Genomic DNA, 60,948 nt, shown 5'->3' with positions numbered 1-60,948 from the left:
CTGCTTAATGAACACTAAGATTGTGTGTGGGATCACCTGACAAAAGTGCTCTGGAGACGTTCAAATCAGCAAATGCTTTGAAGGCTATTTCGGTAGGTGATAAGATCCTCAGCACAAAATAGGAACAAGGTATTCTGTTTAGATTCATCCTTGTAGCAAGAGCCCAGGCAAAACGTAGTATGAAGGAATGAGCTGGGAAGTATAAATTTGGCAGTGTTTCTCCATCTATATTTTCATCAGATTAATTGTTCTTGCTACCATATGGCAAACTGAAGTGTTCCGCATGTTGGAACATGGGTGCTTCCTGCTAGAGTGTTCCTAGCAATACCAAATAATTGGTCTTTAGCTGTAAGGTAAAAGCAGAATTGGCACTGGCAGTCCCCGCTGCAAGGGGTTTAGCACTTCAGGGTGTGCACAGCTTCCTAAGTTTTGCATCCACACAGGACATAGCCCAGTAGGCTCTACCTTCTTCCAAGCCCTCAAGATTTCCAGAAATTTTGAAGCAGGGACTTCTCACCACCATTTGAGCACTGATGTGTGCACTTACCAGTTCTGAGTGCATGCTCCATTAAAGGAAAATAAGGCACATTATTCCACCATAGGTCAATTCACACCACTAAGCAGCCCCAACCTCCTCCCCTTTCTTTTTCTTTACAAAAAATCATAATATTGTGCTCTTCAGGAGGAAATGGCTCTGCGACTGGAAATGCAGACAGGTGACAGGTGGAAGAAAGGGCACCTATAGCATGCTGTCCACCTTCAGCTCCTCCAATTCCAATTTTACATCCACGCCTGCAGAGAAATTATGCTTCTAAATCCACGCTTCCCCCCAAAGTCCAAAACTGCAAAAGTGCAAGGCATCTGCATCACGCAAGTCAGTGGAACACGAGGCTTCTGCATTGTTGTCTTGAGCTCCTTTGGGAGGAGAGGCAGGATAGATGTGTAAAGATGATGTCAGGAAATGGTTGGATGCTGAGGAATGGTAAGAGGTACCAGCTAAGGAACCACCAAGGGAAGAAGGCTCAGAGGCTAGGGAATGGTGGTGGGATGAGGATGCGTGGTCAGAGAGAGAAGACTGGGAGAAGGAGGTGTCGGAAGCTGGAGAGGCAACAGGGCTTAGTGAGCTGGGAGAGTCTGTGGCAGAGAGAAGTCTAGAATCGGAGGCAGAAGCTGAAGCAGGAGAGGAGAGAGGTCAAGAGGCAGATGTTAGAGGTATAAGTTGGTTGCTCTAGAGCAAGCAGGCAATATGCTTCAATAGTCTGTTTTAAAGCTTTCTTATCGGTGATAAAAACCTTTGGAATGCAGAGCGCCTCTATTCCGTGTCTTGCTCATTCACTGGCAGAATCTGAGAGTGGGTGGTCCTTAAACCTTCCCCAGCAGAGTAGTTTCTTGACGCCCAGTCTGTGCCTCCCCTCTCTGCGCGGAAGCCTATTGCGCAAGGAAGGCGTGGGTAAAGGGGGACCTCTCTCCTCCCCGCTTTGCTCAGGCAAGGTGTCCTGGCACCGCCTCGCCTCCTCCGAGCCCTGCATCTCCTCTCCACTAGAGGCGTGGCTACCTTCCTCCGCTGATGAAGTGCTGCTTCCCAAGATCTTTGGGGGCTCTCTGTAATCCATCCGGCTTTCCCCCTCTCCCCCCTGAGCCGATGGCAGTTCCCTGACACCCGAGATGAGTCAGGCTGGCAGAGATTCATAGGTGTCTCCCCCTCCAGTGGCAACAAGCTCTCCTCCCCTCTTGTCCCAGAACCAGAAGAGGCATGAAAACAATGGAGGAGAGGTTGGCTACACGAAGGCACAGCCTCTGATTCCTTGGAAAAAAACCATGGAGAGGAGGGGACTTATAGACGGCTGTGGGGACTTCCAGTCTCAGCAACTGATTTTCATGGAGTGGGACCACCGGGAATGAGCTGCTGTGCTCATTCGGCCTGACACTCAACCAAGTTTGTGGAGATCATGTTTTTGCTAATAAAGAGTTAAGACCAACTTTGAAGAGTGTGATTTACTGCTGGCTCGCTCTTTGGCAGATGCTGATGAATATATTTTGTGGGCCTCGCCCTCTGTGGAACATGAGTTAACAGAGCATACTGATTGTATAATAAACACTTCCTCTGGAAGCACGCATCTCATGCCATAAATTTAGCTATGAGGGTGATAACAATGTGGATTTGTGCTCTGTTTCCGCAAGTGCATAAGCCAACAGCAATAAACCAACGGGTCAACTGGTCTTTATTGTTGGCGTCCCCCTTGTGCCCACCCTATTAAAAACAACCAACTTGTTCAGCTGGAATAACTTTGCATTTGTCCAAAGATTCATTCAAACGGCAAAATGTTATGATGAAGCTAGGCTGGTGTTCGATCGGTGCATTGAACATTTTATTAAGGAAAAGATTTGAATTAAATGAACTGGAGGGAAAGGAACCCTCCACAGCATTTCACAAAAACAATTATTCATGCATCAAATTCCCTTGAAATTGTTTTCTCATGTTAACAAAACAGAACTGACTGCATGGATAATTATTTTGAAATTGCTGATACGCATACACACAAACATGTTAACTTGTTGTTTGTTTCAATCTGTATTTTTAAATTTATATTTTTATATTTTTTGTAACTTTGTAAACTGCTTAGAGGTCTTCTGTTGAGTAAGTGGTATATACATTTTATAAGTCATTGAATAAGTCATTGCGAGATGTTTGGTCGGGTAATGACCTGGAGGCCATGGCGACAGCAGCCACAGCCATGAAAAGGCACACTCTTGTTCCATGTTGTGCGTCATGAAGAGACCAACACTTCTCTTTAGTTTGCGGAAGCACAATCAGTATGGATGCTGATGCTGTCATTCAGTCTCCAAATGGAGATGTACCAGTTGTGGATGATCTGACTATATCCAACCATTACTTTGAAGCATTTAATTGTTAACAAGAGAAAGAACAAGCAAGTGAGGAATACATTTCCCAGTATGGGAAGCAAAAGCACGTGAAGGATATATACTTGCTAGGCATGCCTTGACTGGAAGAAACATTGTGGGAAGATTTGTAGGGATGATGGTATTTAAGTAATAATAATAATAATAATAATAATAATAATAATAATAATAATAATAATTTTTATTTATACCCCGCCCTCCCCAACCAAGGCCGTGCTCAGGGCGGCTAACAAGCAATAATAAAAACAAGTTGAATGAATACAACTTAAAAGCAAGATTAAAATACAATTAAAATACTGAAACATTAAAATATTAAAATGCAGCCTCATCACAAGAGGAGAAAGGAAAAAGGAAAACGAAAGAGGGGGAGGGAATCAAATTGGCTCCAAGCCAAAGGTCAGGTGGAACAATTCTGTCTTACAGGCCCTGCGGAAAGAAATCAGATCCTGCAGGGCCCTGGTCTCATGAGGCAGAGCGTTCCACCAGGCTGGAGCCAGTGTTGAAAAGGCCCTGGATCTGGTTGAAGCTAATCTAACTTCCTTAGGGCCCGGGACCACTAGGCTGTTGCTATTTATGGACCTTGAGGCTCTCCGTGGGGCAGACCGGGAGAGGCGGTCCCGTAGGTACGAGGGTCCTAGGCTGTGAAGGGCTTTAAAGGTCAAAACCAGCCCCTTAAATATGACCCTGTACTCCACCGGGAGCCAGTGCAGCTGGAAAAGCACTGGGTGAATATGCTCCCATGGCAGAGACCCTGTGAGGAGCTTTGCTGCAGCATTCTGCACCCGCTGGAGTTTCTGGGACAGCTTCAAGGGCAGCCCCGCGTAGAGCAAATTACAGTAGTCAAGCCTGGAGGTGACCGTCGCATGGATCACTGTGGCCAGATCAGGGCGGGAAAGGTAAGGAACCAACTGCTTGATGCGGCGAAGGTGGAAAAATGTCGCCTTGGCTGTTGCTGTAACTTGTGCCTCCATGGAAAGGGAGGCATCAAGGATTGCACCCAAACTCTTAACGGAAGGCAATGGCACTAATTGGGCCCCTGCAAGAGAAGGGAGTTGGTCCCTCATTTTGTAGAGCGCACTGGCAAAATTGCAGAAGCGCTCTCTCTCTCTCTCTCTCTCTCTCTCTCTCTCTCTCTCTCTGTGTGTGTGTGTGTGCGTGCGCATGTTTGCAGAAGGTGTGTGCATGCGTGCTTTTAACTGGAAATATTTGTACGCTTGATATACAAATCGAAGACCCACTCATCTGTACAGGAGGTGCGCTCCCTTCCGTATGCAAATCCACAGGCTCAAGCCAAACCAGCTTCCTCCCACAGTGGTTTGCTATCTCCCAGTATTTAAAAAGCACAGTGTGTCGCAGGAGTGCTAATTCAGTCTACCCACAGCTTCCTTTGTGTCTGCTTGATGTGATGGCTAGTCTGTTGGATCTAATTGGATACTTGTCCTGGTAATGCACGTCAACCCATCTGGACCTGAAGTCATCCATCAAGCGCAACCGCAGGAAAGGCTACGGAACTGGAATTGGCAGGTGCTTACAAGGCCGCCATACTGAACTGAACCACACTGTGCTGTGTGCGCATTCACATTCTGAGCGGAGCAACACGCCAAAAGAGATCAATGGTGACATTGATCAGTTAATCAGTTCATAATATTTTTCAACAACATCCCAAGAAATGTCGTCAAACAAAACCGATCTATATTCTGTACTGTGTTTTTCATGCAAGGTTCTTTCATTTGCTGTGTTTTAGCTATTTGTAAAGGATCGCAGCCAACAAAGACATGTGCAGAGGAGGCCCATTGAACCCAATGGACTTCACCAACTAAAGTGCACTTATTTCAATAGGTTTACTCTGAGTATGACTTAGTTGGCTATGGGAAAGGGGGTTACTGTTTTGCTGTTTCGTTTCAGTTATTTACTGGTTTTTACCCTGTATTTTATTCTGTGAACTGCCCTCAGATCTTATGATGAAGGACAGTATTGAAATCGAATAATAATAGTAATAACCCAAGGTTTCTTTCAGCATGAAGCCAACAGCCTGCTTCATGCAGTAAACATATTCCACAATGGCAGTGTTACATAATGGAGGTTACTGATATCAGGGGAGATGGGGAGGAATTTAACATAGCACTATAGAGATTGTTAAAGGTAAAGGTAAAGATACCCCTGCCCGTACGGGCCAGTCGTATCCGACTCTAGGGTTGTGCGCCCATCTCACTTAAGAGGCCGAGGGCCAGCGCTGTCCAGAGACACTTTCGGGTCACGTGGCCAGCGTGACGAAGCTGCTCTGGCGAGCCGGCACCAGCGCAGCGCACGGAAACGCCGTTTACCTTCCCGCTAGTAAGCGGTACCTATTTATCTACTTGCACTTAGGGGTGCTTTCGAACTGCTAGGTGGGCAGGAGCTGGGACCGAAAGACGGGAGCTCACCCCGCCGCGGGGATTCGAACCGCCTACCATGCGATCGGCAAGCCCTAGGCACTGAGGTTTTACCCACAGCGCCACCCGCGTCCAATAGAGATTGTTAGGTCAGTGCAAACTTTTCAGCTTGCCAGAGCAAAAAAATCGCCCATCTCCTTGCCCCTGCACTGTTCTGGGAGTTCCCCTGACACCCACCAAGTGCCAGTGTGTGTGTGTGTGTGTGTGTGTGTGTGTGTCAAGGACACACAAGGAAAGGAGAGGGAGCAAAAAGCCCTGTTGGACTAGTGGAAGACCATGCACTTCCACTTCTGCTAGCTGAATGGCCCATGCATTTTGAGGTGCAATGTACAATTTTGCTGCTTTCATTCTACATCTGGTCTAAGAACTTTTGTGGACACCATGTGGGATTTTGAACCTGGACCAAACTGCAAAAAGAAATAAAATAAAATAAAATAAAAAATTTTTAAATACAATTTTAAAAAGTGGCAAGTTGTTTTAAAAAGAACAACAGCTTCATACAGTTTACCAGTTTGAAGAAGTACTTCTTCAACTTTAACAAACAACCCAAGAAGAATCCCAGCCTTCGCCATGGAACGTGTGGACAGGGAAAGATGTGACTTCAGGCCACAAACTGCATAGGGCTCAGGTCGCATTAGAAACATAGAATTCTAGAGTTGGAAGGGACCCTGAGGATCATCTAGTCCAGCCCTCTGCCATACAGGAATATGCAGCTGTTCCATACAGGGACCAAACCTGCAACCTTGGCATTATCAACACCACACTCTAACCAACTGAGCTATCCAGGCATCAGCATGCTATTAGCCCAGAACCACATACCAGAGACAATATTTCTGGCTCCAGGAATCTCTCTGGATTTTCATGGAGTGGGTGAGACCAGGGAGAAAGGGACTTGTCCATCATCAGTTTCCTGTCTCAGGGATGGAGTGAGCCAGAGCTGCCGCTTGGATTAATTGGCATTCCCTATAGGCACCTAATATGGGACGCAGGTGGCGCTGTGGGTTAAACCACAGAGCCTAGGACTTGCCGAACAGAAGGTTGGCGGTTCGAATCCCCATGATGGGGTGAGCTCCCGTTGCTCGGTCCCAGCTCCTGCCAACCTAGCAGTTCGAAAGCACGTCAAAGTGCAAGTAGATAAATAGGTACCGCTCCGGTGGGAAGGTAAACGGCGTTTCCGTGCGCTGCTCTGGTTTGCCAGAAGCGGCTTAGTCATGCTGGCCACATGATCCGGAAGCTGTATGCCGGCTCCCTCAGCCAATAAAGCGAGATGAGCGCCGCAACCCCAGAGTCGGTCACGACTGGACCTAATGGTCAGGGATCCCTTTACCTTTACCTTTATAGTCACCTAATAGGGGACCACCACTACTTTAGCAAAGGTCCAGAGAAGCTTGGAGGTTTATATCCCTTCAGGGACCTCTGCCTCCTTTCTGGCCATCTGCTGGGTGTCAATGCACACCTGGTTCCTGGCTGGCTTCTCCCTCCTCTCAAGGAGACCCCAGGTAATGAAGTCATCTGGCTGCTAGCTCTCCTCCACCAGCTCTGAGCATCTTGCCAGGTCTTCTATTCCCTCTGTTCCTGGGTGGATGGGAGCTGAGGGGAGATCCAGGTGTGGTGCATGGGCATCTAGGCAAAGTGTCCTTGGGACTGGGTCACTTGGTGTCAAAGAGTGAGCCAGCAGTAAATCACACTGTTCCCATTTGGAGTTAACTCTTTATTAGCAAAAACACGATCTGCACAGACTTGATGGTGTGTCAGGCCTGGCGAGCACAGCAGCTCATCCCTGGTAGGTCTCGCCCCATGAATCAGTTGCTGAAAGTCCCCACCTCCCAACAACTGTCTCAAGTCCTCTCCTGTCCAAGGCTTTTTCCAAGCAACTGAGAGACGATGTCTGTGTGCAGCCTTGGAGGACTCTGCAAAGCTCCACTCCTCTTTCTTGAATGAGATGTCCTCCACTCCATACCCCCCCCCCCCCGAGCCATGGCTGGGATGGACTGTGTGACAGAAGCATTGCCAAAGGGAAGGAACGGGAGCAAGTATATGGGGGAGCATTTTAGGCCAGAACACCATGTTAAGGTTTTGCACCAAGGTTAGAAAACAGGTTAGGGATCATAGAATCATAGAGTTGGAATAGACCACAAGGGCCATCGAGTCCAACCCCCTGCCAAGCAGGAAACATCATCAGAGCACTCCTGACATATGGTTGTCAAGCCTCTGCTTAAAGACCTCCAAAGAAGGAGACTCCACCACACTCCTTGGCAGCAAATCCCACTGTGAGGTGAGGAGGAGGAGGCTAAGCAAAAGACTTCATAGATATAATTAGCCACCTCGCCTTCTTAAAAGTGTTTTAAAAGGTGGAGGATGACGAAGTGCTAAAAACTTATTTTAAAATAGTGCTGAGCAGGCAAACATGTGAGGTGCTTGGAAAAAACCAAATTGGACTCTGTGTGTGTGTGTGTGTGTGTGTGTGTGTGCGTGCCTGTGCGCGCATGTGTGTGTTTGCAAATAGGCAACTGGGATTCTGTCCAGAAAAACTGAGAGGAAGCATGCTCACTCTGAAGCAGAAAAAGCCACCCCCACAACTATTTTCAAGTACATCTATACATGTGGGTTTTTTAGAGATCAGCACCCTCACTCACAATTGGGCGAAGGTGGGTTTTTTAGATATCAGCACCCTCACTCACAATTGGCCCAGGCTGAGTTGTGGCAATAGCTGTAAATTCAGTGAGTACCTTTTCGCTTTATGATCGAGTTCTTAAGAAATAAACATGGAGGGGGGGAGGAGGCGCTATTATGACACCTAGCCACCCACTCCCAGCTGCCACACAGCAGTCCCATATTTATTGTGGGAACAACGACACAAGTTTAGTCAGATTCCCCCGAGTGTGGTGTTCTGCCTGTGTCTGAAAATAACTTTTAAATGTAGGGCCATCCTCTGTGTCCGGAGCTGGGGTAGCCTCAATTCTGAAACCCCTTGAGGACTCTGAAGTTTCCTGTACACCTACTTAGACAGAGGTCTTCATCTCAGCCAACATGGGTTTATTAATCCAACTCCCAGCCCACCCTCTCGGTCTAATCCTCTGGAGAGCCAAGGGCTAAAGTGTGGCACTGAAATGCTTTGTTCTGGTGCCAAAATCCTTTCTCCATCATTGATTGCCAGGGCTGATGAAGTGCGGGGGCGGGGAGGGGATTTTAAGCAGATGATGGGCGGGGGACGGGGGGACAGGCTGCAGAACAACCCTGGAAACCTGGGACGTTGGCAGCAGCCTAGACAGAAGAGAAGGCTGGAGAAGAGCCTTAAATAGAAAGCGTGGAGGCAGCCATGGGGAGTGGAGCGAGCGAGAGAGCAAGCGTTCCGCTCCCTGCCTTGCTTTTCCTTCTCTTCCAGTTATTTCTGTCCTCCCTCCTCCCTCCCTCCTGCAGCCTGAAATTAAAATGTTACAAAAATCCAAGATTTCGAGATGGGAAATTGTATGTTGCGAGCAAAAGCAGCAATTACAGAACTGAGCACGGGAATTCTGAGGCAGACCTAACCGTGGAAGAAGGACGAGGCAGCCCCTCCGGGTGTCAGGTTTTGTTATGTTATCATTAAAGGTGTCACGAGTGGGAGACAGCCAGATCCGACTTGGAGATCGCAACCCACCAGAAAGTTCTCCTGTGAAGCTCAAGCATGAGGACTTCCCAGTGGGTTGTGTCTCCCCCGCTACACTTACACACACTGTTAACTGGCAAGAAGGGAGATGCATTTAGATTTCCCACTCAGGTACCAAAATATCTTGAGCGAGCCCCGTGGAAATAAGAGTCTCTGCTAGGAGGGTATCCCCACTACCGCCATGTGGGCTGGAGGAGAGAAACGAGGACCAGGAGCAACCAGCGACCAGAATGGAGTTGATCTTCTTTTTGCACAGAATCAACATGTTAAGCAATGCCTTACATTTCCCAAGCCAACTCCCTGGACAGATTTCTCCCCGTAATGAGCTGTTATGTGCACTCCAATTCCCTAGCAGCGAGACATTCCTGTGCTACCAGCTTCCCTTCAAGGGAGGAGAGAGGGCACTGGCGGTTTATGATTTATTTTCTTTAATAAATAAATAAATGCTTTGTTCTTAAACAGGGGTAGGCAACCTAAGGCCCGGGGGCCGGATGCCGCCCAATCACCTTCTCAATCCAGCCAGCAGACAGTCCAGGAATCAGCATGTTTTTACATGAGTAGAATGTGTGCTTCTATTTAAAATGCATCTCTGGGTTATTTGTGGGGCCTGCCTGGTGTTTTTACATGAGCAGAATGTGTGCTTTTACAGTGGTACCTCGGGTTAAGAACTTAATTCGTTCTGGAGGTCTGTTCTTAACCTGAAACTGTTCTTAACCTGAAGTACCACTTTAGCTAATGGGGCTTCCTGCTGCCATCACGCCGCCGCCGCCGCTGTGCAATTTCTGTTCTCATCCTGAAGCAAAGTTCTTAATCCAAGGTACTATTTCTGGGTTAGCAGAGTCTGCAACCTGAAGTGTCTGCAACCTGAAGCATCTGTAACCTGAGGTACGACTGTATTTAAAATGCGTCTCTGGGTTATTTGTAGGGCCTAGGAATTTGTTCATTATTATTTTTTTCAAAATATAGTCTGGCCCACCACATGGTCTGAGGGACAGTGGTCCGGCCCACGGCTGAAAAAGGTTGCTGACTCCTGTTCTTAAATATGCAAGCAGTAGCATTAATAGAGGCAAGCAGCATGTTCACTGATGTGAGAAAGCAATGTGCTACCTCACACCAGATCTCTGCATCCTAAAATGCTCCTGGCCTCCAGCTGAATCTTCTGACTCTCCCTAAACTGCGTAGAACCATAGAGGTGGAAGGGACCCCGAGGGTCATCCAGTCTAACCCCCCACGACACAGGAATCTTTTGCCCAACGTGGGGTTCAAACCCACAGCCCCAAGGTTAAGAACCTTGTGCTTTACCAACTGAGCCACCCCAGCATCTTGTTCTGTTCCCTCTCACACACAAGGAACCTGACCTTTCCCTTTAGCGACGGAGGGTGGGATTGGTGACCGCCACCAAACTACAATAGCTGGCAACCTGTCCGCAGAAGACGCATGCTCATGCGCGGGCACAGCTTGCTGAACGACACGAATAGCCAGCCCTCTTGGCTGCTCTGGTAGGGAATGCCCTAGGGCAGCTGAGCCAGCCCTGTAAGCAAAGCCCACTTGCAAAGGAAACATCAGGAGCTGCTGTTAAGTTCCTAACAGTTCCTTGGAGCCACTGTTCCTTTCTCGCCCTACACCAGACATGATGTCCGGTCCAATGCAACGACACCAGAGGATCATTAGCTGGCTGCCCACTGACCCCTTATCACCCCACCACATTGAACAAGTTTGATCCTCTGATTTCCCCTTCCAAACATTGCAGAGAGATCTCTGTAGTGAGAAAGCATCTTCTGGCCACCAGCTCCCATAAAGAGACATCTACCGGCCGCCTTGGGCCATTAAGAAAGGTTAACATTCTTTTCTCAAATCCCAAGCTCTGCCCAGGCATTGCTTTAAGGCAAATAAAAATAAAAATAAAATAAAAATGGGTAATGATCGGCTTGCTCACAGCAGTCAGGCAGCAAGCAGCCCACAAGAGCACACAGCCAGCCATTAGCTTTCAGTATTTTGCAAAGTTTTATTTTAAAAATGTTGAAACTTACATCCCACAAGAATTTAAGAATTTCACCACGAGGAGAAGAAAACCCTACAAAAATATATCGTACGGTGCACAAGGGGCAGGAGAAGGGCAAGACACACGAAAGACCCTGCTTCACACACGACAGATGTGCTAGGCACAGATAGCACTCCCAGGAGAGAAACTTGCAGGGACACTGTCACACGTCTCACAAATGCACATGCGTTTATTTGGCCACAAGTCGACTCGGTGGGTGGCGGGTTCCCCAGGCATGTAGACATGCCAGACAGGCATTTGTTACATGTGACAGTGGTGTAATTGGGGGGTGGGGGTGGGAGGAAGGAGAGGAAAGGGGAGGAGAGGAGAGAATCTCTTGCAGGTCCTTCCTCTTCCTCTTTTAACCAAGCCTATTCAGAAGACTCCCCAGAGCATCTTTGGCCATGACCCAATCTGCCAAGAAACAGACAATTTTACTCAAAAAAATAATCTATTTATATTACAGCGTTATAGTGCTATTTCCATACTACAGAGGAAATTGCGACATTGATTTTTTATTTATTTATTAATGCTTATTATTATGGCAAAACTCCATGCCCCGTTCAGCCCCACGGCTGAACCTCTTGCCTCTGGCTGCTACTCTATATTTGACTGCTCACGATCACTACAGGAGGAAGCATCCGTTTCCTACATGGAAGTGACATTTGTGCAGGAAATTTGTCATGAGTGGGCAGGAGCTGCGATTGGAGGAAGCTAAGAGGGGGAGGTGGTAGCCAGGCAGAATAAAAGCAAAGATAGCAGAGATGCCCACCTAGTGCAGGCAAGGGCCGGGCACCTCCGCTGTCTCCCAAACGCCCCGCTGGCCTCGCCCTCCCCGCCTTTGCCTGCATCTCAAATCTCTTCCCAGCACCTTTTCTCTCCCCAACCCCAACCCCTCCACTTTTCTTTTCCTATACAGTGGTGCCCCACAAGACGAATGCCTTGCAAGACGAAAAACTCGCAAGACGAAAGAGTTTTCCGTTTTTTGAGTCGTTCCGCAAGACGCATTTCCCTATGGGCTTGCTTCGCAAGATGAAACGTCTTGCGAGTTTGTTTCCTTTTTCTTAATGCCGCTAAGCCGTTAATAGCCGCTAAGCCGCTAATAGCCGTGCTTCGCAAGACGAAAAAACCGCAAGACGAAGAGACTCGCGGAACGGATTAATTTCGTCTTGCGAGGCAGCACTGTACCCTATATAAGACTCACTTTTTCCCTCCTAAAAAGTAAGGGGAAATGTGTGTGCATCTTATGGAGCGAATGCAGGCTGCGCAGCTATCCCAGAAGCCAGAACAGCAAGAGGGATTGCTGCTTTCACTGCGCAGCGATCCCTCTTGCTGTTCTGGCTTCTGAGATGCAGAATATATTTTTTCTTGTTTTCCTCCTCCAAAAATTAGGTGCGTCTTGTGGTCTGGTGCGTCTTATAGAGCAAAAAATACGGTGATTGGCTCACTTAAGGCTGCGATAGCTGAAAGAATCGACTCTTTGTTCTGACTGGGGTTGGACAGGAGTTGTGATTGAGTCCAAATGAAATAGATTTTTACTGTGTGTTTTTTTAACTGCTGAGAGTCCCCTTGAAAATCCCTATGGCCCCTCCAGACCACTTTTCGGCAGGTTGATTCTGCAACCTGCCATTGATGTAAGAATAGTGTGTTAGTGGTGGATTTACCTGTATACGGAACCACCCACACGTGATCCCGCTTTATTAGTTATTCTGTGATGCTTCACCAGTAATATTATTCCCAGTATTGCTGTCCGGAGGGGCGCTCTTGCACTATAGTGCCACAGCAGTGGGACAAAAAAATTAAGCATCCATGGTATAAAAAAGTTACAGGATTTCAGCTGGAAGTTGAGAGACAAACACCAATGGGGTATGTTTACCCCACAACCTTTGTAGGCATAAACAGCATTGAAGGCTGGGTTGTGTATAACTGTCGCAATACAATCCTGAGCACAAATCATCACAGGTGCGCAGCGAAAAGGACCTCTGAAAAGGCCCTTCTTTTGAAGGGAGGCATATAAATTGACCAAATAAATGCATACACAAATAACTGAAAATCAAGGAGTTTTAAGTTAGTTGCGATTCGTTTGCTCCTTTGGTTCCAAGGGGGACTGGGTAACTCTTAAGGTTTCATTGCTTTGGGTCCCACATGTATACAAAAGGGGGGGGGGAATGTTGAAATTAAAAGACAGCCTAAATCAAACAGGGAGGAAAGTATAATGACACAGAAGAAGAAAAATGGGGAAAGAAAGAGCATAGTTAGCAGGAAATGGTATTAAGCAGGGGTGTAATATTGGATAGACTTGAGAGGCACACGCAACCCAGAAACCACCAAGGGAGATGGTCTTTCAGGACTTCAACTCAGCTGGAGAGAATGGGGGAAGCTTCCCAGATGAGGCGAGGGAGCACCTGAATGCCCTTCCACCAAATCCTTGCGTTGTCCTGGGCCATAATGCGGCAGAAGGCAGAAGACCCATGCTGCAGCACAGCCACACCGTCACATGAGACCTTGTATGACTTCAGCTTGCTGAGAACCTCAACTTTTGTTTTTAAAATATGTTAAGAAGAAGAAGAAGAAGAGTTTGGATTTGATATCCCGCTTTATCACTACCCGAAGGAGTCTCAAAGCGGCTAACATTCTCCTTTCCCTTCCTCCCCCACAACAAACACTCTGTGAGGTGAGTGGGGCTGAGAGACTTCAGAGAAGTGTGACTGGTCCAAGGTCACCCAGCAGCTGTATGTGGAGGAGCGGAGACGCGAACCCGGTTCCCCAGATTACGAGACTACCACCCTTAACCACTACACCACACTGGCTCTCAGTTAAGCTGCTGAAACCTCAGAAGCAAAAAGGGGTGGTGGAATGATGTTTCCAGGAACTGGGGAAATTGGAGGGGGGGCTTCTATGTCTTGCATATATGACTAGCGCCCCGCATATTCGTGACTACCGAAACTGGAATGAATGGTGTAAAAACAGTAAAAAGGAAAATGGGAGAATTATGCACATCTGCTCAATTTGTGCAATCACTAAGGCTGCTGTAAAGACTGGAATGCCTGACTGCAGAAATGTTAACTTTTTCCTACAGGGCTACCCGCATATTTTCCAAGCATATCTGCATAGTCATAGAGGGCGAGCTTCTTCTTTGAAATGAAGGCTGGGGTTCTCAGGGAGCTGAATTCTGCACCTGGCATCACATTCCATGCTTTTTCCACGCTTGCATAGAATCGTGGCACCCACGCTGGCAGCCCTGGCAAAACAGTAACCGTGACCCAGAGAGTTCTCCTACGCCTTACAGGGGCATGCACGCTGCACCTGTTTAGCCCAGAAGCATTTCCTTGAAAAATAAAATCAAGCCAAGCAGCTTTTATTCTGCAGGTTCCCTAGGTCACGCAGACTGCACAGCAAGCATTCACCCCATGCTGATTGTGTGTCTCCCCTGCCCGCGATGTGGGCTCCTTGGGGATAGTGCAGAACAAATAACTTTGGCCATGCGCTGCAGGGATGGGCTCTGCATTCACCGTACAACCACCCCCTTCAGAAACCTCTAATGTGCTTACGCTTAGCATTTTGCCCACCTATTTAAGGTGGGTGTTAAATGCGAGCAGCGCCGTCACTGAAAGGATGGTCATGTTGAAGGGCTTTGGCTCTTTACAGAAATTAAAATATCAGCATGTAAGAATCCAAGGGCTCTATGAGGCTGTAGATAGTTCCCTCCCTTCTAGAGGTTGACGGCATCCTTGACAATGGTGTGCGGAACTGTCCCACTCTTTCCTCTCTCAGGGCTGGCGTCAAGGGTTCGCATCACTGGGCATCTCAACTGGCTTTCATTGCCTGTTCACCTGCGTTCTCTGAGTGGCTGAGCAGGGACAAGGGCAAGGAGAAGGAGGAGAAGCTGCTTCTGCTGACCTTGCCCTTTCTCTGTGAGCCACGGGGCACATTGAGCCGGGAGGAACACGGCAAGCGAATGTGCAGCAGCAGCAATGAAAAGGAGCTGGGGCTTTTCAGGGAGGGATCTCCCTGGCAAAGGGTCTTTCCAAATCTGGAGCTTACGCTGATTTCTGTGCTTAGGTTTTGCAGGCTCTTTCTTGCACTGCAAAAGCAGTTGGACCAAAGACACTGGCGGGTTGGAGGAAATGAAGCGGACCATGGGCAGTAAGGGCCATGTCAATTTAATCTCCTCTAGAAATGATTGCGTCTAAGCAGTCTGTTAAATGCAGGTGATATAAATACAAAGAAAGCCAGAGCTTTCACATGGTCACGCAGGTGGATGACCTAATATGAGGACGGCTGTGTTGTTGCACAGACTCCCATTATTTTGAAATATGCTTGTTGTAGGAGACAAGCTATGGAATTATAGAACTGTAGAGTTGGAAGGGACCCCAAGGGTCATCTAGCCCAACCCCTTCTGCAGTGCAGGAACCTTAACTCGATCATACATGACAGATGGCTGTACAATCTCTGCTTAAAATCCTCCAAGGAAGAAGAGTCGACCACCTCCCGTGGGAGTCTGTTCCACTGCTGAGCAGATCTTACTGTCATAAAGTTCTTCCTGGTGTTTAGTTGGAATCTCCTTTCTTGTAACTTGAATATGTTAAGGAGGGGCTACATTTGACTTTGCACGGTTCAGACACTAGAATGCATTGGGCTGGACCGTACGCTGCTATTTCTGCTGCGCAAGAATGGCCTCCTCAAGCCAGGGCATGACCCAAATTTAAATGATTGAGAACCCTTTAACTTCAGTGCAATTATTAGGTGCTATGCAGCCTGCCAACTTAAAACAGCATCTTGATGGAAATAGCAGGTGATGTTTATCTCCATGCCACAGAAAGCTTACTCTGCTGATTTCTGCAGAAGCAATTGTTAATAAAGGTATATGGGCAGAGTAAGGTTCCCCACCACAAAACCTGATTATTTGGCATCCCTGGCCAATATGGGGCTTTGCCAATGAACCTTGTTAGATAGGTATTAAATCTTTATTCACTGTGCTACGAGGACATCTGCTCAAAGAGTGAGGACTGCAGCTGTTCTACTAGGCAGTGCCCTCCAGTTAGCTATCAGGAGGAGCTGAGCACCTAGTACTACTTCTTATATAAACTCCAGGGTCTACTATTCCTTAGCTGAGCAAAAAGCCATCTGCCAGCCATTAACTTATATGCATACTTTTAATTTTTTTTGAAAAAATAAAAAAGCTTAGTAAAATACTTTTATGGGGGGGGGGGACACACACACACACACATTTGAACTGAGACTGAACCAGGCTTAGCAAAAAATAACTTGGACAGGAAGCAATTCATGGAACAGGGCCAAAAAATATGCTACGGAAGACAGGGGAAGAGAATGGAGTCTGAAAAAGAGGGAGAGTTGCAACACTGTCACAGTCGCTAGAGTGAGGGAGAATGGTGTATCTGGAGATGCAGGAAGTGAGACAAAAATACAGAATGTGTTGCTTCGACACTGCAGTCCACCAGCATGCCTGAGGCATTCCTTTTCTGCAATTAGCTGGAACTGGAATTAAAACAGAAGTTCCATGCTTGCACATGATAATAGCACTATGCTATCCAGCAATGCCTTCCCCCATGACCAAGAATCTCATAATGATTATGAACTGGCAAATCTAGTTCTATAAAGGCTTTCAGCAATGTTAATTAAAATATTCCTTCTTGAAGATTCTTCCCATTTATTGTTATTTAGTGAGCAATGGAAAGGGATTACAGTGAATAGCTTAATAACTGTCCTTTCAGCAGGCCCTCTTAATTGCATGTTCCAACTGTCATTTTCTTTTTCCTGTGGGAGGATGGAGGCTATAACTACTTATTTCCTCTCATTTTGGCACCTTTACAACAAAATAATGCTGGTTTGCTTTTAAATAAGAAAGGGGGGTGGAAGTAATTTAAACCTCTCCCCCTCCCCAAGTGGAACAGAAGTTGACATAAGGGCAATTATGAGGTTGAAAGGCAATAGACAATTTTTTCATGATTATCCTGTACCATGATCACCAGAAAGCAATAAAATGGACTGCAACTGCAAGCCAGGAAGCGTTTAATTAAAGGCACAGGAGCCTGCAAAAAGCTCCAACCGTGCTTTGTGTGTCCCTCCCTAGTAGACAGGCGCATTTGCAATCTTTATTGCTACTCCTCTTCCACAACTGCAACAAATCAGGTCTGGAAAAAAGATGAGAAGCCAACACAGAAAAAACTGGAATGCAATAGGATGACAGTGACTTTGCACCATAAAAAGTGAGTAAGCAAAGGATGGCAATTCCACAGAAGAGGGTGGGTGTGAAAGCAGCTGAAGAAGATTAGATGACAGATGAGGGAATCGTGTCCGTTTGATACCAATGCTGAGTGTCTGATTTTCCTGCACCCCATTTCCCCTCCATATATGCCCATCCCCACAATACAGAAAGGTATTCATTGCCCAGGTGTATGTGATGTGAGCGTTGGCTCTTTGGAAGATGCTTCAAAACTGCGTGATGAGGGAAAGGAGGAAAGATGGGGAGACACCGAATAGGAGATCCTGCTTCTGCATCCCATTATCAAGCATGCTTACTTAAACATAAATAAATACATGTTTGTGTATGAATGTTTATGCCGGGAGTACAAGGTATATCTCTGAAACGTTACCATGAAGGTGCTAATAGCTCTTGCCTTCTAGGCCTTCCTCCTCACCCCTCTGCTCACATCAGACCACCCCAGTCATCATCTCTGCCATGAGGACCCACCACGGAGCCCAGCTCCTCCTGAGCGAAAACCTTGGTTTGGGCTGGGTCTGCAATGATGACGGAATGCCAGGGCACAAAGGGATCTACAATACTTCTGCTGCTGCGTGAGGAGTAGCAGTACCATAGTCGCAGGCGGATGGAACTAAAAGGGAGGGCTGCCAGTTCTATGGGACTCTCTGGCAAACTCAGTGTTTGGTCTCGCAACGAAGGAGCCGGGCCTGCTGCTTCCAGGGCAATCACAGGTTCACCAGGGGGATCCTGAGCAGGAAACAAGGGCGGAAGGAGAGAGAAAGGGAAAGAGAAAGAGTAAGCGTGATGAACAATGCTCCCTGTGTTCAGAGGTAAGCTGTTTCATCTGATCTCTTGTTCTTTTGTCATAGGGTGCACTTCTAAGACTCCCCACACCCTTTGTACTACAGCAGAGGTTCTCAAACTTCTTCTTTTCCTGGGCCACACTTTGAGAATAAAAATTTGCTGGCGCCACACTGAATTTTTTTACGTGGGAGAACAAAAAGAAACGACTCGTAGCAGTGCTTTCTTTGTAACAGAGCACAACTACTTTATAATATGAGCATGTGTCAGGACTGAGGAGGAATGGTGGGAGTCACACGACCCCCCATTTCCTGAGCCTTCCCAAAGGCAGGAGGATAGTATTGATTTAGAACAGCGGTTTGCAGAGGGGCATAGTCCAGAGGGGAAAAGCTGGGAAATACTGGGTGAGGAACAGCTAGAAGAGCAAACACCAGGAGAGACAGCTGGCAGATGCAGTTTCCTTGGACAGCATTCCTGGACCCCCCCCCCTTCGCCTAGGACTAGACGGGCACTGAGGGTGATAGAACAGAAAGCGCAGGGAAACAAGATCAGATTACCCGACGTAGGAGTGACGTAGATTAATGGGGACGGAGGGGGTGAACCTTAACTGGGAGCAACGCCACTTTTAGAGAGATATGCATTCCTTTGTCTCTCGCTATGATTATTAAATAACTTATCCGGTAAGAACACTCCTTGTGTTTGATCTTCTTAATTACTGCCACTGGGGGGAGGGGTCTGATTCCCTAAAGCCTGACGTCATGGGGCATCCAGAAAATATAAAGCAATGCAGCTACATAAGAACACGAATCATTCCCAAAATATACTTATGAACAAGCTTCTTGCATATGTACCTTGGGTATGCCTACAAACTCGATGAGAGGTATGAGCTTGCTGTTGCCAGGTAATCTCGTTTATTAAAATACTTTGATACTATACTACACTGAAATGTTTAAATGTTTTTTTGATTGTCTTTGAACCATCCCACCACACTAGCCATCTTCTCCAGCCCACACCCTTTGGAATCCCTTGTTGTAGAGAGTAGCTCCTGATCTCTTCACCATATCAAGGTAATTTTAGGAGAACTTGTGGCTGTAGTTCATTAAGGTTCCACCCTTTAACTGATTAGATATGAATAGATTTGAACATCATAAAAAAACTTCAGTAGCCCCTATTTGGGCATCCTCTCCACCACCATCACCCCCCCCCAAAAAAACCCCCTGTGCTTGCACTAATGCAGAGGAGGCGAATGAGACCATAGCAGCTGACCTCACCCTTGCACAACAGGTTCTAGGGGAAATCCTCTCTACCAGACCTAGGCTCTGGCCATGATGTGGAACTATTATGGAGGAAGAGTTCGTGCATAAAGAGCTAGATCTGCGCTACAATTGTTTCCCCTTTCCACAGGGCAGGCAGGGGCATGGCAGTGGGGGCCTTGCCACTACCTCCCGTCTCCCTTGCCATGGGGTTGCATTAAATGTGGAGTAAACAGGGCAAACCCAAACAGGGCAAAAGAGATGCCCTTTTGAGATGCCAGTGTCAGCACTTAAAATGAAATAAGCTTGGTGGTTTGTTGTCAGAAGACAAGTCCAATTAAATACAGTGGTACCTCGGGTTAAGAACTTAATTCGTTCCAGAGCTCCGTTCTTAACCTGAAACTGTTCTTAACCTGAAGCACCACTTTAGCTAATGGGGCCTCCTGCCACCGCCGCGCCGCCGGTGTTATGTACTGAAATTCTCACCCTGGGCCAGCAGGGGGATACCGTAGATAGTTATGCAAATAAGGGATTGAAAGTGACGTTCATTGATTGGATAGTTTTAGAAAATTGGTACAGTTACATTGTACTGGAGCTCTATATAAGCAGGCTGACTGAACCCTTCAGTTGATTTCTGTCCTGGCCTGTGAATAAACAAGAGCTGTTTGAAGAATCACTGTGTCGTCTGATATGTTCACCCACAACTTAACAGCCAGAGCACGATTTCTGTTCTTATCCTGAAGCAAAGTTCTTAACCTGAAGCACTATTTCTGGGTTAGCAGAGTCTGTAACCTGAAGCGTATGTAACCTGAAGCGTATGTAACCCGAGGTACCACTGTAGTTTTTTGTTTTTCTTTAGAGTAGCATACCAGATGCAACATACCTACTATAAAAATGTGTAGCTCATGGTCCCAGCAACTGAAATTTGATCAGCCTTAACTTATTAATCAACCACAGCTTTGGGTTGCATCCCTGCGAACAGTTAGGCTGCTACAATCTCACTGAAGCCAACTGCACGCAGAATTGCAGGTCTGGTTGATAAATCCATTGATTAAAACAGGCCAACGCTTACAGCTCTGCACTTTTTGTGCTGCAGCTGTTGCACACTGGGTATGTACAGCTGAGAGTGAGTCATCTTCAGAACATGTGCTTCAGCTGAAAGCAGATCTGCTTTCCCAGCATTTATACTTGCACTACATCAGTACTGTCCTATCTTCTCAGATCCAGGACCCACCTTCAAACCAAGCACGCATATGGGGACCCACTTCTTAAATCTTTTATGCGATCTGCCGGAATGGTGGTCACTGGATTGCTTTTGTGACATGCCCCTCCCCTTAGGTCAGGCTATTGTGACCCTGTAGTGCAGTGGTTCTCAAAGGAGGTAGCAGGGGAGCGTGGCAAATGTGGCAGGAAGATTCAAGGACAAAGAAACATTTAAACATTTCAGTACAGTACAGTCATACCTCTTGTTACGTTTGCTTCAGCTTGCGTTTTTTCAGGTTGCGTCCTGCGGCGACCCTGAAGTACCGGAAAGGGTTACTTCCGGGTTTCGCCACTCGCGCATGTGCAGACGCGCAAAATGACATCACACACATGCACAGAAGCGGCGAATCGTGACCCGCGCACGCAGGTTGCGTTCCTTTCAGGTTACGAATGGATCCCATTCGCAATCAGAGGTACCATTGTATAGTATAGTATAGTATAGTATAGTATAGTATAGTATAGTATAGTATAGTATAGTATCATTGTAACATATCAAAATGCTTTTTTAAATTTGCAGAGTACTGATAGATAACTTTTCAAAATGAGAGCAAGAGCATTGAGTGATACTGAGGACTATCCCAATTGTGATCCACAATTGCTGTTCTGACAGAGTGCTGGAGGAAACTTGTTTATAATTATATTTTGAGAATGATTCATGTTCTTATGTAGCTGCATTTTTTAATACTTCCTGAATGTCCCAGGATCATATTATAAAGTAGCTGTGTTCCATGCTATAAATCAAGCACTGCTGGGAGTTGTTTCTTCTTTCCAGAGTATTGCCTTGCTTTTGCTCTTTGCTGTTCATAGCGAAGGCCTTTGGCTATCTACAATAAATCGATTGATTGATACTTGCAATTTGCGTGAGTTACCTGTTGAGCTGGAAGGCACTGGTCTTCCCTAGTCCCTCTAGCTTCTCCATGCCTTCCAGAACCTGTCCAGTTTCCATCATGTCTGGTGTAGGGGCCGGCGAGTCGCTGAAGGGCCCCAGGATGCTGACCGCAGAGGGAGATAGGTCCGTTAAGGGCTGGTGGCTACCCTCCTGCTGCAGTCCGCTTTGCTGGCTGGAGTGGTGACGTCGCTTCTGGTTCCTGTCCCAGCTACAGAAAGCCAGGGGGTAGTGGGGAGAGAGAAGGCTGTTACCATCAGGAAAGGTGCGACCTAACCAGAGGATTGTGCATCCATGCCTTAAGTTGTTTTCCTGGTACCCAAATACCTTTTCTCCGACTGTAAGGAATATACAGTCCACCCGAAGTACAATGGGAATGTGAAAGGTCCACTTGTACAGCTGACATAAAATACGGGCTCCAAGTTGGAGTGGACCTTTAGTTCTCTGCTCAAGCTTTCCACCACTTTGGATAATGATAGTACTGAATGTGGGGTGAAAGCCATGTGTGCCTATTGGGCCTTTCCCCATATATTTCTCCCAATGCCAGTAGGGTTCCTCTCTGGGTCGCAACCTTTCCAGAGGCAACATCGACAAGGACTTGAACAAGGGCAGCTGCGACAGTTCCTTGTCCAGCGAAGCTCCCTTTGGAACACCTTTATCTTTTCGCAAATTACCGTATTTTTTGCACCATAACACTCACTTTTTTCCTCCTAGAAAGGGAGGGGAAATGTCTGTGCATGTTATGGAGGGAATGCCAACGGGTGGCATGCCTACGGATTTTCCTCCTCTAAAAACTACGTGCGTGTTATGGTCGGGTGCGTGTTATAGAGCGAAAAATACGGGTATTTGTTTAATTAAAACTTGGCTGTCAGGGAGAGCTTTGTCTTACTAATGAATTGCTTTGTTTTTGAGTTACTATTTTGCAGGAGTGCTTCAAGTGCACAACAGATCTTTAGGTCTTGTGCAATGGATTAATGGGCTCTGCCATCCTAGCACAACCAATCTACTTTCAAAAAGGATCTGCTTTGGGACTTGTCCCGTGATTTCTAGGCACAGGTCTGCGGGGTTTTTCTTTCGTCCCACCGCTTTCCCCAGGAAAACCCACTGTTTACTGCTGAATCGGAACAAATGTCAACCCACAGAAAGCCAGATTGACGTCTGATCTGATTCGACAGTAAACAGCTGGGGCTCAGCAGCCATTCCTGATACTTTGAATCACTATGAGTTTGTACTGAATTGTATTAATTGTTTGATGAATTTATTTGTGGTTTTTTTTGCTTTGTGTTTGGATATGATTGCACTGACTGAAACGCTTACTCATTCTTTATGCTAATGTTATTGTTGTGAGCTGTTTTGAGATCAGCACTGTTGTTAGAAAAACAGGATGCAATTATCAAATCATATCAAAAGGATGCTGGTTTTTGCTCAAAAATGACGGCCAACCAGCCCAAGCCTACTGCTTTTTAGATAAAGTTTGCTTCCTCCTCCTCCTCAGGTCTGCAGTGAAGGTGATCTTCAGCTTGGAGCTAAAATTCAAGTATGAAAAGAGGGTCTCTTCTTTTGTTTGTGAGTTCTAGACAAATAAAGATCGCAATTCAGAAGAATAGCTTTTAAAAGGTATTAAGTACAGATGTGGGTACCAGCACTTCAAAGAGCTGTGTTCTGCTTTTATAAGAAACTGAAAGGGGGGGGGGGGCAAAATGAAATTTTCAAGATCAATACCTGTCAGAGAAATAAATCCCTTCAATGGAACTTGAAATATGACAGGGGAGTAAACCAAGCCATCTACAACTTGATTTGGTGGTTTGGGAGGACAGAGGTGGTAATAAAAGTGATGATACAGTGGGCTCTTCATTTGAAGAATATGCCCAATTCCCTCTCAACTTCAACATTCACATGACAGATAGGCAATCTATCAAGCTGGTTCAGTCAGCACTCTAGTCTTTCCCCCATACATTTTTCAAGTGATCTGCCTGCCCTATAAGTTTGTAAAAAACACCACATGTATGTTCAACTGTTTCTCTATTCACCCTTCATCTTAGCATTTTTAAAATAGTTGCAAAACTTCCTCAGGGATAGGAGAGAGGAGTTATTGTGGCGACTCCACAGTCACTAGCCAACCAGCAATGCCTATAGCTGGCTTTTGAAGCAAACTTACAGAATCAATTTCCCCAAAAGCAAGTTTGTAGTGCATGTGGAGAGCATGCTCTCTAAATGGTCCCACAGCCCTACTAATGTTACACCAGTCTGCATTCTTAATTAGCATGTTACAAAAGTCTAACGGCGCAGCCTCAGCTATGCACAAAGTAGTAAGAAAAATGTCTAACTTAAAAAAAATGCCAACTGAAAAAGAAGTCGATTAAACTGTTCAAATATAACATAGCAATTCCTTAACTTAACATATAACTCTATAATGATGTGTGTGCGTTTTAATGCAGTTATAAAATGTTCAAACTACATGGTATTTAAAGCATAGCTTGAACTATACGGACCTTGATATAATTCGCTCCCAGTACACAAATCCCAACATCCAAATTGGTGCTGTACAAAACCTAAAGGAGTTAATGTGATACTGAAAATGTCAGTTGCTTTAAAGTTGTATTTTCGGACCTTATATCTTCTTCTGCAGCTCACACTTGTAAGAAGTAATTAAATTACACACTTTAACATTGCAGCTGTCTTTCAGTTTTGTAAATAAATACGTAACCAGCATATTTTTTTGCAGATCTATATTAGGGATGCATGTACTGACTAACATTGTTGTTGTTGTTTAGTCGTTTAGTTGTGTCCGACTCTCCGTGACCCCCTGGACCAGAGCACGCCAGGCCCTCCTGTCTTCCACTGCCTCCCGCAGTTTGGTCAAACTCATGCTTGGTAGCTTCGAGAACACTGTCCCACCATCTCATCCTCTGTCGTCCCCTTCTCCTTGTGCCCTCCATCTTTCCCAACATCAGGGTCTTTTCCAGGGAGTCTTCTCTGCTCATGAGGTGGCCAAAGTCTTGGAGCCTCAGCTTCAGGATCTGTCCTTCCAGTGAGCACTCAGGGCTGATTTCCTTCAGAATGGAGAGGTTGGATCTTCTTGCAGTCCATGGGACTATCAAGAGTCTCCTCCAGCACCATAATTCAAAAGCATCAATTCTTCAGCAATCAGCCTTCTTTATGGTCCAGCTCTCACTTCCATACATCACTACTGGGAAAACCATAGCTTGAACTATACGGACCTTTGTGATGTCACTGCTTTTTAAGAGTAACGTAGGGAACCCTTAATACTAGATGGTGTTTACTTTATTTACGGAGCTTGACCACTTGTAAAGGGGTCAGTTTGTGCAACAAAGTATATTCCCATCTCCCAAAGTAATGTTTGGAGAGTAGAGAATGTCTAAAAACACCAAAATTGGCTTTCCATTCAATATTAAGTCATTTGGATGCATTGTCCTCAATTACAACATATCCCTGGTGCCTCTTTTCACCTCCTGTGAGTTGCGATCCTATGCCATTAACCTATGCAGCTACCTAAAATCTACTCACCAGAATTTGAGTATTATCCCCATAGCAACAAGGACAATAATGACAGAGATTGTAATGGTGACATACAGCTGAGGGTCCACACCTGGAACAGACAGAGACAGGAAGTGTCAGTAAGTAGGGTATGCAGCTCCTGACCATTTTGCGGGGACAGGGCACTCCATGCCATCCCCACCCCCCGAGGTTTCCACTTTTTTCCTGGCTGCCCTCCTGTGTGCTTTTTTAAAGTAGCACTCTTGCAGGTGGAGCTCACAGTTGTAGCATTGAGAAAAGCTTCACCTGTAGGATTTCTGCCTGCCACTCAAGCGATTAAAGGTACACAGGAGCCCGGTCAGAGGAAAAAGTTGGCAACATGTTGCTGGAGATATAATAAGGAAAATGGTTCTTTGAAACAAATGTTTTTGCGGTGTCCGACGCTTATGAACTTTTAGAGAAAAGTATTAAAATGTATTCTACTTAAAGGTAAAGGGACCCCTGACCATTAGATCCAGTGGTGACCGACTCTGGGATTGCGGTGCTCATCTCGCTTTATTGGCCGAGGGAGCTGGTGTACAGCTTCCGGGTCATGTGGCCAGCATGACTAAGCCGCTTCTGGTGAACCAGAGCAGCGCACGGAAACGCCGTTTACCTTCCCACCGGAGCGGTACCTATTTATCTACTTGCACTTTGAGATGCTTTTGAACTGCTAAGTTGGCAGGAGCAGGGACCGAGCAACGGGAGCTCACCCCGTCGCAGGGATTCGAACTGCCGACCCTTTATTCTACTTGGGGGGGGGGTAAAACTGTCAGATGATAATATTACGTTAAACCACATACCAATGATATGGGGGTTTGACAGCTGGTCAATGCAGACTCTTCACACCATTACTTCTGCCAAAAGACTGATATTGATTCACAGGAAAGATAATACTATGCCCCCCCCTTTGATCAATGGATAGAAGATATGACAACTATTGCAACACATGAACGGATCGCTTTTAGATGCAAATTGCGCATGGATAAATATAATGATACTTGGAATGCATTGATAAAAATTAGACCAACTTTTTCCTAATTGTATACTTGTTGGAATAATAGCATTACTTATATAGCTCTATATTGCATTGTATTACAGGAGAGTTTCCCAAACTTGGGTTTCCAGCTGCATTTGGACTACAACTCCCATCATCCTTAGCTAGCAGGACCAGTGGTCAGAGATGATGGAAACTGTAGTCCAAAGCCAGCTGGAGACCCAAGTTTGGGAAACCCTGCATTACAGTTTTGAACACCCTTTTCTTTATTTTCTCATTACTTTCTCTTTATTGGTCCATTGGAAAAAAGAAATCAATAAACTCTAAATAATAATGGAAAAAGAAAAGAAAAAAGTTGGCAACACCGGAAGGAATTGAGAGAAGAAGATGAGTGTTACCTTCTCCCCGTGGCCCGAAAAGGAAGGGCCGTAGGGTGGCTGGGGTTTGGCGCAGGTTGAGCCCTTCGTTGTGTAGCAGGGAGTGGGAGTTGGGTTGCGCTGTCGCCATTCCGCTTGACGAAACGAAGGTGTAACCCAGAGGAGGGAAGCCAGGGTTGGCAGAGTTGGCGTCGCCTCCATCCTCCACGGATATTGTGGGGCCCCAGACGATGGCCCAGGGGTACTGGGAGGAAGACAGGCCATCCTCGAAGCCGGACGGAGTGGCAGGCCGGGTTCCCTGAGCCTGGCGCCTCAGGCGCACTGAGCTGCGCAGCCCAGCCCCTTTGGGAACCACAGACCGATGGCGCTGTGAGGTAGAGCGGGACCCTTTCTCCGGGGCTGGGTTCTTGTCCCAGATGCAAACGGACCGAGGGGAGGAAGGGCTGCGGTGGCTGCAGAGGGGCCGCGCTGCCAGAAGGCCCCGGGTGCGCAGAGACCAGGCGCTGTGGGATGGGAGTGCTGTGGCGAGAAGTAAGAAAGGCCAGAGCTGCAGCAGGTGGAAGCAGGAGACCAGAGGGAGCATCACACTGTGGAAGGGGAGAAAAAGAGACGCATGTCGCTAAGCTGGAGACTCCCCGTCTGTGGGGCTCGCTGGCTGTGTTGTCAGGCAGTGGGGTTTTGGTTCCCATGAAGTGTGGCAGGTGGAGATCGCAGTCAACTTTGAACTTCTGCAAAAGCCCAGCTGAAGCCAATGATCTGTGCAAGTGTCCAACAGCGCTCCTGCCAGCTCCTGTTCATTTAATGGGACTTGCATGGGATAACTAACAGACTGTAACCTATGGTTACCAGATTTTTTTCAATGAATCCGGGGACCCCTTTTTTTTTTTTTTTTTTTTTTTTGAAGCTGAGTAGCAACAGGGAGTCAGTAGTGGGGATGGTGAGGCAAATGACCCTGGGCTCAAGCACACATGCCTATTGTATAAAGGTGCAAAGCCCTTCTTTCGCACACTGTGAAACATAAATGCACAGTTTTTTTAAAAAAAACTGGGCAATGGCACGCCACCTGCCCATGACTTCCGAGCCCTCCCTGATCTCCTTCCCCCTTTGTTTTGACAGATCAGGGGAGGCTCAGGAGTCACGGGCAGGCGGCTGTTGCCCAGGAGGGGCCAGCCTGGTAGTGCAGTTGGCTCTGGCTGGCTTCAGGAGATGCTCGCTGCCGTGGCGCAGGAAAAATGGTGGGCGCCATGTCACCGAGCAGCGCTAACAGGCTGGCTCCGGGCTGCTGAGGCTGCTGCTGCCACATTTTGCGGGGTCAGATTTGCAAATCTGGGGACATTCCGGGGACGGAATTTGTCCGGGGACAGATTTGCAAATCCGGGGACTGTCCCCGGGAACCGGGGACGTCTGGTAACCCTACTGTAACCCCATGTTAATTTGCTAAGCCTGAAGATGGAGCTTTCTCCTGCAGCCTGTTTTAAGCGCCACCTCCAACGGACCTCTTTGTCCAGGAGTATCTGCAACTCTTTCTGTGTACACACCATAGATTTAAAGGGCATGGCTTCCCCCAAAGAATCTTGAGAACCGTCACACCTCTCAGAGCTGCAATTCCCAGCAGCTGATACAAACCGCAGTTCCCAGGATTCTTTGGGGCAAGCCACACACTTTAAAGGTGCGGTGTGTAAGCAGCCCACCCTGCAACTGTGGGTTTTTTTTATGCACGCTTTATGCATATCCCTCACTCCCATTTTGCAGGGATGCTCAATTTTCTTCATGCCTCTCATTGGGTGCTGGGCCCTGGAGACCCAACAGCCACATTCAGACAATTGTCCACGGCTTCACAAATGATGATTTATGAAGCCATGTGCAGGTGCCATAGCTGCACACTTCCTTTTCACCTGTCACAGCTCCAACCCTAATGCATCAACTAGCTCACTCCCTTCCTATTGTCAGTACAATCCTTTGGCTTGTGCCTCCCCAAAGCACCAGCTCTTTCGCTCCTTTTCTGGGCACCCTGTGTGAGGTCAAAAACTGGCACCTCCAAATCATAGCTGTCAACTTACAGATTTGTAAATAAGGGACCAGCAGCCTCGAAAATAAGGGATCAGCAGCCAAAATAAGGGATTTTCCCAGCACAGGTATGTTCAACTTCTGAGCCCCTCCGAGCCAAAGGCAGAAAGCCCAGCCAGCAGCCGAACGAAGCCTCAAGCGGTGGTTCCCACAGCGCAGCAACCCGGCAAAGGGGATGCAGCAAGGAAAACCACCGTCACCTCTCCGCTGGGAAGCACTGAGCAAAGGCGAGTCCCCAGGCAACGTGGCCGATTTGATTGGCACAAGGCATGCAAGCTCCACCCCCCGAGTCAGACTCCTTATTGGGTGAGCAACGCAGCCAAGCAACACAGTTGGAGCCTCCCTCCTCCCTGGCTGGCAGGGAGGGAGGGAGGGAGAGGAGCTGCTTCCTTTGAAACCCGGGAAATTTAAGGGACACCATCAATAAGGGACAGCAGCGGGACACAGCGCTGGGATAAGGGAGTTTCCCGCCAAATAACGGACGGTTGACAGCTATGCTCCAAATGGATCTTCTCTATTTTGCACCCCCTCAGCTCAGTGCCTTGTGTGGAGGAACTGTCCACACCACTGTAAATCCAGTGTTTTGCCTATTACCATTACTAGGTATGCATCAAGTACGATTTGTTGCTGGTAGTGCACTAGCAATGCTTCCTTCTTCAAAGTACTGCCCTAGTCACACACACACTTAAGTGCCACAGCCTGGCCCTGTCCCATTTCCATCACGCTTTATAAAAGAAGAGTTACAAACCTACCAGGTGCTGGTCTCCATATCTAGAGGCGACTGTTTCTCCACTCAGCGGTAAATCTGCCTCATATTCTTCACTAAAACCAGGAATGAAGAAAAAGGAATGTCAGTTGAATGTTCGCTAAAGCGTTCCTAAATCCCTTCAGCGCAGCTGATGCACAGCTGCCTAGTGACCACCAACTTTCATTACATTCCATCAAGTCCCTTCAACCCTTATAAACATGCCATGTATTATGAACATAAGCAGAAGACAGACTGACATGGAGAGAAAACATGTCCCTGGCTTATCATTGCACATTTCCCGCCCTCCCCCTGCACTCGCGGCAGAACAACATTAAGCAAACACGCACATAAATGTGAGCCTCACAGCCATGAACACACGTGCTGCTGTTCCTCCAAGGGCTGGGGGCGGCGGCGGGGGGGGGGGATTTGTGCCTCTGATTTCTTATCACTTAAACAAGTTAAGAGAATCTTAATTCCTGCATTTATTTATAGCACCGAGCATGTAATCCATTTAATATAAAGAGCTACTTTAATTGTGCGTGGAGGCAAGGAAAAGAATAGGAATAAAATTAGAATGATAAACACAGGAGATAGCGAACGGGAATGAATCAGGGAGAAAACGCCAGCCTGCTTAAGGACTGAGAGAGGAAAAATATGTCCATAAAATATTTAGTGTTTACTTTCCGGAGGGCTAAAATGGCTTTCCCTTTTGCCCTTTTAATCACTGCCCGCACTCTCTCCCTCTCCCTTTCTCACAAACAATTTTTTGTGATACAAATTATGGCTGTATAGCTTTTAAAAATGGCAAACTAGGATACGGCTATTGTATGTTTGCACTTATATCTGGCCAGTTATACAACCTAAAGGTAAAGGTAAAGGGACCCCTGACCATTAGGTCCAGTCGTGACTGACTCTGGGGTTGCGGCGCTCATCTCGCTTTATTGGCCAAGGGAGCCGGTGTACAGCTTCCAGGTCATGTGGCCAGCATGACTAAGCCGCTTCTGGCAAACCAGAGCAGCACACGGAAACGCCATTTACCTTCCCACCAGAGCGGTACCTATTTATCTACTTGTACTTTGACATGCTTTCGAACTGCTAGGTTGGCAGGAGCAGGGACCGAGCAATGGGAGTTCACCCCGTCGCGAGGATTCGAACCACCAACCTTCTGATCGGCAAGTCCTAGGCTCTGTGTTTAACCCACAGCGCCACCCGCGTCCCGTTATACAACCTAGCTTGCTACTATTTCCCCAAACTCCAGTCTCCCATTGCGGGTGCAGAGTTCAAAAGATGATCCGGCCTGTAAGCCCTGGAGATGGCCCGGGTACAACTCATCTGCAGATACAGAGAAGCTGGGTGCTGTAAGCCTTGCAAGTCATTTCAAGGACTGGAGATAATATCTTTGGGAGAAACATCCCCTCCCAGGGGAGCCCAATGAAACCCAAAGCTCTGTGCTTGACAATGGTGTGGCTGACACAAGTCCTTCAGCAAACAAACTTAGAAGGGAAAATCAATATGCTAATGTTGTGCTGACTTGTTCGCTAGAGCTGTCAGACAGACCTCGAGTTCTAGGGTAAGCAAGGAAGACAGCTAAGAGAGTCCCCCACCCGCATTGTGTGTTTGTGTGCCTACAAAGTCTGGGTGAAAGGAAGAAGGGGAACTGAACGGACAGATAAAAAGTGACTAGAACAGATGGCCATATAGTCACACGATTACAAGATGCAGAGACTACATTTCTGTCTTGAAAAGTAAAATTCACTTCTCACTTTGTATCCTCGCGAATCTGATGTGCATTTTTACTACTTGCTAAATAGCTCTTTTATTGCAGCCTTATTACTTTAATCTCTTGAACATGTTCTCATAGAATATGATTCAGTTGTGATTAGACACTTATATTATGTTTAAATTCAGACTCATTTGGAACCCTGCGGAAAGCCGCTGGGGGCAGGGAGGGAGCGGGGAGAAGATGGAAGCGGATTTTCCTGTTTTAAAAAGGGTTGTTGGGGTAATAAGAGTGTTGCTTTGTCTGAGCAGATTCTTTGGGGCCTGGAGAGAGGAGAGGAGAGAGAGCGTAGGTAATAATGGCAATGTGGGGGAGTCGGTTAATCATAAAAGGAGAAAGAAGAGTCATAGATTTGTTAACAATTCGATTCCTAGCGCAGGTGATGATCTGGTAGGAGGAGGAATAAAAAGGGGAACATGGATACAACCATTTCAGTACTACATTTTTGGAGGTGGGAGTGATTAAATTTAAAGCATTGTGATGTATGGAAGTGAAAGCTGGACCATCAAGAAGGCTGATTGCCGAAGAATGGATGCTTTTGAATTCTGGTGCTGGAGGAGACTCTTGAGAGTCCCATGGACTGCAAGAAGATCAAACCTCTCCATTCTGAAGGAAATCAGCCCTGAGTGCTCACTGGAAGGACAGATCCTGAAGCTGAGGCTCCAAGACTTTGGCCACCTCATGAGAAGAGAAGACTCCCTGGAAAAGACCCTGATGTTGGGAAAGATGGAGGGCACAAGGAGAAGGGGACGGCAGAGGACGAGGTGGTTGGACAGTGTTCTCGAAGCTACCAATATGAGTTTGACCAAACTGCGGGAGGCCGTGGAAGACAGGAGTGCCTGGCGTGCTCTGGTCCAGGGGGTCACCAAGAGTCGGACACGACTAAACGACTAAAAAACAACAATATTTTTCCATTAACGCTTTTTGCCATCACAGACTGAGCTGCTTGGAAGGCTGAGGTCTACCTGCTCCTCAGATCCTTGACCTTCCTGGTTTCTGAAACTGCACAGAATTGAGCTTTCGACCTGGACTTCAGAAGGGACTAGCGCCTCATTCAGAGAGGCTGTGACCCATCCTGCCCCAAGAGAAGGTGGTGGTTCAACCTCTGTTGGGGTGGGGGTTGGGGAAGCCAGTTTGGACCTTACTATTTTGGATCATTTCCAGCTGCAAGTTCTCTAGAAGATGTTGCAGTGAGCAACACAGCCTTGCATTGCAAGTCACACTATAAGCCAAACCACAGCTTTGTGTGAACGTGAGGATGTGGAGTCCTGGGGAGATCTCTGCCACTTTGCTCCTCTCCAGTCATTTTGCAGCTGAGCCACCCAATCTCTGGACTATCCATGAGGCGCAACCAAGGTTTGTTCCTGGTTTTCAACCCATAGTTTGTTTGGGAGAGCTAAACGGTGAGTTTGGGATAGTGTGAATCCACCGCTGTGCCCTCGACATGCCATGCCTTATCATAGAATCATAGAGTTGGAATAGACCACAAGGGCCATCGAGTCCAACCCCCTGCCAAGCAGGAAACACCATCAGAGCACTCCTGACATATGGTTGTCAAGCCTCTGCTTAAAGACCTCCAAAGACGGAGACTCCACCACACTCCTTGGCAGCAAATTCCACTGTCGAACAGCTCTTACTGTCAGGAAGTTCTTCCTAATGTTTAGGTGGAATCTTCTTTCTTGTAGTTTGGATCCATTGCTCCATGTCCACTTCTCTGGAGCAGCAGAAAACAACCTTTCTCCCTCCTCTATGTGACATCCTTTTATATATTTGAACATGGCTATCATATCACCCCTTAACCTCCTCTTCTCCAGGCTAAACATGCCCAGCCTTGATGGTGTATGAATCAGAACAGCCCTCCTCTTCAAAAGAGATGTATAAAAGCTGCACATTTATGAGTGATGTGTTGTCGCTGCCTGCATCTCTGCCCCCCCCCGCCCATGTTGCTTTATAATGCATTATGAATTTTCCTCCTCTCAATCCCTACCCCATGGAGTAGCAGCCAGTGAAGTGGATCAGCCGTAGCTGGGAAACTTTCAGTGGAACGGCAACACATCACATGCCTTGCATTATTAAATGTTACAGGGTGAGCAGAGGAGCAGACATAGCAGCTGAAACACCTAGTTCCATCCTAACATATTCCTGCTTTCTATATTCAACTTGTCATAAGCATTAGACATAATGCATGTGATTACAGAAATAATGTATGTGATAAGCATTGCAGAAAGAATGTCTGTAATGTTATTACTGTGGGGAATTTGTAGTCAAAGTAAACGAGCAGACATAGGGATAGTTAGTGCATGAAGGGGTTAAAGACCACAAAGTTGTAATGCTAGACTCAGTTAGGTCACACTCCCTCATCTCCAATGAGGGAGGAAATAAATATTCTCTCATCACTCTTCTTCACACCATGTAACTGACCAGGAAGAAAGTGTCTGAGCTTGCCTGCTTGAAACCATCTTTTGGTACAAGGGAATTCTACCTGTGTTCTCCTTGCTGCTGCATGGAATAACACATGAATCATACTTTAGGATTTTGTAAGTAAAGCTTTGAAGAGTGTGGTTTGTTCATTGCAAGAGGAGCAGAAATGGGGAAAGCACTGTAAGCAAATTAAACAGAATATATAAAAGGGTCTAACAGCCTGTTATACCCACACTATACTGTGGCTTGACCTTGTGACTGTTTTAAACTCTGGTGGGGTCTTTTTCCCACCGGAGAGTGTGTTATGCCCTGCATTTTGAATCCAGGAGTCCAGCTGGTTCTTTTATTAATTACTGACACGTGGGTCATAGATCTATTTCCCTCTGCGATTATTTGTTTGGTTAATATGGCACCCTTAGTGTCTGGCATTTTAGAGCGTACAAGAGGGCAGGTTCCTATCGCAAGGGGCTTACAGCCCAAACGTGTGCTTTGAACCCCTGAAATGTGGTACATAAATGGCGGTTATTCAAAGCATGAAACGCCCCCTCAGAAGCCATTTGAGGCCCTTTCTCCAAGAATGCAGAGTCTGAATCCTCTCTGGGCAGTTATTTTCCATCGCTTGAATTCAGGCAGCCTTCCCCCCCATGCTTAGCCGAAAGCTACCTGCCTCTCCCTTAAACTCATTACATCACTGAACAGGGTGAACATTTGCTCCCCATCTTCTTTCTAAAATTCTCTTAAATATTTAAATACCCCTTCTTAATCTTCTTTTCTCCAGGCAAGCCACACCAGGAGCTTTTGGCCCACCCTCATAAGACTTGCCTTCAGATCTTTTTTATCCTCTCCATAGCTCAATTCTTTCTTCTTTCCCCTGCAGCATCTATCTTCATCATGTCCAAAAACCAACTTCAGGCTCTCATTATATTTAGGACAGGATACATTCTGGAAAGCCTTTTTCCCCCCTTTTCAAAAGGATTTTATTTTCCACGTTGCACTAATTCTAGTACCGTGCGCCAGTGTGAGTTGCTGTGCCTGCATGTGCATTGGAGGGGGCAAGGGATGGGAAGGAACACTGTGTGTGTGTGTGTGTGTGTGTGTGTGTGTGTGTGAGAGAGAGAGAGAGAGAGAGAGAGAGAGAGAGAGAGAGAGAGAGAGAGGAGCCCCAGCTGCAGGGGATAGTCCATTATTGCTGTTAAAAAATCATGAGAGATTTGTGCTTCTTCATTGAGAGGGGGGAACACACAACCTTGGGGAAGGGGGGGAAAGCTAAGGGAATGACTCATCTCTCACATGTGCAGAACTGTACATATGCAAGGGAGTCCTTGCCCTGCTAGCCTCTGCCACCCCCCTAGTGACACATACAGCTGGGGGTATAAGCAGAGAGCTGTGTGTGCCCATGTAATGAAGTGCCCTAAATGAACGAGCCCTATATAAAAAGGTGACTCGTGGATGTGGGGGGGGGGTGGCATTTCACAAAATGGAAGTTCAGGGCTTTGCTGTTGACACTTTATTTTTGAAAGGGTACACAAGCACTTGCCAGTTTAAGTGGCATAGCAAGGGAAGTGCTTGCCTCTACAGGAGCAAAAGCGACATTTAAAATAAAAAAATTAAGAGCCCAGGCACAGGGGAGGGCTAGGGCAGTGTTATTCGCAATCAGTGACAACACAGGCACCACCTATAGCATTCACAGAGTCATATGCCACAAATTATTTACGTTGTGTTGAACACTATTGCGATCTTCGAAGCAAATTTGAAGCATGTTTCCACCGGCTTCAGAGAATTCTGGGGACTGTAGTTTGTTAAGGGTTGTTGGGGATTGTAGGTACAGTGCCCAGAATTATTTGGAGAGGAAAGTGTACAGTGGTACCTCGTGTTACAGACGCTTCAGGTTACAGACTCCGCTAACCCAGAAATATTACCTCGGGTTAAGAACTTTGCTTCAGGATGAGAAGAGAAATAGTGCTCTGGCGGCGCGGCGGCTGCAGGAGGCCCCATTGGCTAAAGTGGTGCTTCAGGTTAAGAACAGTTTCAGGTTAAGAACGGACCTCCGGAACGAATTAAGTACTTAACCCGAGGTACCACTGTACTTCAAATGTGCTTTAAAGGTGCAGTGTCAACCGTAATAAACACATCAACTGGGGCAAGAATCATATTGATGTACATGGCACTTTGTAGCTCAAGTGCTTGTGTGTGTGTGTGTGTGTGTGCGCACGCACACTACACACCACACAGCTTGCCACAAAGCACTTACAACTAATGGTCCACTTCCAGTCACATATTAGTATTGCCCCACCATCGCCAAATTGGGAAGCTCAGTCTGTAGAACATGAGACTCTTAACGTCTGGGCCACGGGTTCGAGCCCCATGTTGGGCAGAAAGTTCCTGCATTGCACGGGGCTGAACTAGATGGCCCTCGTGGTTCCTTTTCCAACTCTACAATTCTATGATTCCATTCCTGTCTGCGTCAAAAGATGCAGCCACCTTCCGCACAGGAATCTCCCTCTTTCGCTCTCTCCGGTATCAGTAAGTGGGAAGAGAAAAGGTTAGCAAGAAGAGCAAGGCAAACCTAAGAAAAGGACTGGGAGAAGGTGTGCTTACTCACACTTAGACTGGATGCATATGCACCTTACATTTAAAGCACATTTAACCCTCCCCCCCAAGAATCCTGGGAATTATAGCTTGTTCAGTGTGCTGGGAATTGTAGCTCCGTGAGGGATAAACTATATTCCCCAGGAGTCTTGCAGGTGTGTGCTTCAAAAATATGGTGTGTGTGCAGCTCTTATCTATGTTAAAGGGGGGATGAAGGCTGGATAGGGAGGGGCGGTTAGGAAAAATGTGAGCTTAGAGATGGAATTTAGAGGAAGGAATAAAACGTATTACCTTATGCTGGTTGTGATGAATTACTCTGCATCCATTTTCGATGGTTTAATAGTTTCTTCTCCACATATAGTGTAAAATTGAGGGGTGTTCTTTAGAAGAAATCTCACATTTAATTAAAATGTTGCTTTTAAGCCAGATTCACTTTTCTGATACCGTCTAGGGCAGCTGGGACACCTGTTATTAAAGCAGAAACCTCGCTCTGCCATTCTGTAATTGATTCTGCCAGAAGCTTCCAGCAAAACCCGAAGTTTTCTTGGCCACTTCCCTCAGTTCTACTTCCCCCTCACACATTTGGCGGCTAGGCCTTGAATCGTCATCTAACAGCAGTTCTTCAAGACCTTATTCTCACGATTCATGTTCGCTGTGGCATCAAAACCTGGCTTGCCTCCTCCACGGATGTTTTGAAACACCTCACAACCTGCCTCAAACACAAAGCTTTTTCAACCATTTCCAGCTATGACTGATTGTTTAATAATCAGATGGTGTGCATGAGGTTGCACACTACCTAGCTCACATTTTCTTTTCCAACATCTTTTATCACCCTGCTAAGTAAACCCAGTATTGTTTGCCACACATTGTCTTCTACCCTAATAGCAGAGAATCCCCTCACCTCACAACCTTTCCCAAGTGCAATATACTAGACTGCTGTTCCTTGCGGTTGCTGATCCCAATCCTTCTCTGTTTGGTGCTTCTGTCACAGAGGCTTAGCTCACCAAAAACAGCAGATCGTGGAAGTGACCTCAAACGTCATCTAGCCCAACCCATCTATCCATGGTTACAGCATTCTTTTTGCAACCCCACCACTTCACAAGCAAGTGGCTGCATTGCTTCAGGCTTCAGGTGGGAGATCACTCTTTCTCAACAGGTAAATCAGGTGGTCAGGTAAAGGTAAAGGGACCCCTGACCATTAGGTCCAGTCGTGACCGACTCTGGGGTTGCGGCGCTCATCTCGCTTTACTGGCCGTGGGAGCCGGCGTACATCTTCCAGGTCATGTGGCCAGCATGACTAAGCCGCTTCTGGCGAACCAGAGCAGCGCACGGAAATGCTGTTTACCTTCCCGCCAGAGTGGTACCTATTTATCTACTTGCACTTTGACGTGCTTTCAAACTGCTAGGTGGGCAGGAGCTGGGACCCAACAACGAGAGCCTCACGTATTGTCAAAAAAGTGGGCGTGCACTACCAAAAGAAAAGAGGGGAGAACATTAAGAAAAACACGTGGTTTAAAAAAAATATACAGGAGCAAATTCAGAAATTGCTGCGATTACAATAGAAATGCAATACATCTCACCAAAGTGGGGAAGACATCAGGGGACTTGTGTGCCTGCTAAATCTGATGTCCACGTACTCATGACTGTTGAGGGGCAACTTCAAGGCTTCTTGCTCTCCCTTTTTATGTTTCTTATCTTTAAGCCAGACTTGGACTGGGCAGTTGTCAAATAGAGGACACCTTCAAAGAGAGAACTGACTTCTGAGAGCCTTTCAAAACAGAGGAGTGTCCTTTGTAAAGCAGGACACATTGGCACCCTATAGGTAGGCAAGCAGATAGATATTTGTTCCCTCTCTCTTTCTCTTCCAAATGAGTGTCAGGTGGTGGAGTGAGCAGAAAGCAGTAACTCTCAGAAGGAAGGAGCACAAACCTCATGGTTAATGCATTGTAGGGACATTTATATGCCATTTCTTGCTAAATATTTAAACACTTCACATACATTATCACGTTGTAACCACTGCAATTCCTGAAGTTTATTTTCAATTGATGCCACCCTATGACCCGGTTCACATGCAACGCTAAGCCAAACCATGGCTGTGTGTGAATGAGCAATCGTGCAAGCTTCTGGAGGGAAGATGGTGGCTGCTATGTTCCTGCTCTGATCTCACCGTTGTCGCAATATTGTGAGCTAAGCCACAGCTTGGCTTAGCATTATGTCTGAAAACTGATGTTTTATCTCCCCTAGTCAGGGAAACCAAAAGTAGTGAGCCACTGAACAAACCTTGGCTACAGGTTGTGGTTTGCCTGGAGTGAGATAAACCACAGACCTCGGTTTAGACGTAACGCCAAGCCAAACCATGGCTTAGCTCACAGCAGTGCGACACCAGCAGGACTGGAGGAGAAGCAAAGTTATGGTTTGGCTTAGTGTTACATGTGAAGTGAGCCTATAACTGACTTCAGCTTTTCTTTTCAGTCTACAGCAAACTTGCGCTCTAGCTAGGCCTACTCATAGGGCCGGCCCACTCATGAGGCAAGGTGAGACAACTGCCTCAGGCAGCAAGATCCACCAAGGCAGTAAATCCCAGTGTTGATCTTTCTTCCCCCTGCTTTCCCCCTGATGATCTTCCCTCACCATTTCTTCCCTGGTGGGAAGAGAGGTGCCATTCTAAGGTCTGTCTCAAGTGCAACCATGTCTTGAGCAAGCCCTGGCATTTCATATCTCTTTTTCTTTTAAAATTCCAAACTATTTATTTAAATGTCAAGCTGGCACGTGCCTCTTCTTCTTCTTTTACTTTCCTTTGGAAAATTTCAAGGCTGCCATTGCCAATTAACTCTAAGCCATGCTTTTGGTACTACAGTTGGACCTCCCTCTCTTTCACTGGCTCCTTGTGTCTCATTGCCCCTAAATAATTTGAATGCATATAGTATCCGCTGTAGTTTGTCAGTTTTTATGGCTCAGAAGTTCTCCTTTATGTATGTTATTCATCTTTTCTCCACTAATAAGGTGGCCGAATGTCCTACTTTCCTGAGGACTTTTTTCTATTTCCAGTTTAAAGATTAATCGTCATTACAATCAGAGCAGGGCCTTGAAGTCGCACCTGGGCAGCAGACTAAGGCGGCTCATAGCAGGTCACCTATGCAGTTTTTTCCACTATGGGGAGCTGTAGTGCATCTCTATTTAAATTATAGAAAATTGTTTCTAAATTTACTTCTAGCCATATAAATTAGCAAGCAGCCTCATATCAGGTCACCTATGCAGTTTTTTCCACCATGGGGAGCTGTAGTGCATCTCTATTTAAATTATAGAAAATTGTTTCTAAATTTACTTCCAGCCATATAAATTAGCACATGCAAATTTTATGCAAATCGGTGCCCTCTTTTTTAGTGATGCATAACTGACCACCCTGCTTGCTAAGCGCATTTCCCTCTACTGACCTAAGGAAATTGGTTTTCCCCTTACTTCAAGATCCTAAGTTCTACACCATTAAATTGGATATAAACTGTACACACATTTTCCCATCACCCTTTTCTGGTCCTTGCTAAACATGCTCGCTTTCTTCATTTTCCCTGCATTTTTCTTGCACAACACCTCCCTGATCCTCTTTGCTGCTCTCCTGTGAACTTTGTGTGGTTTGTTGATGTATTTTAAAAGGTAGAGCACCAAACTGGATGTTTCTCCCTACTCAGATCTATGTGTAGTGTTAAAATTCCTACTTATACCATTTAAAAATGTGTTAGTCTTTGAGGTGTTACAGGACTCTTTGTTGTTTCCATAAAATGTGTGCATCTTTTAATATTTTCCCCCCTTTGCAAAATTTATTCTACATCTCCTAATCATCGTGGGGAAGGGCAAAGAGGTCTGGGGAGTTAATTGAAATCAAATTCCAATGACCCTTAGAAATTTCATTCAGCCATCTTTATGGGCACCTGATATTTCCTTCATCGTTTCGTGCACACTTGCAGCCTTGTCTTCATAGCCATAAGGAACCTGAGGTCTGTGCAGAATATCACAGTCTCATGCAGAACTGTTAAATGCACACAGCCAATCTCTGGTAAAGTGGCGCTGTCCCCTTTCTAAAAAACAAACAGGTGACCACAATATTGATGAAAATATTGAAGATGGCCTAGGGCAATCGCTGCCACAAGCTTCACTCACTGCTTCATCTTCCCACGTTACCAGTGAGTCAACTGTTCTTTACAGGTTATGAGCTATCAGCCAACTGCCTAGATTTATCGAGCTTTGTAATATCATGTGAAACTACCTGAAAGGCTTTTTAAAGGTGCTCATTAAATCCATAGTGAGCTACATGCTTAACACAGGCAGTCATCCCAAAGCCTACCTTAGTTACCAACATGTCATAGCTCCCTGTGCCACAGATGCTACTGCACTAAGAGGTACCAATGTGATGATATAACCACCTCTGACTAGGATTCTTCAGAAGCAGAGAGAAACACTTCACCGAAGCATGAGACCTAGATTTATGGCTCTCACAGCACAGCAAGAACGAGCAAGAACTGGAGAGTCTTAAAGTGCTTCTAAACTAGCAGTTTTTGGTCTCAACTAGCAACCATGTTCTGCCCACACTATTGGGTGTGATATACAAGCCCATGGACAAGTGGCAATACATCTAAGCCATTTTAGCAGCAGCATGTTTATTTTTAAATCAATTTTAAATTTTGCACTCAAGCAGCCTTTCATTTATATGCTGCTGCATAAATATTTTAAAAATGTTTACTTAAAATATAGACTAAAAAGTATTTTGAGTGCAACTTAAATGATTTATTTATTTTTTAAACCAACTCTCTAAAATGGTGCTGAATGGAAAGCCAACATGCTTATTTTTTTATTAAAAAGTCTACATTTGTGCTAAAATGGTTTTTCTTTTAAGCACCATTTTTTTAAAAATGTAAGCAAAAAAAATGCTTATGTGCAAATAGAAAGAGTATAAAAAAGTAAATCCACTGCTAAATGGAGCTAACCATGTGCTATACTTTCTTTCTTTGACCTTTAAAAAGAGATGGGAGACTTAGGGTGGTGTTGGAAAACAGCAGTTCCATTATGATGTCATATAAAGGTAAAGGGACCCCTGACCATTAGGTCCGGTTGTGGCCGACTCTGGGGTTGCAGCGCTCATCTCGCTTTATTGGCCAAGGGAGCCGGTGTACAGCTTCCGGGTCATGTGGCCAGCATGACTAAGCCGCTTCTGGCGAACCAGAGCAGCGCACGGAAATGCCGTTTACCTTCCCGCCGGAGTGGTACCTATTTATCTACTTGCACTTTGATGTGCTTTTAAACTGCTAGGTTAGCATGAGCAGGGACTGAGCAACAGGAGCTCACTCCGTCAAGGGGATTGGAACCGCCGGCCTTCTGATCAGCAAGTCTTAGGCTCTGTGGTTTAGACCACAGCACCACCCGCGTCCCTATGATGTCATAAAGATGCCTCATAAAAAGTGAGTGAGCGAAGTGTGGCAATTCCACAGTAAGTAGCTAGTGTTGAACCAATCAATGAACCTGACGTGTCCAGAGTCCAATGTCTCCTTACAACAACACCCTTGTTTGAAGCCTTTAAAATGAGGTGTGGATGTGAATTTGAGGCTTACTCCTGTCCTTTCCCTTTCCTTATTAAAGATAAAACAAAACAGTAGTGACACAATGTCAAGGACAGTATGTGGAAAGCCTAAATGACTGTTTCAAATCAAACTGAGAAAGATCTGCCTAGGGATAGTGGAGATCAGATAAGAAACTCGCATTTCCCTTTCTAAATCCTCCCATTGAGACTTTTGAAGTATGGTTGTGAACCAGGTGTGTTTGCTCCAACCCACAATCACTTCTAAACTTACCCTCCCATTCCATCACTTGCTCCAGCTTCAACCCTCACCAAGCTATTAGCTGACTGAAAATTCAGCAATGGTTGGGTTTCGATACTTTGTAATAAAGAATAAAATTGCAATGTTTTATTAACACTTGTGTTTGGTGAAAACAAACAAGTTTTCATGGAAGTGAAACTTTTTTGATAGACCTTTTGCAAGGAAAAAAATTGCACTAATCAATGCTTTCTTACTATGGGGATACAATTTTAATACTTGATTGCAACTTGTATTCTGCTGATCTGGAATGTTTCAGAAATAAAGAAATCTATTTCAGCAAAAAACAACACAGAGCTGTCCATCCCACTGCTACATGTGTCTGTCTGTTGGAGTGATTGGACAGTGACTATTATCTTAGAATGAGCCTAACCCATCTCCTCTCTCCCATTTCTCCCTACTCTCCTGTCTGACAACAGAGCCACCAGCAGTGCTACAGCAAGAACTCACTTAATGGAGGTAGCATTAGGTACCCATGACAGCCAACATTCCTCCAGGAATCTGTCCAGTCCTTTGGGTTGTTTTTATGCCACCTAACATTGTGGCTTCTCCACATCTTGAGACAATTAATTTCATGAGTTCATCACGAACTCTTCAAAAAATAACTGTAGGAAATTTAACAGAAGGCTGTGAGAATTGTGTGAGTGTGCACGCACGCACACACACAACCGAGAATCATGTCTTTCAGTCAGATGTTTAATTAATTAACACACTCTTGTTTAATTTTCCTCGCTTCGGTGGAGCAGTGAAATAAGATATGCTTGGTGCCTTTTTCGTTCCTGGATTAACCTTAGCTAGGACCTGTGAAGAGATGCAGACTGCACCTTTTTTACCTTGGTAGCAGAGTAAATGTTTGTCATATATATGAGGCCAACAGTTGAAAGTTACTTTAGCATAGTGGCTAAAGAGATTGAGATAGCAGTCAGACAGAACCTGGTTTGGATCTCTCCTCTGCCATGACCTCACTCAATGCCACTCCCTCAGCCTTCCTACATCTGCAATCTCAAGATAATAATATTGACCTATCATACAGGGAGGGACATGTGTGGCACTGTGGGTTAAACCACAGAGCCTAGGACTTGCCAATCAGAAGGTCGGTGGTTCGAATCCCCGCGACGGGGTGAGCTCCTATTGTGCAGTCCCTGCTCCTGCCAACCTAGCAGTTCGAAAGCACGTCAAAGTGCAAGTAGATAAATAGGTACCGCTCTGGCAGGAAGGTAAACGGCATTTCCATGCGCTGCTCTGGTTCGCCAGAAGCGGCTTAGTCCTGCTGGCCACATGACCCGGAAGCTGTACGCCAGCTCCCTCGGCCAATAAAGGGAGATGAGCGTCGCAAGCCCAGAGTGGGTCACGACTGGACCTAATGGTCAGGGGTCCCTTTACCTTTACCATACAGGCGTGTTGTAAAGATAAGGTAATCTGTGCAAAGCAATAAAAAAGTTCCATATAAATGCTAAGCATTATTGTTATTGAAAGTATTTCAAGGCTCCCAGAATTTCCAGTTAGTGATCCAAGACATGCCTGCATGCCTGCCTGGTTCAACAACATTACAAGGTAGCTGGACTGTCGATTAGAGTCGCTTCAAGGCAGCTCCTTGCATCCTCCCCATTTTCCAGAAATATTTCAAGAGGTAACTTGAAGCTTACAAGGGCTTTCATGAGATCATTTAGTAGCAAAAGGTATGCATGCATAAATCAACAGTTTACCTACTTATGCCAGAACACCCACCTTTGCTCAGTGCTTCAGATTAAAATAAGGAGCAATTGAGCAGTAACCCAATTCCTGTCATTTACTCATAGCTTCTAGCTGTTGGGAGATTTTAGAAACACCCCCAGCATTAGTTTGTATTCCCTGACTGTCTTGTCTAATAGCTACTGACATTTTTTTTTCCTCCGGGAATTTTTAAATCCTTTTTTTTAAAGAGTTTTTTATTTTCCGTTCTCGAAACGTTCTGTGGCAAATTTGATTCATGGATCAAACTGAGTATTTTGTTTAGACTCTTCTGCCTGCGTCTCTTCAGGTTCTCGGCTGTTTTTGCATTATTGAGCCCAGGTAAAATTAACAGCCGCTCCCCATCAACTTACTTCGCAGCATTGATGATTTTCTCGTGTGCTTCTGTTGCACCGTCTTCCTGTCATCCGGCTCAAGGAGCCTCAAGTCTATTATGGAAGCTGTTTCATCTCACTGATCATTTTAGCTGCCTTCCTCTGCCCCTGTCCTCCTTTGCTCTGCAACATCAGGTTGAGCTGTGGATGGAGGAAGATCAGCCCCGAACAGAGAAGTGCAAATACACCTTCGATCCACACGGTGACATTAAAATATGTGCTCTCTTTTTATTGAAATAGTTCTAATACGGACCCTCCCTCTCTCCCCTCCCTCCTTCCCCCTCAGCGTGTATTACTTTGCAATTTCCAACACTGAATTTCATCTGCCATTTTATTGCTAAAGTCACCCAGTTGTGTAATGACCTTCCAGAAGACAGCAATCTGCTCTGGACTTTAAAGCTTTGCCAGCTGTAAAATGTTTCCACCTCAGTATCCCTCCCTTCCTTTCTTGAGGTCACTGTTGAATATGTTTAACACCGCTTCTTTGATGCACAGATGCTTGCTCCCACTTTCCTATTTAGCCTTTCAGTGCGATGCTGACCCTGTCATCGTTCTAGTCCTCAGCACAGCACATCTCTCAACACAGGACAGAAAACGCATTTCGGTGCTTGAGGAAGAAAATCCAAATGGTGCCCCCATGGTGATTTAAAACAACAACAACCTAAGTACCTTAAAAAAAAATAGGGCTTATGCCAGAACAATATGCTGAAAAAATATGTTTTGAGTTTCCATCTTTTTTTAATAAAAAAAAAACCCCCAACAACAACTCATTACTGATTCACAAAAAGATCGTCCCTCTTATTCCAGGATGACTTTGTTTTCTTAAGAGCTTTTGATGAAGGGCTTTGTCAAACGCTTCTGAAAATCCAATTGCACTAAATCAACTGGGTCGCCCTGTTCTACATGCTGCCTGACATCTTCGGAGAATTCGGGTAGATCAGTGAGATGTCACTTTCCCTTATTAATCTCACAGTTGACTGTTCCCTGACATAACAATATTTATCTGAGTCTCGTATGCTTTCGCCTAGGCTCCCAGAATTTCTGTGCATTTTCTGTTTACAGTGAACAGAGGTTTTTTTCTCTCCAGCTCAGTCCTGTACATATCTATTCAGAAGTAAAACCCTGAGGCCCTACCATGAGGAAAGGTGTGGCTCCTGCCTCAAGGTGGCAGGTTTCTGCCACCATGATAGTAATGCAGACTGAAAGATAGATCTGAACCACAGGGCACAATCAGCCAGGAAATTCTCCTGTGCAAGACCCTCTGAATGAATAGGAGCTGCACAAGAGAACTCCATGTGCTCTGGCACACTTGGATTAATTTCAATGGATCGCATGCTGGAGAATGTCTGGACTGATTTTGCCATTAGTGTAGCCATTTGGATTTTTTTGCATCAGCTGCCAAGATATCTTAAGGAAGACCCTAGTTACTCTAAGCTCAGCCAGAAATCTATACAGAGAAATTTTCACTGGTCTCTCCTGGCTTTCAGATGCATGCAAGGATGTTCAATAGTCATACAAATATAGCAATGTGGGCAGAAGGAAAACTGGCCCCAGAGCCTAGAGACTGTGGGTGGGATTCTGCACCATTGTTCTGAATCCCACACTGGCCTAGACTTGAGATGAATAGACTGCTACTCTTAATCAGTAGGAGTGGGAGTATCAAAAACCAACTGCTGGTGTGTGTGGCTGAAGATTTGCAGTGATGGATCCTGCTACGTTCTGGAGAAAGGAAAAGGGAATTCGGGGGGGAAAGACGCCTAACAGGGAGCATGATAGAGGTGAACATGATTATGAATGGCGTGGGAGTACATAGGGAACATTATTTCTTTCTCTCAGTGGCAGTGGATTTAGGACAGACCCAAAAAAAAGTAGCTCTTCACATAACACACAATAAATTAGCTTACAGAATTCGTTACCAGAACATGCAGAGACAGCTTCTAGCTTAGGGGCTAAAGAAATACTCAAATTCATGGAAGACAGGACTAGCCTAGTCAAGCTAAAGAGACCCTCCATGGCTGGGTACAGTCTACCTCCAGTTGCTAGACGCTGCACAGCTGCATTACATTGTGCCTCACGGTGAGCCTCCCCAGCTACTTTTGGGGACCATGCTGGGCTCGAGGGACCCTTGGCCTGAACCGAACAGGCATTTCTTATGTTCGTCTACAGATCTGACACTCTATAGAGGTGGAAAAACTGGGACTAAGAATACGAATGCTGGTGCTGTCCCAAAGTGTGAGTCCCTGCTGTGCTCCAAAGCTGGGCTGTGACTTCACGTTGATGGTGGCTAATGCACTGTTTACAGCAATCCTCCAGCCTTTGCTCGCTGAGGTTGTGAAGCAAAATCTGGAGCTATCTCACCCTATGATGGTGTTGCTTCTGCTGAAGGCAAGAAGCTGGGGAAGTGTTAGCCTCAAATCTTGCTGGGGAAAACAGTTCGATGTTCAACAGCTGACAAAGCGAACCTCACTACCACCTACCTGTGGATCAGATGGCCTGGAATCCTAACGTGCCTACGGATGTCAGCAAGCTTTGTTCTTCCACCTCTTGCAACAGCAAAAAGCACAGTCCAGCGCGCGCGCACTTGGGAGAATAAGTGCCATTGAACTGAGCGGGTTGCGTAAACATGCCTAGGGTGGCACTGCAAATGCTGGGAGCCAAATGCATTTTCCTGTGTTTGGGAAGGGGCTGTCCAAGCACAGCAATGAGGCCCCTCCCAGAGGGGCTGAATTCCCCCCATGGGCATCCACAAGCAGTCTGGAAGATTTCCTCGCATTGTGTTGCTGTGTGTGACGCATTCATTGCTGCCCTGGCTCTGGACTTTTTGCAGGACACCCACCCTGGCCGGTGCACAAGAGGGGCTCAAGTTATCACACTCCTCCCTCCCTGACATTCCTCCCTGCCTTGCTTGGTCACAGTTGTTCTTTGGGCACAACAGGTCTGGGTGCATCATGCATGTCAAGAGCTGCGGGGAGCTGGAGCCAGACTTGCTCATGGAGCTGGGGCAAGGCTGCTGGATAGGACCAGATGAGGCTGCCAAGTACAAACCCAGAAGGAGCTTGTTTTCCTTCATCAAAGGAAGCATCCTTGATCTGTCTCTCTCACAGACACACACACAGACACACACACAGAGCACACTGCACTGAACAGAACATCCCTCCTTGGTCCACCAAGCTCCACAGACCAGGCGCCCCAGGGCTCTCCAGATCTCTCTCTCTACACGCAGGAAAGCCACGAAGTCCACGAAGCAACCCCACAAAAACACATTTGCTTTTTCACATTGTGGAACCCACCGAGGGGGGGGGGATCTCTCCCTCAGACCCCACAGAAACCCCTTTATCTCACATCTTCAAAACCACCACCCTTTCTTACTTCCAACAGGAAAACAGAGAATTCCCCCGCCCCCACGGAAAACAAAACCGGGACTCGAGTGGACCCCGTTCCCCCACCGAGCAGCCCCTCGCCTCCCCTCGACGCACTGGAGCCCCGCGGAAGGCGGGCAGCTCCGGACCCGACAGGAGCGTCCCGCAGCCGCCCCGTTTGGGAAACGTTGACCTAAGAGGGGCGGCAGCCCGAGCAGCACGCCCCGCCGCCGCCCCATCCGCAGCCCTCTCTCCGTGGGGAAGCGAAGGCGCGACGGCGGAGGAGAGCCGGAGCCGAGAGCCCCCGCTCCGTCCCCGCCGGGCAGCGCGCCCGGGAGCCAGCCCGCCCGCCACTCACCTTCCCAGCGGCGGCGAGGGGGGACGCCGCCGGGCTTGGGGGAGCCCGCGTGCCGCCGTCGCTTCCCATCTCCGGGCTCGGCGAGGCTACAGCGCGGACTGCGCGCCAGCCTCTTCTGGCGAGGCTGTCTTGTCCGCCCGTCCGCCCGTCTGTCTCGCTCGCTCCGGCTCTCCTCCGGTTAACCCTCGGGCTGCCGGCGGGCTGGACCCCCGCCTGCTCGGCGCGCCACCAGAGGCCGCCCCCTCGAGCGGGAGGACGGGCGCGCGGGGCGGGCGCCTCTTCGCGCAGCCGGCGAGGGAATGAACGGGCAGGAGGGCGCCAGGGAGGGAAGGAAGGAAGGGGTCCTCTCGGGGAGGGGCTACCGGAGCTGGGGGGGAGAGGAGGCAGCCCCGAGCGTGCTCCAAAGCCCTCTGGAAGGAGACGGAGGGGCAGCTGATCGTGCCACCTGCGCCCCGTCTGCAGCTGGGGCAGCAGCCTCTCCCACAGCCCCGGGGGCGCCCCAGAGCGCAAGGGTTTTCTTTATCAGAGTGCCTCTGGGCATGTGCAGAGTGTTCCCAAGCAAGATGAGAGGTCCGCCTCCCGCTTTGGGGAGGAGCGCGAAGGGTTCCGTCCAGGGCAAAGGGGGCGGGGAGGGGATGTGTGGGGCTCCCCCCACCTGGCAGCCTCGGGACCTCTTGCCGTGGCGCAAGGAGCCGTGTCTCTCGTGTGCGCTCTGCTCCTCATTTTCCCCCCTTCACACGACCTGCTGCCCCGGCAGACATTGCTTCTGCTCCCCCCCAGCGTCCCCCCCTCTCTCCCCCCCCAGCCCAGCCCGCGTTGCTAGGGAGCGAGGCGTCTCCAAGGGCCCTGCCGGGCGCAGCACCTGTGGCTGAAGCGGCCTCTGCGCGCACTTGGCGCTCCAGCCAAGCCTGCCCGCAGGGAGGGTCGAAAGAGCGAGGGGATCCGGCGCGCCGCCGCCCCTGAAGAGACGGAGGAGAGCCGAGGGGCGGGTGGGGGCAGCGAGGAGAGCCCGCTCGGCCTGCCTGCCCTCCACCATCCCTTGGCGCTCTCCTCCTCCCCGGCGGCTGCTGCTGCTGCCGGGCTGGGCTCTCCATGGCTGCTCCCGTTGCTCCCTCCGCAGCTCGGTCCCGCTGCTGTGGCGCTTCTTCCACACCACGAAGCCGCCTCGCTCCTCCTTCCCTCCGCCGCCGCCGCCGCCACTCCCGCTGCTAGCGACCCTCTCTCGCGCCGCCGTCCTCGTCTCCTCCCTGGCATCGGGGGTGCTTTTCCCCAGGGGACCCCCCCTCTCCATCTTCGCCTTCTTCACCCCCCCCCCTTAAAAAGGCGAGCCTCCTGCGGTTCCTTGCTTCTCTTTTGAAGCCTTCCGAGTGGGGGAGGGTGCAAGAGGGACGGAGCGTGGCTAGAAGTCTGAATGCACCGAGCGCGCACTCGCGTGTCTGGCCAGGGAGGAGGTTTTTGGGTCCCGTCTCCGCCATAAGATTACCGTGCATATGTATTCGCCATGAGATGGAATTCAAGGCTCCCTCGGTCACACACCTCTGGGGCTCGGGGGAGTCTCTGGACCACTTTAAGATCTGCCCCCCCACCCACCCGACAAGGAAGCTGTCAGATGAAACATTGAAACTCTAAGGCTGTTCACACGTCGCGCTGCACACGCGTTCAAAGGGTCTGCGCACGTGTGAAGGAGGTGCGTTCCAAAGCCAGCGCCTGGACTAAGCTCGGAATGGTAGGGAGTAGATGGGGAGTGCTGCTGCACACGTGTTGACTGCAGGCAGGTACGATCGTGTGAGGGATGTTCTTGTGAATGTTCCAAGCGCGCATGGGCAGTATCGCTTGCATCGCAAGCCCTGCAAAAGTTCCTCTCGTTCGTCGCTGCTCAACAGGGAGCTGCTGCAGCCAGCCACTATTCCCTGGATGCCTGTAGCTATATTTATGCATTAGTTGTATGCAGAGCCTTGCTGTACTGAAGAAGGAACAAGGGCCGTGCATTTACCCACCTCACCAGTTGCCCCTCCTTCTGCAACGGCCCGATGCGTCTGCCTGCAGTTAACCTCGGTGTCCTGAGCGCCCAAGCAGGTGCTCCCACCTTGGGATTTCACTGCAGACAGCCAGGCTCTCCGATGCAGTTGCTGCAGAAAAGAGTAGCAATGTCAGGGCAGAGCTAAAAGCACAGCCCTGCTCCTCCATCTACAGGATGAGCAATGCATCCATGGCATTGCTTCCATGGGCATCCACGGAATTGCGAATGGCTGCAGCTCCCTCTGTTGTCTTTGTCCATGGAGTTTTCTAGGCAGGGATACTGGAGTGGCTTGCCGGTTGCTGCTCTGGGTAGATCCAGTGGCGTAGCGTGGGGGGTGCAGGGGGGGCCGACCGCACCGGGCGCAACATCTGGGGTTAGGGCAAATCCACAGGTTAGGGGGCGCAAATCCACGGGTTAGGGGGCGCAAATTACTTGCCTTGCCCCGGGTGCTGACAACCCACGCTACGCCACTGGGTAGATCACGTTGGGTCAAAACTCTCCACTATGACCTGTCCATCTTGGGTGGCCCTGCACGGCATGGCTCATAGCTTCTCTGAGCTCTTCAAGCCCCTTCGCCACGGCAAGGCAGTGATCCATTAAGGATCATGGCCACCTCATGAGAAGAGAAGACTCCCTGGAAAAGACCCTGATGTTGGGAAAGATGGAGGGCACAAGGAGAAGGGGATGACAGAGGACGAGATGGTGGGACAGTGTTCTCAAAGCTACCAGCATGAGTTTGACCAAACTGCGGGAGGCAGTGGAAGACAGGAGTGCCTGGCGTGCTCTGGTCCAGGGGGTCACGAAGAGGCGGACACAACTAAACGACTAAACAACAACAACAACAACAGCTCCCTCTACAGGAGGGGCGGGGAAGTCTTTTTCAGCTGCACTCTCTCATGGGCAGCCTTCTGCACAGGGGGCACAAGCCAGCGGTCAAAGCAATGGGGTGTGCACAATGAACAGCGTAAAGGAAGTGCAGAAAATGCTCTGTCCAGAGGCAATGTGAGCTGCCCCAGGAGGCACACTTGAAGGTGGCAGAGTGGGAGGCAGAGCTGATTTGGCTACTTGGAAGTTTTGCTGCCCCGTGGAAATCGGTACAGAAGCTCAGCAAGAGCGCAGCACCTATATGCCTGGCTAACAGTTTTAACTGGCTTTTCTGACCACATCCAATTAGTAGGTCTGGCAGTTTCGGATCGGAAGAGGCTTGGAGCATTTTGGAAATGGCAGGTGTCCAACTCAGAAGCTTGTAGTTGGGGATGTCCAGGTAAGAGAGAGAGAGAGATACAGAGAATATCTCAGTGGGAAAGCATCTGCCTTGTGGGTAGAAGGCCTCGGGTTCAATCCCTCGCATCCCCAGGTAGGCCCGGGAGAGGCTCCCTGCGTGAAGCCCTGGAGAGCCACTGCCAATCAGTGCAGAGACAATATTGAGCTAGTTGGACCAATAATCGTCTGACTCAGTGCAAGGCATCTTGCTATATTCCTGCGATGTAGGGAGTTATTTACGCCTCATCAGATGATTAGACCCAAAGAAGTTTATCCCTAGAGAGTAGCAATTGCTGGCAAGAAAGTCCCCAGATTTTTATTTTTTTTTAAAGCCTTAAATTGTCAGACTAGAAATACAAAGCACCAGGGCGGAGAATCGGTGGCAGATATTTACAACCTGAATATGGCATTTAAATGCTCTGAATCTTGTGCATATTCACTCAGAAGCCTGGGTTCCATAAGATGTACGCTGTAGTAAAGGTTGCAACCTAAGGCTGAGACCCCACGCATGCATGCAGCTTGATCTTATCCATGTTTACTCAGGAGTAAGCACCACTGGCTTCAGTCACCTTCCATATGGCAGGGTAAGGTAGCTGCCTCTGGTGGAAGATGCTGGGGTGAGACTCGGGAGGGGGGGCGTGGACTTTAGTAATCTTTCCTAATATGACACCTGGTGCAAGGCCAAAATTTGGCGTCCCAGAATGGATCTTCTCATTGATGGGTCTTCTCAATTTTGTGCCCCCTCAGCATGGCACCCTATGGGGGTGAACCACCTGCAGTGCCCTAAATCTAAACATTAGGAAGAACTTCCTGACAGTAAGAGCTGTTCGACAGTGGAATTTGCTGCCAAGGAGTGTGGTGGAGTCTCCTTCTTTGGAGGTCTTTAAGCAGAGGCTTGACAACCATATGTCAGGAGTGCTCTGATGGTGTTTCCTGCCTGGCAGGGGGTTGGACTCGATGGCCCTTGTGGTCTATTCCAACTCTATGATTCTATGATTCTATGAAATCTGGCACCGTGAGACCGCAGTGTCACACTCCCCTACCATTCTTGAGCCTTGTGGCTTTCCCCCTCTGTTAGAGGACAGAGCCGTGTGTGCAACATGTGGCCTGCCTTGCACCCTTTAAACTAGATTACTGCTGTGTGGTGGTGAATGCTAACCCGTCCCCAGAGTTGGCCAGGCCAGGTGGCTTCTGCATTTGAAACAGAGGTGGAAGGGAGGGGGCACCATTGTGTCCTTTGCTTCAGGCGGCAAAATGTCTTGGGCCAGCCTTGGTCACTGTGGAGCTTACTCCCAGGCAGGTGTGCAGCATTGCTGGAGTGTTAGCCTCTTCAGCGTCAGCCGGCGTTTATTTCTGAATTAGCTGGAAACACCTGGCATTGCTTGGGAATTCTAAGGAAAGCTCCCCCCCCCCCCTTCCCCAGATATTGAGATTTATTAATGGGGAGTGTAATTTGCTGGTTTCTAGGGTTATGCGCAGCTCCCCTGCCCGACCCTGATCTGGGCCCGAATCAATTCAGGGGCAGAAATAATGTTTAATCTGGGGGCGGCTTCCTACTCCATTCCCTGCACTGGTGAAGTACATCCCTGCACCTTGCAGGATTGCACCCTGGGTGGGTGGCTCCTACACCCTGCCACTGCACATGTGTGGCTGCCGTGGCAGGCCTGCTTGCCCTCCCTCTCTGCCATCCCTCACTTCGTGTTATTTTCCCTAGTGTGCCCCTGCTAGGTGCAGTTCATGCCCCAGATGTATTCACCCCACAACCACCACCAATGATGACACCACCACCCATTCTCAGGTGCCACCAGTGCCTCTGCAGTGTGGAAGTGGCCGTCTGAGTTGGACCCTCTTCACTTGCCACCCCAACCGCCTCCTGCATCAGCCAAGGGTAAAGGTAAAGGGACCCCTGACCATTAGGTACAGTTGTGGACGACTCTGGGGTTGCGGTGCTCATCTCACTTTATTGGCCGGCGTACAGCTTCCAGGTCACGTGGCCAGCATGACCAAGCCGCTTCTGGCGGACCAGAGCAGCGCAGGGAAACGCCGTTTACCTTCCCGCCGGAGCGGTACCTATTTATCTACTTGCACTTTGAGGTGCTTTCGAACTGCTAGGTTGGCAGGAGCAGGGACCGAGCAACGGGACCTCACCCCGTTGCGGGGATTCGAACCACCGACCTTCTGATCGGCAAGCCCTAGGCTCTGTGGTTTAACCCACAGCGCCACCTGCGTCCCCATGCAAGCCAAAGGCGATTCAAAAACGGCATCAAACTGTTTCCAATGTTAAACCGAAACCTGCTCCTTGACCTTGGGATCCAACATGCCAAACTGGGAAACAGCATTTCTGGAGGTGTCTGAATCAGCAAATGTTGGAGCGTTTTGGTCTGCCGTCTCAATTCAACATGGCACCGACGGTATCCAAACATAGACAAGAGGCAGCTCGTTCACCTCGGGAGCCGCCTCATCAAACTGTGTGGGGTGCACTCTATGTGGGGCTACCTTTGAAGGTGACCCGGAAACTACAACTAATCCAAAATGCGGCAGCTAGACTGGTGACTGGGAGCAGCTGCCGAGACCATATAACACCGGTCCTGAAAGACCTACATTGGCTCCCAGTACGTTTCCGAGCACAATTCAAAGTGTTGGTGTTGACCTTTAAAGCCCTAAATGGCCTCGGTCAAGCATACCTAAAGGAGCATCTCCACCCCCATCGTTCTGCCCGGACACTGAGGTCCAGCGCTGAGGGCCTTCTGGCGGTTCCCTCACTGCAAGAAGCCAAGTTCCAGGAAACAAGGAAGAGGGCCTTCTTGGTAGTGGCACCCGCCCTGTGGAACGCCCTCCCACCAGATGCCAAAGAGAAAAATAGCTACCAAACTTTTAGAAGACATCTAAAGGCAGCCCTGTTTAGGGAAGCTTTTAATGTTAAAAGATTATTGTATTTTAGTGTTTTGTTGGAAGCCGCCCAGAGTGGCTGGGGAAACCCAGCCAGATGGGTGGGGTATAAATAGTAAATTATTATTATTATTATTATTATTATTATTATTATTATTATTATTGGGCAACGATATCTCCAGAGGTTTCTGAATGCATAGAGGACAGAGAGGCAGACCAGCCACTTTGCAGAACTTATATCTAGAACAGAAGATGGAAGCAGAAATAGATGGGGAGCTAATTACCTTTTACTCATCATCACCAGGCCACAGCTGTTATGCTACAGAATTTGTTACACTTCAGAAAACTGCGTAAGTGAAATAACTGCCAGTTTAGGCCACTTGGGATCCTTCTCCCCCCCCCCCTTTTTTTTTTTTTTTTTTTGCTCCCTTTTGCATCACATGTAAAAAACGTAATAAGTAATTGGGGCAGAATAAGGGCTTGGCAAGTCATCAGTTAAGTAACGTGCTTCTGTCTCTTGGCGTTGTGTACATTGAAGCAGCTTCCGGAAGAATTACAGGGTTATGTAATGTGTGCCCCTTGTAGCTGAGATATCTAATGGCCATAACAAGGAGGAGCTCCGCAGGTGGCTGACCCTCTTGCACTGAGCACTGGCTCCCCTGTCCCTCCCCCCCCCCCAGTTTAAACCATTTGCTATTACTTTTGCTTACATGGTATGCAGCAAAGCCATTGGGACCACATCCCATCTTAATTTCCTCAGGTGCCTAAATCTGCCCATATGCATGGAAATTAGCATAGGGAAAGTTTATACTAATTTGTGTTGTGGGCCTATTCCCTGAGTTTTTTTCTCCTGGCAACAGCCCTGGGCCTTTTAAAAGATAACAACAAATGAAATATGCAATAAAAACAGCTAAATTGTTTTAGATTTCATTACAGCAACAATAGACGAAAGCCATTTTGGCTACAGCTCAACGTGTTTTTATGTCAGCTGGTTTCTGTGGCCTTCCGCCATTTTCTCTAACAAGGGCTGGCGTCCCTCTTGCTGCAGAAAATGTGATGCTTTAGCCAGATGAGTTTACATTATTATTAAACACTTTAACCACTGTACCACACTGTCTCTCTGTCACACAGGCACTGTCTTTACCCAGACAGTGCCTGCGACGTGAATGCTGAGATACCACTTTCCCCAGCCCTCAACTCTGGCACTATTTTCAAGTTTCATTTACACACTTTCAAAACTATATTCATAGTACATTCTGACAACTGCAGAGCCAAATTCCTCAAAGCCAGGGCAGTAGGCAGGGCAAAGGCAGTACAGTCAGCTTTCTGAGGAGTCTGGCTTTAAGATAATGGAAGCCATTTCGTGCCTCTTGAGTGTATAGCTGTTGTCAGCCTGTAACTGGCAGCACTCTTGTTTTATGTGAGGCATGTTTGCATGTATGTTTGAGCCCTTTGGCTTCGCAAACACAAAGAGTTTTGATGTTGTGGATTATCTCGGCTTCTCTGCCTTTCTCCAGCTCTTTCATCAGAAGCTCTCTTAGGACACATAGAAACCGTATTGACAAATCACGCCCTGTTAATCCATACTGTGCTTGGCTCTTTCCGTAGGCAGTTTCAAAGGAAATGCAGCCTCTCTCCTCCTCTGTTCTGCTGATTCGCCAAGGGCCATCACCACTTCTGAAATGCACATCTTTATAGATATTCTTCTATGCATGTCAGGGCAAAAGCCTGTCCGTCTTCTTCCAGGAGTTCAACTTCTTTCTCGTAGGCGTCTTCAGTTATTCAGGCATCGCCAGTTCTTTCCAGATTCTGAGTGTGTGTGCTTATTATCCTTTGGAAGAGCACAGAGCGAATTCGAAAATCCATCCAAAGGAAAGGTCAATAAAAGAGCAAATATCCAGAAGATGCGAAGGCTGAGAAGGCAAAGGAGAAAGATCCTGGAAATTGGGGTGAATGGTGAGAGAGCAAGCAAAACACTTCTGAAAATTATGCAGAAGGGCAGTGGAGATGTTAACACGAGGGAACCAAGTTGTTCTTTAGATGCGCAAGCAGTTTTTTTTAAATCATTATTTTTTAAAAAGTGAGTTCTGAAAAGGTAAATATGACAAAGTGGTCTTAGATTCTAGAAAAATCAAAACACATTTATCATGTCAGAATGGTGCTTGGCTGTGGGTCTTTGGGGAGTGCACATTTGGTGGCAGCCCTGAACTTACTGCTCGGTTATGTGTGAAATTATGTCGGAAGGTGAGAGATTAGTTAAACACACAATGTGGTGTCATGGATCAGGGATGATCTAAACGAATCAACATGCTTCTCACACTTACACCTACTCCAGGGGAAACTTTGGGCCCATTGTTTTATAGCTAATGTATGCAGCAACATGTTGCCGATGCATGAAAAACACATTTGACGTGGGTGTATCTTGAGCCATCCGCACACTATCCTTCTGTGTCAGTTGTTCCGTGCTTCCTCAGTGCTCCAGCGTGGTGTAGTGGTTAAGAGCGGTGGACTCGTAATCTGGAGAACCGGGTTCGCTTCCCCGCTCCTCCACATGCAGCTGCTGGGTGACCTTGGGCTAGTCACACTTCTTTGAAGTTTCTTAGCCCCACTCACCTCACAGAGTGTTTGTTGTGGGGGAGGAAGGGAAAGGAGAATGTTAGCCGCTTTGAGACTCCTTAAGGGGAATGAAAGGCAAGATATCAAGTCCAAACTCTTCTTCTTCCTGCTGCATCCACACTTTTGCTCTCTCCGTTCCGTTGCTCATATTACTCCCAGTTTTAAGAGGGGCCCAAGTTGTTTGGCTGTCTTATTCCTCCCTACAACGTACATGCGCACATCTTTTGTCCTGGGGCAGGGGGAATTGCTTTTCTGCATTTAGAAATGGAGGCAGTGAGAGATTTTACTTTCTTGGGCTCCATGATCACTGCAGATGGTGACAGCAGCCACGAAACTAAAAGACGCCTGCTTCTTGGGAGAAGGGCAATGACAAACTTAGACAGCATCTTAAAAAGCAGAGACATCACCTTGCCAACAAAGGTCCGTATAGTTAAAGCTATGGTTTTCCCAGTAGTGATGTATGGAAGTGAGAGCTGGACCATAAAGAAGGCTGATTGCCGAAGAATAGATGCTTTTGAATTATGGTGCTGGAGGAGACTCTCGAGAGTCCCATGGACTGCAAGAAGATCAAACACATCCATTCTTAAGGAAATCAGCCCTGAGTGGTCACTGGAAGGACAGATCGTGAAGCTGTGGCTCCAATACTTTGACCACCTCATGAGAAGAGAAGACTCCCTGGAAAAGACCCTGATGTTGGAGAAGGGGACGACAGAGGACGAGATGGTGGGACAGTGTTCTCGAAGCTACCAGCATGAGTTTGACCAAGTTGCGGGAGGCAGTGGAAGACAGAAGTGCCTGGCGTGCTCTGGTCCAGGGGGTCACGAAGAGGCGGACATGACTAAACGACTAAACAACAACAACAACATTTACAGTACGTTTCAAGTTGAACTGAAAAAAATGCAGTGGGAATCTGTTTCCTAGCATTGACGTCATCACCAAAGTATCCCTCTCTGCCTCCACATTCTACTCCCCACCCCCAAACTGGTGGGCATTGCAGTGGGCGTAGCAAGAGTCAGAGAGCTAGAAAGAAATTGCAGCAAATGACATGTTCACTGAGCATTCACCCTGCTTTGTTTGCCCAAACCTTGTGCTGTGGTTATTTAAGGAGCCCTTGATCTGGTTTGCTTCTGGGAGGTTAGATGATGTTGTGTCAAGAAAATATTACCCTACACTTTCCAGTGCCTTTCACCGTCACTTCCCTTGTTGCAAAAAGCCTGGTTCTTGGAGGAAGCAAGTTTGTTGCTCGTGAGCTTCAAATCCATTTTAATTGCATAGCCCGAATTTGCTGGCATGTGACTGAATCCTGACCAAAAATAGAGACAGTCTGGAAGTGCGCACTGACTCAGTGTTTTGAGTTGCCATGCTAGATGCATATGTGGGTGAGGAGAAAACACAGTTGCAAACAATGAACACAAAGGCAAAGTCTGTCTTCACCCTGGGGTCCAAATTAGATGTTTGTTTAAACACAGATTTTTGCTACAATCATTTTGCAAGTGGGAAGATGGCAGTGACATTTAAGGAGAGAAGAGGGCAGGAGAGTGACGTGCAGGGAATCCTTCCCCTTGCCTGCCTCTCCTCTCAACAAGCGTTTCTCTCCTGGCCAAATCACATTTTGATTATTGGAATCTGTCTGCATACCCTCTAACTTTTCTTCAATGAAAATAGGGATGTCCTATTCCATTATTCCCCTTCATGGATCACTGCCTTGCCGTGGCGAAGGGGCTTGAAGAACTCAGAGAAGCAAAGAACTATGCCATACAGGGCAACCAAGATGGACAGGTCATAGTGGAGAGTTTTGACCAAACGTGATCCACCTGGAGCAGGAACCGGCAAGCCACTCCAGTATCCCTGCCAAGAAAACTCCATGGACAAAGACAACAGGCATATAAAAGTTATATCCAGTATATCTGAAGGAGCGTCTCCTCCCCCATCGTTCTGCCCGGACGCTGAGGTCCAGCTCCGAGGGCCTTCTGGCGGTTCCCTCACTGCGAGAGGCCAAGTTACAGGGAACCAGGCAGAGGGCCTTCTCGGTAGTGGCGCCCGCCCTGTGGAACGCCCTCCCATCAGATGTCAAAGCGATAAACATCTACCTGACATTCAGAAGACATCTGAAGGCAGCCCTGTTCAGGGAAGTTTTTAATATGTGACATTTTAGTGTATCTTTCATCTTTGTTGGAAGCCGCCCAGAGTGGCTGGGGAAACCCAGCCAGATGGGTGGGGTATAAATAATAAATTATTATTATTATTATTATTATTATTATGATGATGATGATGATGATGACGCTGGAAGATGAGCCCCTCAGATCAGAAGGCGTCCAACATGCTACTGAGGAAGAGTGGAGGACAAGTGTAAGTACAACCCTGCACTGTCCCTGAATCTGGGTTTGGGGGAACCTGTACAAAGGATTTCGGTGGGGGGTCTCAGGGGGAAGAGAGGGAGGAAAGTCCCATTGTGGTCCACTCATGCAATTATTTAATTGAATATCACCCTAAGTCTGCATGTCGAGCTGCTGTTAAAGGCATAGCTACAATGGCCGCTTGAAAACACTACTTGGGCAGAAAGTGGAATCTTTTAAAATCATAGGCTACCCACAACCAGTAGCATTTGGTCGGGGGAGGCACTAGCATATCTCCCAACGCTGACATTGCTGTGGCTTACAAGAAGGTAGAGGAGGAAGGAGGTGAGGTTGATGTGGTGTGAACACACTGGCATGAGCACCAGTTTGGCTGCACCGGTGTGTTTGCACTGTGCCAACCTTACTCAGCCCTGCCAGCACCAGCCATGTCAGTAATGGGAGGTCATGTAAGTGCCAGGACCTTAACCTGCCGACAGTGCTAGCTGCAACCCAACATGGAAACCCTATCCATAATCCTACCAAATCTAGTTGGTTTAATAGCAGTATTAAGCTAGCAAGATCTTGTGAGATCTTCCTGAAATCTCACAAGATCTCATGAGCTCTGTAAGATCTTGCAAGAGCTTAGTGAGATCTCACAAGATCTCATCAGAATCTGCCATTTTTGCTGCCAGGCACCGCTGCAAAATCCAGGCAAGGGAGGCTTGGGCAATAGTGAAATTCTCAGCATGTTGTACGCTGAAAGAAAATTATATGAAAATGATGTACCGGTGGTATTTGACTCCTAGTAAGCTTGCAAAAGGGACGCGGGTGGCGCTGTGGGTTAAACCACAGAGCCTAGGACTTGCTGATCAGAAGGTCGGTGGTTCGAATCCCCGTGACGGGGTGAGCTCCCGTTGCTCAGTCCCTGCTCCTGCCAACCTAGCAGCTCGAAAGCATGTCAAAGTACAAGTAGATAAATAGGTACCACTCTGGCAGGAAGGTAAACGGCGTTTCCCTGCGCTGCTCTGGTTCGCCAGAAGCGGCTTAGTCATGCTGGCCACATGACCCGGAAGCTGTATGCCGGCTCCCTCAGCCAATAAAGCGAGATGAGTGCCACAACCCCAGAGTCGGTCACGACTGGACCTAACGGTCAGGGGTCCCTTTACCTTTTTAAGCTTGCAAAAATGTATAAGACAAGTGCAAATATCTGCTGGAAATGTAAGCAAAAGGAAGGCACCTTCTATCATATGTGGTGGACCTATAAGGTACTAAAAGCATTCTGGGTAATGATAAGGTTTATAAACACATAATGAAGTGTTAAACATTGAGAAACATGCCTATACAGGACTGCCTTCAGATGTCTTCTAAAGGTTGTATAGTTATGTACTTATCTCCTTGGCTTGGGGATCGCATATCTCCATACCCTCCAACATTTCTCTGATGAAAATAGAGACGTCTTAAGGAAAAGTGGGACATTCTGGAATCAAATCAGAAACTGGGGTGGCTTCTGTAAATCCCTGGAAAATAGGGATACTTTGAAGGTCTGGTAACCTAACTCCCTGGTTAGAACCCCCAGCTACCCACAATTTCTCCTTGTGTTTTGTTGCAGGTATATTCTGCAAAATGTTTTTCACATAACAACAGTGCACTAGCATGGGATTTGTTCTGCTTTATTAGTCGTTATGCAATGCATCCCCAATGCTACCACGTTACTGCTGTTGGGAGGGGCTAGAGAGCAATAAAAGCAGGACAAAACAACAACAAGCCCCAACAATTTGTGGCATGAAAAGGTATTGGCAGCTCCCAACAGAAGAAGAAGAAGAAGAAGAAGAAGAAGAAGAAGAAGAAGAAGAAGAAGAAGAAGAAGCAACAAAACATCAAACATTAACAACTTCCCTAAACAGGGCTGCCTTCATATGTCTTCTAAAAGTCAGTTGTTTATTTCCTTGACATCTGATGGGAGGGCGTTCCACAGGGCGGGTGCCACTACCGAGAAGGCCTTCTGCCTGGTTCCCTATAGCTTCACTTCTCACAGTAAGGGAACCACCAGAAGGCCCTCAGAGCTGGACCTCAGTGTTCGGGCTGAACAAAGGGGGTGAAGACGCTCCTTTAGGTATACTAGGCCAAAGCTGTTTAAGGCTTTAAAGGT

The 60,948-nt window shown here is 47.5% G+C and overlaps 1 protein-coding gene across 4 annotated transcripts; it reads right to left on the bottom strand.

Annotated features, from left to right (window-relative positions):
- Positions 1–13,452: 13,452 nt before the first annotated feature.
- Positions 13,453–49,177, bottom strand: PIANP (PILR alpha associated neural protein). Of its 4 annotated transcripts, none has more exons than XM_077921728.1 (6): positions 49,159–49,177; positions 29,204–29,273; positions 26,406–26,971; positions 25,002–25,083; positions 21,457–21,684; positions 13,453–18,017 (listed from the first exon to the last, which is right to left on the bottom strand). In XM_077921728.1, the coding sequence occupies exons 2-6, from the start codon at positions 29,218–29,220 to the stop codon at positions 17,996–17,998; spliced, it is 915 nt and encodes a 304-aa protein (XP_077777854.1). In that variant the 5' UTR covers positions 29,221–29,273; positions 49,159–49,177; the 3' UTR covers positions 13,453–17,995. The 4 variants fall into 4 exon arrangements, with proteins under 4 accessions (XP_077777854.1, XP_028567993.1, XP_028567994.1 ...); XM_028712160.2 differs by lacking the exon at positions 49,159–49,177 and adding an exon at positions 47,676–48,308; XM_028712161.2 differs by lacking the exon at positions 49,159–49,177 and adding an exon at positions 46,436–46,602.
- Between the last annotated feature and the right edge of the window lie 11,771 nt (positions 49,178–60,948).

The sequence above is a fragment of the Podarcis muralis genome, chromosome 17 (assembly GCF_964188315.1).
Source record: "Podarcis muralis chromosome 17, rPodMur119.hap1.1, whole genome shotgun sequence".
NCBI lineage: Eukaryota > Metazoa > Chordata > Lepidosauria > Squamata > Lacertidae > Podarcis > Podarcis muralis.
The sequence above is the reverse complement of the archived record's forward strand: the minus strand, read 5'-3'. Positions and strand labels throughout refer to the sequence as shown.

Coding starts and splice junctions, on each gene's coding strand:
- PIANP (XM_077921728.1), bottom strand. Junction 25,084..26,405: donor TTTCGGGCCACGGGGAGAAG/GTAACACTCATC, acceptor TGTCTGTTCCAG/GTGTGGACCCTCAGCTGTAT. Junction 18,018..21,456: donor AGTGCCTTCCAGCTCAACAG/GTAACTCACGCA, acceptor TTTCCTGCTCAG/GATCCCCCTGGTGAACCTGT.